The sequence below is a fragment of the Enoplosus armatus genome, chromosome 14 (assembly GCF_043641665.1).
Source record: "Enoplosus armatus isolate fEnoArm2 chromosome 14, fEnoArm2.hap1, whole genome shotgun sequence".
NCBI classification, from domain to species: Eukaryota; Metazoa; Chordata; class Actinopteri; order Centrarchiformes; family Enoplosidae; genus Enoplosus; species Enoplosus armatus.
Genome location: NC_092193.1, coordinates 18,269,792 through 18,341,880, shown reverse-complemented (window position 1 = coordinate 18,341,880; position 72,089 = coordinate 18,269,792). Strand labels below are relative to the sequence as shown.

The 72,089-nt window shown below is 41.9% G+C and overlaps 1 protein-coding gene across 1 annotated transcript; it reads right to left on the bottom strand.

Annotated features, from left to right (window-relative positions):
* Positions 1–11,996: 11,996 nt before the first annotated feature.
* tmtopsa (teleost multiple tissue opsin a) lies at positions 11,997–63,077 on the bottom strand. The gene is made up of 4 exons (XM_070918980.1): positions 62,705–63,077; positions 54,924–55,252; positions 27,132–27,365; positions 11,997–12,284 (listed from the first exon to the last, which is right to left on the bottom strand). The coding sequence occupies exons 1-4, from the start codon at positions 63,075–63,077 to the stop codon at positions 11,997–11,999; spliced, it is 1,224 nt and encodes a 407-aa protein (XP_070775081.1).
* Positions 63,078–72,089: the final 9,012 nt, after the last annotated feature.

Here is a 72,089-nt window from a genome sequence, read left to right as displayed (position 1 = left end):
CAGCAGCTAGTGCTTGGTGTTGAACTGTATGAATAGACTCTGAGCGCCTCGTCTGACTATTCTCCATAAGAGACTCTGAAGCTACCTGGTTGTATGGAGAGGAGTGCCCACTGATTTACTTCTTATGTTTGCAGTAGTAGGCTGACTATGATGAAAAGCAAACTGCCGTGACAAAGTTGGGGTTCCTTGACTCTCCCCAACATCTCCCCCATGAACCTCATAGTGACCACGGTCACAGAGGTCCAGGGAGCCTAAACACCCATTATCCATAGGAACAATCACAATGTTGGAAGCATCAGTGATGTACAGGCTTGCTGTGTTGCAGAAAATAAAATAATAATGTTTTTAATATCACTAAGTTGTTGTTCTGACATTGAGTATATTGCTCGGTGTTTGTATAGATTTTGTCAATGTGATGGCATCACAACCGTGCAAGATGCAGTCACGAAACGGCACATAAAGTAGAGAAGGGGCCATTGGCTCCCCGACTTTATGCCCCTGACCCACATTTGTTTGTCACGGATCACTGTTAATGGCCACTCTTGATGGATGTTTGCGTAAAATACTATGTTAGTATGTGGGTGTGGTCCGACCCATGAGTACAAGATGGTCTGGATGGTTTTCATCCTGAAATGGGTAATCAAACAGGAAAACCAAACCCCAAAAAACAAGTCTTATTCCTGTTTTCTGTTAATTAGGTTTGTACTGTTTCTCAGCTGTGTACATGCACAGTCTGATCTGAAGTGTGCACTTACCTCATGGAGCATGCAGATTCAAAAAAAGATGTTGATGACAGACAGACTGTAGCCTGTTAGAGTGACCAAGTGCACATAAATAGTGTGTCCTGCAGTATGCAAGGTTTCCTGCATTAAACCACACCGGTGAAATCTTTTTCCATCCTCACCGTTATGTTTTTAAGTATGGGAGTTTAGACCGTTATCCTGTGATGCACTATGAACAGTATGTTGAATTGACTCTGAGTCACGTCTTACACCCACTTCTTGTGGCCACAGTCATCAAAGCAGCTCCATTAGTAATTTAATGCCTGTAAGATAATTACTGCATGACTTGGTGAGAGAGATTACAATGACCAACCCATCATCACCACCAAAACTCCAGTACTAGTCATCCTCACTTTCGTGGTGGTGGTGGAGGAGGATCATGTCTAGAGTAAATAAATCCTGGGATGATGATGATGATGATGATGATGATTTCCCTTTTGGTAATTATTTAATATAGGAAAAGTATCAAACTTTGGTCGCAGCTCCAACAAAGTTTGATACTTTTACAATATTAAATGATTCCCATAAACAATCTCTAGTTGTATGGTACAGAAAACTTAAATATCACATTTTATGTATTGTCAAATAGCAAAACAGTTATGTTTGAAATTGAATTTCATGAGCCCTGACATTGTTTGGGTTCTGTTTGTTGAAGTTTGTCCGTGTGTGTGTGTGTGTGTGCGTGCGTGTGTGTGTGTGTGTGCGTGCGCATTTATAAGAATTGATTATCTTTTGTGCTGCTCCAGTTTTACTCTGTTTCCCCCTCAGTTTCATTTCTTAGCCTGCTCATTACTCCAATTTCTGGAATATGGTGGAGGTCCCCATTTGCCTCATCCATTCACTCACATCCACTTGCTCACCTGATCTATTGATCAGCCATCCATCCTTCCATCATCCACTTTATCAGGGGGAGGAGGGGAATTTGGAGGGAGAAGTCATATTTCCCCCAAGTTTAATTGGAGTTTATTTCCCTCCTTAGTCTTGGATTTACTCATAGACTTCTAGATAACACCAGATGGGACAATTACCATGGCCAGGCGTAATAACCTTCCATTTTTGTCACTTTCCCTCAGCTAATCCCCATCAGCCGCTGTCTGAGTAATTACATTCTATAACGGAGCTTGGCCCGTGCTTGTGGATGATTACAGAGACAGTGCAACCTAAACATAAATCACTGTGACATGCACACAGAGAAACTGACCTGCTTATTTTTCCCCTTTTACATTTTAAATGGATGATGTTTGTAACATTTCCTCTGTTTCAAATGTTAAACAAGCTGATTGTGTTAAAAATAGCAGAAATGGAGAAGACATACATTTGAATATCATCTTAATGTGAATTGTTGTGTTAGTTCATTCTTTGAATTGATAGAAACTGTCTATGGTTGTTATTTGTATTGATAGACGTTTTTTTTTAACAATAAATACAACGATTAACACTGAGTATATGAAGGCATGAGTGATTCAAAGAGCCTTCTGTCGGAGCAGAGACCTCAGTGTGGGATCTATTTGCAGATCTTCACAGGAATGATGACCTGATACTGTCCACTTGGCCTCCTTACTGAATCCCATGGCTCCAATTAAAGCCTTATGATTGGGCTTAAGTGTGTCGCAAGCTTGTCAAACTAACTCCAGCACACATTGGCACTCGACGAATGATTTGTCAAAAGTCAGGTGAGGGCTAAAAGTTGCAGAAAGAACTCTTCAGTATCTTGCACTTCGACCGAAGCGAGGTCTCTACAGTCAATTAGTCTGATCCAAGCAGAAACGGGAATTGCTCTGTTTACCATCAATAATGACAATGGAGGATAAAGCTTAGAAACAAAACAGCATTTTGTAGTGTATTTTGCAGCATCAGTTTCAGGAAGCCTCACAACTGCCATCTAAAGCCAACATTGGTTTACAGTCAGTTACAGTCCTCAAGATTTCAGTCCTGGTTGATTTGGTGACACCCATGGTTACTTGTGGTGCATTCTTTGTGTCAGCGCTAACCTCTGTGACAAATACATTGCGTATTTTGTAACCTCTTCACAATAAAAGCTACCCTGTATTTCACAGGTTTAATGCTTTTATTATGAACTAACAGCAGCAGGAAATGTTTGGTTAGCATTAGCAGTAAGTTAATACAGCTCTGATATGGTTTAAAGAGAACAGGGAAGTTGATATCAGTGAGATAAAAAAAGCAGTAATGCTGGAGTACAAGCTTGCACCATTTCCAATGAATTTTAACCCAGAATGGCGGACTCTGCCACTAACATGTAACACTACTATATATATATATATATATATATATATATATATATATGTATGTATGTATATATATGTATATGTAGATATATGCCCACTTGTTCCTGTTCAGCAGACAGTTTGTGTTTTACGTGGGGAGAAGAGCATATACACAGTATACTGTGTAGGCTTTTGAATTCATATTCATATGGGCAAATAGTGCATCTATGACATGTTACAGACGTCAGCCTTTTATTTGTGATTTTGTCTGATAAAGTTGGAGTCTCTTTTCATAAAAGCATCTCTTAGTGTTGCTCTGACAAGCAGAATTCAACGAATGCAAAAACATGAAGGTTTCTCAAGGCCTCCAGACAGAGACGCACCAAAAAACTTTAATGTTCTCTGAATAAAGCTTTTGGCAACAAGGGAAAGTTCATGTGACAGTTTGAAAAGTCATCTCTAGGGAGGGAATAGGCGTTTATCAATGGTAGCAGTAACCAGAACTGGCTGAGGTTATGCCCACGAGCTATGGAAAGACATAAGAGGAATACTATCTCTGGAGTGTGCGAGAGATGTGGTGGAAAATATCTCAAAGATAAATGACATAACAACAGACTTTGGCATTACCACTTTAGAAGGTAGGGGAACAGTAGAGAGAGGGAAACCCGGTCTGCTTGTGTGGATAGCAGATCAAGCTATTAAGCATGAATAACCATAAAGAGATCATCTGTGGGGTGCTCACTTTTTCATTTTGGTGTCATCTTTAGTGCTTTACATTTTTATAGAAGTGTGAATGCACACTGCTGCAGTGATGCCATCATTGACCTGACTGCAGCTCCCAATCCCCCAAACCAGTACGTGCTGTTCTTTGAAATCTAGCATTCCAGCACCCACCAGCATTTCCTGCAGCAACTTTATTGGACGGTGGGCCGCAGTTGTCGGCCACCTTGGCATTCCCACTCACTTAATATTTAATTGCATTAACGAATCTCGTTTGGACCAAACTGTCACCTGAGTTTCAAAGTTGGATACAGTAATTAGCCCTGACAACGCCAGGTCAAAAAGTGTCACCAGGAAGAGTGGAGCATTCAGGGACCAGCAGAACATCGGATATCACATTGCATACGTCATCTTTTTAAATTGAATGTCAAAACAGAACACATTGGTAATGTAATAAACATTTCTGTTGTTAATGTTTTTAATTAATAGCAAAAAGAAAACCTGCAAACCATATGACAGACTGCATTTTCTTTTGTAAATGTATCATCGATTAAATTATTCATGTGGTGTCTTTGGATTTGTACATGTAGTCTTTTATAGGTTGCACTACTATATCTGTACCAGTATCAATGATAAAGAGTATCAGTAAAAGTATCAGTAATAGTAAGTGTAACTGAGAGTAGAAAAATAAATGTTTTCAATGGAAAATATCGAATTGCGTAGAAATAAGTCAAGAGAAGACGAGGTGCTTGATAGAATTCATTAGCCCTACATACCAAATCAGCTCAACAAAACCCTGTCACTAAATGAACAGGCGTTAGCAATTAAAACTTTGCATCTAATGGGCAGAGAAGTCAGTGACCACAGAGAAAAAAACAGCAAACTTAAAATGAACTGGCCAAGGGCTGGTGACAAGAATTAAGTGAGAAAGAACTGGGGAGGTTTGGAGCAGCACTTAGCCGGAGAGGAACTTTGGAATATGAGGTGTGAGGTGAAACTGAGAATGATTTTTATTATCGTTCAACCTCACTCAGTGGCTTGTTGAGCACTTGACCCATCCTGCGTCCAAAAGCAGCATGGCCTGAGCATAACCTCAGAATACAAAGTTGGTATCCCAAGGACGATACACTCAGCAGCAAAACCAAGTGGAGGCAGCAGCAACACAGTTTATACACTATACTGTTCTTTTTTTTGGTTTTAGGGAGAGAACTCCTTAATTGCTCTTGTATATGAAGATGAACAATTCATGTAAAAGACAAAGTTTGAATAGCAGGGTGAGGCTTGAGATTTAAAATGTGAGATGGTAGCAGTATATTTATGCTGTGTGGAAGCTGAATTTTGAAATGAGTCACACTTGTTGTGGAATATAGCTTGTGTAGCTGTTATGTAGAGTTTAGATCAAATCATTTTTTTAAACTTGACACCGTACGAATGCTGGGTTTGAATAATGAGTAATATGATTGATCTCCTTTTTTATTATCTGTTTAAAACTTCATGACCAACAGAGCAACAGTAGCAGTTGTTGATTGGCCGGCTGAATGGGACTCTAAGAGTTCCCCAGAACCCTCTTTAGGCCTCATTTGCACAAACCGCCTCTTATGTTAGTGAGACGCATTCCAGCCAGATGTTGAAAAGGTGTAAATGCATCCGTCTCTCGAAGAGACATATGCAATCTTTACTCCTCTCGTAGTGTAATGTAATGTAATGTAGCCAGGAAAACCAAGACGGATTGGAATCAGATTTGTGGTCTGGCCAACAGAGAAGCATATGTGTGGCTGAGTGTAAATGAAAGTGTCTTACATCTCATCTGGATTTTATTTGGATTTGAGACACTTGAAATGACAGGTGTAAATGGGGCTTTACTGGTTTCCTGTTTTCTGTCATTCTCAGTTAAACAGCATCCGTGCACCAGCAGGTTAACAGAATTGAAACATGAGCATAATCAAAGCAAGAAGTTGTGTTTGTGAGCCCTGAATAGTGGCCGGACCTACAGGGATGGTGATGTCAGTCAGTTGGTCAGTGGGTCTGTCTGTCCAACACTTTGGTCAAATTGGTACAATTTCCCCCCGGGGATCAATAAAGTATTTCTGATTCTGATTCTGATTCTGGTCCAGATCTTGATCCAGATGTACAACAACTACTGGACAGACCAGTCGTGTAGCACCGCTGTCACATCAAAATCTCACCAACACATCAACACTTTGGCACGGTATCGTAAATACAAATGACCAGGTTTTGATCAAATTAACGGCAGATAATCATGATCCCCAGAGGATCAATCCGGCATAAGGTCAAAATTATCACTCATACAAAAGAAATCATTCAATCAAAATATATCAAAATCATGGCAGATGGCCATTTACCAAGGACATTCATGATTCCTTAATAATGAACGCTTTGCTGGTCTTTGTTCTTTGAATGTTATTGAGAAAATTCACGGTGGGCAAATTCAGGTGGCAGTGGACTTTATTAATCAATTAACTGTGGAATCCCCTGTGCCGTCTGCACTCATTTACAACGTGTTTTATCATCAGAGTGCTGGCTGGCCCCACTGGTCACAGGGCCGCCTGCCAGGTATTACAATCGCTTTAGTCTGGCTTGTTTGGCAGGAGTCAAAGACAAACACTACCACCTGTCCTGCAGGAACCATGACTATTAGTATCAGTAGCAGTGCTTCACTGCTTATAGATCATCTAGTACATTTTTTGTCCAATTATATGGACATAACAACAGTATTGTTATGATGGTAAGAGAAATGTTACTGCAGGTGCTTTGCTGAGTGATCCTTCATGTTGCTTTCTCTGTCATCTTCCTCCTGGTAACACACTACAACACTTAAAGACAGATTATAATCCTGATTTGCCCATGATGACAGATTTTCAAATTGATGGTGTGTGCACTGGATTCGAGTAAAAAGTAGAACAGGAGAGCTGGCACACATTATCTTGTTGTGTGAAGGGTATGGCTGTCAGATACACACATTTACAAAACCAGGTTTTACCAGGAGTCCATTCATTTTGCACAACCAAGTCAATGTTGACAAATTGTGGCTGCCTTGGTATTCATCTCTGTAAGTCATCATCATCATCATCATCATTTCATTCATTTAAATCCTCAGAAAACACACTGAGGAAGAACCCTCATTTACAATGGTGCCGAGGTACAAACATACACACATACACCACTAAAATCGTCAAAGAAGCTAGGAGGTCGCAATAAATGAGAAGATACATGGCTAAAACCAGGTAGAATTAACAAAGTTAAAAGGTAAAGGTGCAGGAATAGACAAGACAAGTGACTCAATAACAAAAAGAACAATGAAAACATTAAAAGCAATACAATTAGCAATTAAACCTTGGAATAGTTTCAGTGGTATTAATGAGGCCATCTTAAAGTAATTTGGAAGCAAATCCCAAGTATGTGGAGCACAGTAACAGAAAGCCCTGACCTTCCTAACTCTGCATCTGCAGGGTGAGCCATCCAATACAGCAAGTCTGAGAGGAAATAGCTTTGTAAAATAGCTTTATGAATAAATAAATAAATACCAGTGCTGACCTCTCCTCATTGACAGAGCAGACGAGACATTTTTTTGGCAGTAGACAAGGCTGTGTCCCATAGCTATCTCCAGTAATGCGGAGTGATATATACTGCATCTAAAGGTTTGAGAGTGAAACTGGCCCGCCCGCCCATAAATAACATCCCCGTAATCCAATACAGAGAGGAGACCTGCTTCAACAATTCTTTTTCTTGTAAATAAAGGAAGACAAGATTTATTTCTAAAAAAAAAAAAGAAAGCCCAGTTTCAATCTCAGCTTTGATAACAGCATGTCAATATGGACTTGGAAAGTAAGTTTTTCATCAATCCAAATACCTGGATGTACCCTCCGTCCAAAGTTGTGCTCAGCTTATTTGATAACAGAATAAACAAATATACAATTGTAGCGATTTTACTACTTTAAAATTCAATATTTTGCTCGTTTAATGAATTGTTAAATTGATCAGTCTCGTCAGAAGGAATTGGACTTATTTGCGATACATTTACTTCTGTCCTCTGCTTCAAAGAAAACACACAGAAAACTTTCCGTAAAAAACCCCAACAAAAAATGGAAATCCATGTTTTATCTTTTCTTTGCTATTTCTTTTTGTGCCATTTTTTAGTTTTTCACTTTTATTGTTATATCAATATTTTCTGTTTCAATTTTCAACAATATCAATATTGTCATTGGCTATGCTTGTTCAATAGATTCATCAAGAAAATAATTGCCAGACTAATCTAGTTAAGTCTAGCATTGCTTTATTTTCAGCAAAACATTCGGCTGCACAACACGCTGACGTCATCAGTTGATGCGGACAAGAGCCAACACCAATGTGATCTAGCTATTTCCCATCAGGCGGGAATGCTGTTAGTAATGCAGTCACAGACTCCATTGTGAGTAAGGTAACAGAATAAAAAGTTATTCCTGTCAGTGCTGCTACTGGCACAGGAAATGTAGAGTTCACCTGTTTCTGTTGTGACGTGTGAATCAAAAGAAAAAGAAGCGTTCAAACGTTTTAAGTCGACAGATTAATAGATGTCGGGAGGTCTAATATGCTTCTGAAGTGCCTGTTAGATAGAGACTCTACAGAAACAGCTGGGTTATCATCATCAAAAACCCTGTATCCCTCTCATCTCCCATTGTAAAAATGATTTTATGCAACAACAAAAAAAAATGTATTTGTAATCAAGAAAAGCAAATCAGTGTAGTTTCCACCACATTAGTAAAAGGGGTAAATCTTCTGTTTGGCCAGACCTCAACTTTTCATCCCATTCCATCTGTTTTCACTCGGCTCACTGAATAAAGCCCTTAACATTATCCACGGAGACACACACACACACACACACACACACACACACACACACACACACAAACACAGGGGTGTTGAACGTGAGAGAAAGGGAAATCAATTTTGATGTAGGCCCTTAGAGGGCAACTGTTTATCAAGACAACTGAAAGGCTCTTATTTTTGACAAAAGCTGAGAGGGATGGCAACAAAAGGTCACTTGGATTCTACTCATCCCAGCTTCAGTCCATCCTATTCACCTGGTTAATCACACAGATGGTTAATGAAGTCCGTCATCACAATACCGTCTCACAGCCATGTTGATTATTGGGCCGTTTTCTCTTATCTCCGCTCACCAGGGGCTTTATAGTAAACAGCGGAGACCAAGGACCAGGCATTACACAAAAACAATTAGTAGATCATCCCTGCAGGCACACTGAAGCCTGAAAGAGATTTAAAATCAGTGCTGAGAACAGATTTGTTCAACCTGAAGTCCCACTCCCAATTTAAGTTCAGTCTCCAGTGGATAGGCTTATGGGTTAGTTTGTGCACTTCTTGTAAATCTTTTGCTTGTTATCCACTGACAACACAAAGGTTACATGAGGGCAACTTCTCTCATAGTCCATAATGTCTATCTACATCTACTGCTCATAATATAACAGTAAACACAATATAACCATTATGTTACAGATGATATCGTTAATTATATATCCAACCAAATCACTAGTTCCAGTGATTCTAGTAAGCATGGAATCATTTCGAGATATCCATCATACATGATTCAATAACTACTGTTTGCCCTTTAGGCGCTTAATCTCCAGCCGTCCCAGAGGAATTACTCTGTGGTTTGTGTCCGTGCTTGGCTGCTCTCATCTCTGTCTTAATGTGTGACCTTTTCTCACTCTGCACGCTGTATCCAGATGAAACGTGTTTTTATAACCAGGGTTAAAAGATTTAAGGCAAGAGATTAAAGACAAAGCCAAGTCTTCTTGACTTTGGAGAATTGACACAATTGTCTCGGACAATTTTGGCAATTACAGTCATAGGACTCCCGCTTTGATTCTGTGTGTGAATTTAAAACGTGGGATGGCTCAGTGGTAGCTCCAGCTTGACACAGGATCTCCAGGGAAGAAAGAAAATATATCTTGTGACCAGGTTGGATGTAGCCTGAAATGTAATACTGCCCTGGGAAAATCAATGTTTATTACATTATAGAAAGTAACTTCATTAGCAGCTTGTTAGGTTCACCCCAGGTAACCCTTACATGAAGTCTGTTTATATATCAATTTGTCCTCGGAATTGTTCACAAACTGTTTCCTAAGTCCGTCCCCTTAAATGCAGTTTCTTCCTCTGTCAAGCTACAAGCTACTGAACTAGTTTGTCCTACAGCAGTATGATAAGGAAAAGTGTAAAATCAGACTTGAACATAGTTAGCCCGACATGCTAACGTTAAGCTTAAATTAGAGCAAATAAACACACCACATAATCCTTCCATTAACTTTTCCTTTTCTGTTTTTGGTTTTGGAAAAAAACACTGATTATGCTAAGAGCATCACTCTTTCTACATCCCCATGCACACTGGTCGCTTAACCCCTCCCCCAAACAGTAATTGACCAATCATAGCATAGCAAATGGTCAATTACATACAATACATATTACATATCTCTACCATTCACCTTCTGTATACTGCATATCACACTTTAAGGCTACTTGATTTTAACCTCCCCACTTTTTAAACAAGTCATCAGAAGAAAGCACTGCGCATTGATTAAAATAAAAAAAAAACCTTTATTGAACAGCACCCCTCAAAAAATATTGACATTTCTTTAGCTTTGGTATCAACTCATGTACATTAATGTATACAAGATCTTAATAGCACATAGAAAACAGTTAGTGTGCTAAAAGTGAATTACAAAAAAACTGCACTCACTGTCACCGTATGCAGTACTGAAAAGTACCACACCACTTATAGCTTAGACATTCACTGACAACACAGCATTGATGCACTGCTTTCTGAGACTCCACAGTTATCTTAGTATTGCAAGAAGGAAAAAGTGTCAAATCAGTTATCAAAAAATTGAACAAGATGCAGACAAGCACATGGCAAACAATATATACAGAACAAACTTATTCCATCTCAGAGTTACTTGTTGCTTCAGGTAAAGTCCTCTGTTGTGTTCTGAGAAACACAGGAAAATCATTTCCATGTCTTGTTAGAATTTTCTCTGATGGTGCCAATTATTCAAAGACACAGTAGACTGACCTTTGTGGAAGCAAATAGATTGAATATTGTAAAAATTATGAGTAGAGGCTAATGCCTGTCCTCATGTACTGCTGACTGTGTGCCGATGAGCAAGGCACTGAACTGCTAATCATTTTTGTGGTCACTCACATTAAAGCCTCTTTGAATACATAGGACACACTGGACATTGGGTTTGACCAAATCCAGCTCAGTTAAAAAAGCAGATTTCACAGCTGCAAGTACATGTGGAAATGTCTAATAAAAACCATGAAAAAATCTGTCCAGAGAGGCATACATTTTCAGTATCTGTATCAGTGCTATCCACTGAACATTACCAGAATCCAACCTAATTTGCATATTATACTGCAACAGTGCACATGCACGTTGTTATCGAAGGAACTATACAGTAACTCTCCAACATGCAACTATTTCTTTGACCTTAATCACTATTCCTGAAAAAACTTGAATGTCGCTAGCATGCTAGCAATGCTACATGTCCAACAAACCACTCACTACACCACTTAATTGAAAACCACGTATGCATTCCAAAGTGATGAGTGATGAATTCAATGAAAAGTATTGGCAGGGAATAAAAGCTAAAAAGACACTTTAAATTACCAGTACGTCATTACTCTTCCTAGTCTCTTTTGTCTTTTTAATCTTGTCTACTCTAGCAAAGACTTCAGAATGCTTGTGGTAATAAACAATGTGCGTTCTTCAACCTCACTTTGTAACCAGTCAGTAACCCATCAATACAAAAATACACCTTATCCCTCTTCCTGCACTCCACACATTTCTGCAATGATATTTTATGAGAATGAATACAAACATTAGATATTGCACAAAATAAATGATCCCTACAATTCCTCTGACATTGCTTTCCCCAAAAATCGTGATAAGAGCATCCTTCAAATGCTCATTCCTAGCGAGACAGATGTATACTTTTTTCTCTGCAGAGAAACACGGACTCCCAGCTTCTGCAGATTTACCACCTCTGATATCTGCTCATATTGTCTGGAGGCAGTCCAAGATTAGCCTTTGTTACTGGTCCATTATCTCTACTAGCCAAGGCAGAGCTGATGCAATAGCCGCGTTAAATCCACCTGGACCGGCAGGCTGCTGCTCTCCAAGCCTCAGTAACACCACCTCATTATTAATGACTTCCTGGCTGGGGACTTTGGGACTTTTCATGGTTATAGCCAATCATCAGCCATCAAAGTGGGCCACCATTGATACTACGACAGGTTTGTTTGATATTTCTGAAGACGGGGCTTTAGTGACATCATTGGTGGGTTCAAAGGAGGGGCCCAGTTGGGGCATGGTGGTGGCAGGTTGATCCAGGGAGGCTACCATAAATAGGAGGTCGTTGGTACGGCGGGGACCAGTGACTGCGACACCTCTCATGGCCTTGGTTGCAACCTTGGAGGAGCTCTTTGCGCTGGAGCCTCGTCGAGGAGCTTCACAACGCATCAGGGCTTGGAAACATCTGTAAAACTGGGGAAGCATACAACAGACACATGATCAGAAATGTGCTGTACTGCACAGAGACCACAGAGGATGAAACTGTAAAGGCTTTCCAAGAAGAGTATTGCTGTAATATGCTGCGAGACCTGGTCTGAATACAATGAATGCAAATGTAACATCCATAACAGATATCACCGGATTTTTTATTTTTACCAAACATGAATTTGATTCAAGTTGCTGCTTCTTCCAATGGAAAGTTAATTTGCCTCATAATTTCCCCATCTCTCTCTGTTGAACCTTTGGGCAAATTGCAAATGATAATGACTGATAGACCCTCCTTCTCTCTCCCTGCCCTCCTCTGTACCCACAGTACTACTTTGTCATTGCGCTTATTGTGTCGCCGGCTTCTTCATGTGGAACAATACGCCAAGGGACACAAATGATTTGTTAAGTTTCTAAAGTATATTAAATATTCAACTAATTACATTCTCAATCTCGAACCATTACTGCATTTTCAATTGGATAAGTGATTTTGCTAATGTGTGCTTATAAAGATTGGCAAGTTGAGAAAAGAGACTGGGAGACAGCCAATCCCATTTTTCTTTTCACCCAATCTGGTATTTTCTCTTGGGCAAACTAACCACGCAAGAATTACATTGCTTAATAATTTTCATAGTGCAACCATTTTCTAAAAGTTTTAGCTCAGTTTAGTTTAGTTTAGTTTAGTTTTAGTTTTTAGTTTTATTATAAAGGGTCTTTTGTGAGGCTAGTTTCCATAAGAATATAGCACTATAATGTACACTACTTGCTGTTGAAAAATCAGGACAGAGAAAATTGGTTCAATTTGTACGTTGCTCATCATGCGGTTATTTGAAATGTCCCCCGATAAGATTTCCATGTGTATTGGGCAAGGCAACAATTCACATGGCACTAACAAGATGTGTCCATCAGAACAGGAAGTGACCTGCATGCCCAAGTTGAAGCTAAGTGGCAGATGGGGGAACCGTTGAAAATACACTACCACTCATAAAAGTTGTACCACTTAACTAAAATGCAAAAAGTGCCTACAGCAAAGGAAGCAGAACGAATGAAAAAGAATGACGAGGTTTGGGGAAGACCAAAGATCATCGCCAGGCTTCACTCAGTGGTATAACTGCCAGACCTCCATCTTTTCAAACTCAGTGGTGAATCTTGTCAAAAAGAAAAAACTTTTTGTTGTTTTGTTTTTTTTCAACCAGGGAAGTCTTGCTGAGAGCAATGCTCTCTCTTTCAGTTTTTCACTCACACAGTTTCACACCTTGAAGATGCTCAGTACAACCATAGTACAACCATCTGCTGTGTTGCCCCTATGCCACCCCATTGGAGCAGTTTGCTGGTTAAAGGCCTTGCTCAATGTGGTAAGAAGGGAGGGGCAGGTGCTGCTTTTCACTTCCACCACTCAGCTTTATCTTTGAGCTCCAGGAACTAAACCGGGACCAAGCCATATTTTCTAGTCTTAACGCTACCACTCTCCCCAGCATTGTGCTTTATCCTCAATAGTGTGTGACAAAGGCTACACCATCTGGTCTACTCCACAGTGTCAACCAACAATCTGTGCGTAACTTACACTTACACATTTACATTGCCAGCAGTGTTCAAGCAGGATGATGTATGGTTTTTCTGGCCAGCTAAGCTTACATAGGGCCGTCAAAACTTGCCTTTACATTCACTTTTCTACAAGTCTAGTCTAGTTGTACAGTGACTTTGTTTCAATCACACAACTTCAACTGCATGGCATGGTGCCTCTCCTGCTCTTCAGGCCTCATAGATTATAGACAATATTTACTTTGCTTGCTATGCCACCAAGAGTCCACTGTCTGCCTGGTTCCCCCTTACTGTAGACCTGCAAGAAACTTGCAGACGAATATGCATCGCTCACATGTTGTTAGAGATGCCTCTGACCTCCCTGCCTCCCGTTCTGTTGTCCACATAAATGAACCCCATCAAACCTTTACAATGACAGGCTGGATATGGTTAAGTGAAGCACCCTCAACCAGTGGAATGGGAGCTCTCAAGCTCTCTCTTCATAACTAACTTCCCGGGAGGCCCTCCTCACACCAGTAGTGCAAAACACAGACCCACCACTGGACAAGTGGTGACTGCACTTCAACATTGTACATCAGCTCTAGCTCCCAGATCCAGCTGAGGATGGGAGGACCGCAACTAGCCCATTTGTTCTGAGCAGCGCTGTCGTTGAAGAATGCTACGATTGATGCGGATGCCTTGCCTCAGTCAGCCACTGATGGTATTGTCTCTGCCTGGTGAACATGAATGAAAGTGATGCCTGATTTCCGCTCTAAGTTGATTTGCTGTTAGATAGGTTTTGTTTTTTTACATTCATAAAATGTCACTAGAATGTGGCCCCTTTTGTGGCCCCCGATTAAGGAAAATCTTAGATCCGCCACTGACTTGTAACTTTAAAATTTAATTGGATCACAGTGGAGTTATCCCATCATACAATGATCCCTTATTTACAGTTGTATTGGAGTTGAGTCTCACTTTTGACATCACACCTCACAGCCAGAGAATGCAGTAGCCACATTCAAATATTGTACAAATATTAGAACTACCTGTCTAATGCTAACGTTAACTGCTTGAAGTTAAATTAACTCAGAAAAACGATCATCGTAAAAATTATGGGAGATCAGTGTCACCAATGTAGTAGCCTTGTGACGTTTCCATCAGCAACAAGTTTAATCAAGTAGCAGTTCTTCATTAAGCATTAACACAAGATGATAAACAGCCACAAAGGGAGCTTTGTAGTTTGAAATTCTACTATGCAAGATTAAAGTTGCAAGAGATATTACCATAAACACATTTCCTCAAACTGATAACATTGTTTCAGTGATGTTAGATAAACCTCTACAGGGATACACCTCCACAAGTACTGTATTCTCACCAGCACCATGAATCAGAACACATCAAAATATTTCGTGGAAAGAAAGGACAGGCTGTCTCCAAGGTACAAAGGAAAGGCATTGAAATGTATACACCATCTGTCAGGGTATAATAAATAGTGAAAGGATCCCTGGATACATTTTTCAATCCAAGAAAGAGATCTGGAAGTCTCGGGATGATGATTTCATGCAGATCTTCCTGTTTTACACCAGCCTCTACACATAACAGAGCTCCTGTGTTGCCCAGGTCTAAGTCCTGGGATCTGCTGATGGACAGATAGAAGGATTCTGAATAATTGAGGACCGCAGCAGCAGGTTGAAAGCATAACAATGCATTCAGGGTATTTGGTTATACTTTAAATTCTAGGCATTTCCAACCACATCCAAGGCATATTAACGACACAGGCAAGCACTGGACCACAATTTAAACCATTTTAAAGTCCCCTCCTTCAGCTCCTGTTAATGTGGACTCTCTCCACTCTTGAGTAAACGTAGTATACTTAGTATACTTTCTGAGTTTCATGTATACTTATAGTCTACTACATTTTCTCAGGAGTGCAAAACTCTTTCACAGCATCTGGTAAAGTGTAGATACCGCAAAAGTCAAATGCACACATTGAAAGCATTTCAACTGTGAACAAACAGATAATGAGACAGAGACAAATGTATAAAAGCAACAGGAAGATGCCCGGCGAACTTGTAACAATAAAGAGATGTGATATTAATGTGGGCTTGCAACAGTGCTGAAAAGCAGTACCAACATTATAGTTGGGAGTTAATTGTCCACAAACAACGGTGTTACAGATTACACCGGACATTTTACAAGAAAAGATATTAGTCGATGGTGCCTCGGCCGTGAACATGCCGGACTGACACTCACTCCCCGGGCCACCTGCCCCTACCGTGCACACCTGCAAATTATGGAGAAACAGCGCTTTTGCTTTTCCCTTTGACACCAAATCCTCCGCCATCGCGTTGTCGGTCAACTCTCGTCACGTGAGAAGTGAAATCTGATTCTTCTGTGCTGCGACTTTCAGTTTATAATTGTAGTCCATTATCAGACCAAGTTTTGATAACACACTTAGTATTTTACTTCTTTTATTTGATGAATGTGGGACCTGATACGCAAAAATGAACTAAATGGCTTTTATCTCTATAAGAAATAAAGCAAAACGACTGTGGAGGCAGTGGGCAAGTAATGTAATCTGTGTATGCCTAAACACCGTGTAACACCGGTAATATTGACTATGTACCACAGCAAGCCTACTCCTAACAGCAGTCTTTTGTTAAATTATAAGGCTGGCAGTGTTTTTTGTTTTGTTTTTTACTGTCATCAAATCCCACAAAGCCAACAATGTGTTGATCCTACTAACAAGTATTGGCTGTGTAACTAAAGCCTGATATAGCTTACCCATCTGTGCCATAGAGCTCCATTGTTGTCCAAAGCCTATTAAAACATAAATGAGCCACATTGCTGCACTGAGTGCTACTTCACTACAATGAGCATGGGCACTGCCACTCGCACCTAAATGGTAATAAAAGTAAATACTAGGAAAAAATATATACTTACAACAACTTAAAGGTTTGGTCTTTACATTGGATTTGGTAAAAGAAAAAATAAATAAATAAAAAAAATAGACTAACGCCAGCCTCATCCTTTAAATGACAACCTAAGTACTTTTCAGTTTAAACGTCTCGCAAACGTGATTTTTTTACCACACCACAAAGTCATCTTGTGAGAATTTTGTAGTCATTTGACTCAATATTGAACTTCTCCCACATATCGTTGTCTGTCAAATGCTTGCTGGGTATGAAGAGAGAGAGAGAGAGAGAGAGAGAGAGAGAAATGCCTCAGGATATAAAGGATATAACCAAAGATTCTCCTCACGATGTATCCTTGAGCTACACATTCACCCCCTTTGTCAGTCTGTCCATAACCTTTAGGTCATCGAGGAGTGAAGGCTAGCGTGGAGATGTAGAGAAACGAGACGATCAACACATCTCTGTGGTGCCGATGCACAGCCCCTGCTCCCCTCAGCTGTCCGAACAACACACTGAAGAGTGTTAGAAAGATGGAAGATGGAGACAACTGGTAGAGGATGGAGTTAGTTAAGACACAGAGGCATCAGGGCTAAGGTCAAGAGAAAGGTGAAGGCAATGACAGATGAACAGATACCGCATGACGGGGAGATGGGAAGAGCAAGATGCACTGACATGAGTATTTTGGAGAGAGAGAGGGTTGGAGATTACTCAGGAAGGGTCATCTCAGAATCAGGTTTGGGTGATGCTTTTTATGATCTGGGCTGATGCTTTACGGGTAGAGGATGACAAGAGGGTCAAATGTCAGGCATCATCTCAGACACTAAGGCACTAATCTACTTTTTAAAGCATAGGACGTCTGCTCGGATCGAGTATTTTTCTGTTTCTACATGACTGTGCACGAGGAGGCTTTCTTTAGCAGTTCATACACGTTGGCTTTGCAAGAGGAGACATCGGTTTTGTTTGTTGTATAAAGGTCCTATGCATGGGGTTGGCCATTTCTCATGTTCAATCAGTAGCTATGTAAATCCACACCGCAGAGCTGGGTGCAAAACTGCAAATATCCAACTCTTTTAATTGAGTTCTTTGTGACACTAATATTCAAAACTTTGCAGAGTTCTCGTCTGAGAAGAGGCCAATTGCAGGCAGGCAATCACTTCAGTACATGATACCTAATGCAGTTTTAAGGATCTAAATGAAGTGAGCCAATGGCAGGAAGCATTAAGCTTCTTTTATAGGCATCAGCATATAACCCACCACTTCATTTGACGATTGCGTGACTTAATTTGATCAAATAAACTCCCCAGTGTTGGGAAGTATCCTGCAGACCACAGAATGTAATGTAAAAATGAAAAGATCTGAGCGCTCTATCCGGAAAAGTAATGATTGTCACACAGGAACATGTGAGCAGAATGACAATCGAATGATTTCCTCTTGGGATTTCCTGGTACACTCTCAAAACAGCAAAGGGCTGCAGTGAGTTTATATTTTGTGTATCAGTCATTTCCTCACTCTGCTGGAACTTTCAAGTCTCATGGTTAAGATTTCCTGCAACATCTTATTTTGGTGATGGGGAGAGCCATTGACGTAATACTTCCTTGCCTCAAACATGGTTCTTCAGCAGACAAATCTATCCACGTTCCTGTTTGAAGTGGCCTGAGGAGTGAGATGATTCTGATTTGGTTAAATAAGCAGCTCCCTGGAAACCAAACAAAACTTTGGTTTTTGACAATGTTTCCCCAGTGTTGGTGGATACTGTTTCCTATCACAACTATTTCAGAGGCACCATGCTTACATGGAGCTACAATAGTCAGCTACATATAAGCTACAGACGTTAACTAAGTTTCATTTTCCAGGTGTTGAGTCCAAAATAACTGTGTTTTCTGCCTGCCAAGGACTTGCAGCACTGTTGAGCGCTCCCATTGAACTTTCTATTTAATTACATTAGAATGCTTCAAGTCGATATTGGCTCTTTGTCTTGGTTTTAATACCTCTGTACCTGATGAAGAGACAAATTGGGCTATTTCTCGTGTAATAAGTCATTTAGAGGGAGCGTTCAACAGTGTTGCAAGTTCTTAGGAGGCAGAAATGAAGCAATAAGGCCATTACGTTTTTCATGATATTGCTGCTATGCCTTGTTAACATACAGTACAGTATGTTAGTACAGTACTTATAGTCTCCATCTGCAGTGACAGGTTTCCGAACTTTATAATGATTTGTTTAATAGGTTTGAACAGATGATGCTGGCCTGGTTTTTACATGAAAAACGTTGTACAGACAGAGAATTATAGTTTAACAGTTGGTCCAGTTGGGTTCCACTCATTCAACTCTTTCTTTTAAGTTCACTGAAGAACGTATGTGTCTCTACAAGTAGGACATGAAAGTAATGTAACAATTCAGACAATAGTGAATATACAGTTTTATGTGTAATGCCAAAGGGGTAAATTAAAATATGGTTCTATTTGAATTTTCCAATTAAAAAGATGATCATATAAAGACGATATTAGGCATGACAACTGTGAGGTAATACGTTTTCCATTTAGGTCAAATGATGATTGGAATTCTGAAAACTAGCTTATAAACTGCAGTCAAATATGCTGATGATAATAACATACCTTCTTTTGTAGCTTCTCAACAGTGAGATATTTTTCTCATGTGACATCAGTATAATATGATGTATGATGGGGGACTGTCGGCCTGTGCGTTCTGTTCAGAAGTTCTCCAGATAACGGGGAAGAGATTTGTCTGCTGGTCACAGGTGCTGAACAGAGTAGGCATGGATATTGATAAAACACCCACATCAGGATCACCGCACTCAGCCTGGTCTTACTGGCCGAGAAACTAGAGGCCATGCAAGGCAGAAGTAATCCAAACAGTAATCTGTCAAACGCTAACATATCAACATCACCTCAGTGATTTTACAGCATGAATAAAACCGGCAGGCTTATCCTTGACGCTAAGATTAGCAGGACAGTTTTGCAGCCACAAATCCTCCACACTTAACTAGTTCCTCTGTTCTCTGCCGCTTGCTAACACAGAGAAGCTCTGTGTTTCTCAAAGATGCCATTTTTCAACTCCAATTTAGTTAATTATTCAGTTAACTCCAAACCGCAAACTACATACGATATCCAGTTGTCCATCCTTCTCTGTTTCAAACCGGCAATCCTGCCAAAGGCTCCAAAAGAAACAGAAAGGCAGAAGAACACACGACAAGATTTATAAGAACAAATTTTTTTCATTTTGCAGTACAAACTGTAGCACAGTGGAACCAACTATCCCTAAAATGTAAAATTCAATTAAAACAATAAAAATACAATATTAAATTTCCTAAAACCCACTATTGATCAGAATGATTCAATTAAATGTATTTTTACAATAATGTGACAGTGTGTTTTCTGATGGTCTCCATAGATCAATATCTGACCTCGAGGCTGAACAGGTGGCCCCCGGCTTTGCTTTGGCTCTCACGAATGACGGCCCCAATGCTCAAGATAACAAAGTAAATATGAATGTACCCAAGATGTAGGCTTCAACCAACCAAATTATTTAACCAGCGGTGGAGCAGCAGATCACTCAGAAATCTCTGGGCCTGTCAAACATGGTGAAGCAATTCACTGCAATAAAATGGGAAGATGTTGAATTTATACCACCTGTCAGTTTGTTTGACATATTTATGAGACTGATCCTCTCGACAATAAGTAATTTATATTCTGGAGTGATGCACCTGAAATTTGCGCACAGTGTATTTTGGAGCCCTTCAAGTAGGCTCATGATGTCTTACAAAGTTGCATAGCTAAAAATGACTGCTTATTGGTACTTGATCTGATTTAAGCCACTTTTTGCAGTAGTGTTTAATAATTACAATTCATCATGACTGAGTTATGTTAAAGGAGTAGTTCTACTTTTTGGAAAAATATGCTTGATTGCCTTCTTGCATAGAGTTAGACTGCAAAATTGATACCACTCTCACTCACTAGATATGAAACTATATCCAGTTAGCTGAGCTTAGCAGAAAGGAATGGGAACAGGAGACTGTAGGAAGTCACTGTGTCTAGCACATAACCCCCTGCAAAACCACAAGTTGTTGTTTTTACACTTAGGATTAAACAAATGAGATATAACATGTTAATTAGTGAGCTTTAGAGGTTCATATCTACATGGCAGTTGTGAGAGGTGTATCAATTCTCTCATCTAACAAAAAAAGCGAATAAGCATATTTCTGTCAAACTATTCCTTTAATGTTTAAGCCCTGTCCCATTATATTATTTTGTGTAATCCAATTATGAACAATGTTTGTTACTGCTATGTGCAACTCTGCGTTGGGCCCTTGTAAAGCAATGAAGGCTCTGACAGACCCTGCTTCGTTAACTTAAAGATACATGTTTATACACTAATCCCTTAGGTGTGTGTGTGTGTGTGTGTGTGTGTGAGAGAGAGAGAGAGTTTATGGGGCAACAATAATGTTTTATGTCCCCTGATGCTGATTTCGCAGCAAAGCTCTCGTCCATTCTCAGCAGACACACAGTACAAACCACCACGTCTTCACACGAGATAAAAAGATGATTCAGTGTAAACTTACCCAGAAGCAGGTTCCTGACATCCAAGCTCAGGCCTCTTGGCTGTGAGCGTCGCTGATCATTGATGGGACAAACACACACCAGCTGCTACTTGTATCTGTACAGCATTTTTAGTCTTCAACTCGCCTCAACTCACAGTTTCCATAGTAACGGGCTGGGAGGAATTGAAGACTGAAAAAGACATACAGGACATTTGGTGTCCCTCTCTCACGCTGTCATGAATGTGTGGGCTAAAACATCCCTGCAAGGTCAGTCAGCTTGAGTGGGAAGGGAGCGTCAGATGGAACAGACAAGAGAGCAACGAAGGCTCTCGTACCTCCGGATGACGGAGCAACATCTGGAACAGGGAGCAACGCTGTGTTGATTTCCAACTTCACAATAAAATAACTCCTGGCAGTAACTCTGTGAGGAAAGTTTAAACTTCAAAGTATCACACTTGAATGGCTTTGTGATAAGATTTACTCTCCAATATACAGTACTGCATATATTTTTCTGTATAGCACATGAAATCCCTCTGGCTGAGTCTGAAGGGAATATTTTCCAATACCTTACACAGCATATTGTGCTTCACTTAATGCAACAGAATGAGATGATAAAGATTACATTGAGGAAAAAAGTTTTATCAGTGGGCCCCAGTGGGAGTGGAGGACTATCGTGGTTATCTTTTGTTATTTTCTCTCACCATGATGAACTGTGTTTCAGAAGGGAACAAAACATCTTAAATCTTAAGTGTAAATATATTGTTTTGAACAAAGAGTTTTACTTGAGAGAGAACCTTGATAAGTAAAGTACAAAGTAGAATTTGAGGAGTTAAGTTCCAGACCACTATACATCCAAAATATAAATCCTAAATCAAAGTAATAGGCTTTCAATGTTTTATACGATAAGGTGTTCAGTCTGTGGGAGTAATATCATCTTTCAACCCAGGATAAAAGTTACCTGCAGTTACCTTCGCTTTGGATTTATGTTGTTAATCATTTTGTAATAGGTCTGAAGTTCCTCAAATTTCATTTAGGAAGCTCATATATTCACAACTTTGGTCTCCTTTACTGAGTGAGTTACACTTGGCGGTTGTGTGTCAGCTGTAGAACTTGATGCACCAGGTAGAAACACAGCAAATACACTGCTCAAAAAAATTAAATCTTAAATCTTACATTGGATCTCAATGAACGAAATACATATTCAAGTTCAAAATCTTTACCGTACATTGTGTAATTCATTGAGAACAAAATGACGTAACAACGGTCAATGGAAACCAAAATCACCAACAACTGAGGGCTGGATTCAAAATCAAAGAAAAAAATTGAAATCACAGGCTGATCCAACTTGTATGAATTTCATCACAGCAACTCATGATGTGACTCAGTAGTGTGTATGGCTTTCATGTGCCTGTATGCACTCCTGACAATGTCCGGGCATGCTCCTGATGAGACGGCGGATGGTGTCCTGGGGGATCTCCTCCCAGACCTGGATCAGGGCATCAGTGAGCTCCTGGACAGTCTGTGGCGCTACTTGGCGGCGTCAGATGCACCGATACATAATGTCCCAGAGGTTCTCAATTGGATTCAGGTCTGGGGAACATGAGGACCAGTCAATGGCATCAATGCCTTCGTCATCCAGGAACTGCTTCCACACTCGAGCCACATGAGGCCGGGCATTGTCCTGCACCGGGAGGAATCCAGGGCCTACTGCACCAGAGTAAGGTCTGACAAAGGCTCTGAGGATTTCATCCCAGTATATAACAGCAGTCACGGTACCGTCGGCTAGCACATGGAGATCTTGCGACCCTCCAAGGATATGTCTCCCCACACCATCACTGACCCACCGCCAAACCGGTCATGCTGGATGATGTTGCAGGCAGCATAACGTTCACCACAGCGTCTCCAGACTCTTTCACATCTGTCACATGTGCTCAGTGTGAACCTGCTCTCATCTGTGAGAACGGGGCGCCACTGGCGGACCTGCCAATTCTGGTGTTCTCTGGCGAATGCCAGTCAATCTGCACAGTGCTGGGCTGTGAGCAAAGGTCCCACTAAAGGACGTCAGGCCCTCATGCCACCCTCATGAAGTCTGTTTCTGACAGTTTGGTCAGAAACATGCACACCAGTAGCCCACTGGAGGTCATTTTGTAGGGCTCTGGCAGTGCTTCTCCTGTTCCACCTCGCACAAAGGAGCAGATACCGGTCTTGCTGCTGGGGTGATGCCCTTCTACGGCCCTGTCCAGCTCTCCTCGTGTAACAGCCCGTCTGCTGGTATCTCCTCCATGCTCTTGAGACTGTACTGGGAGACGCAGCAAACCTTCTTGTGACAGCACATATGGATGTGCCATCCCGGAGGAGCTGGACTACCTGTGGGCTGCAGGTACCGCCTCATGCTACCAGTAGTGGCAAGGACACTAGCAAAATACAAAACTAGAGAAGAATCCGTCAGGAAGGATAAGGAGAGAGCAATTGTCTATGGCCACCACCTGCAAAACCATTCCCTTTTTGGGTGGTTGTTTTGCTGTTGCCTCTCCAGTGCACCTGTGGTCACTTTCATTTGCACCAAAACAGGTGAAATTGATTCACAATCGCTTATGCTTCCTAACTGAACAGATTGATAGCCCTGAAGTTTAATTGACTTGGTGATGTACTGTGATGATTAAGTGTTCCCTTAATTTTTTTGAGCAGTGTAGTTCATGACAGTGAACGCAGTGATAAGCTTATGTGCTCTTTTAGAGGATTGATGTTAGAAATCCTGCAACAAATACGTTAAAAAAATGTTTGAAGGGACACAAAGAAAAGTTTAATTCTGGCTATTTTCAACCAGGCCTTTATTTTCCTAGTTTTTCCACGATGTGGATAGATTCTGTCCAAAACACACCCACAGAGCCGGGACAATCTCCAGCAGTCAAACACAAAATCGAAGTGTGATCAGCCACTGCTCGTGTGTGTTGCAGCGTAAGGCAGCTGACAGATACTGTCGACTGCTGATGCTGCGTTCGTGTCATACAGGATGTTCTGTAAATACTGTAAATCTGTCGACAGGGAAAAATGTTTGTGTCGACTTCCTTGTGGGAATTACAAGTAGGATCTGTGGACATTTTTTGCAGCTGCTGTTATCACACACCTGGGCAAGTGGTTGTATAAACAGAGAGCATATGGTATAGTATATAGCTCTATAGTCACTGAGGTTGGCAAGTCATTATAGAAATAATTGTAATTACTTTCTGTAGTGAACTGGTGTTTGGTTAAATATTCATAAATTATTGTGGATATCGATGTTCCAATGATTGAAACGCTTGCTTTCAAACCTGAAACCTGAATTCAACACAAATGCAGCAAAGTAAATGAGGATGTGTGTAAACAAGAGGGCTGGATTAACCCGCAAGGGGGCTCCAGGGCAAAGAATGAGCTGTGGGGCCCTATTACTTTGAAATAATATGTTCGAGTCACTTTCAGGACTTAACTGTTGCAGCTGCTCCAGCAGTGAATTTAAATGCAATCAATCTTTGTGATAGATAACTCAAGGGAGTTTGGGCCAAGTTAAAAGTAACTGGAATTATCAATGAAACAATACCCGCCCTCTAAACATATCCTTTTGGGGAAAAACTGCATCAGTACTCCTACTGGTTAGGCAGTGTGTCTCATTAAATCTTATTTAAATTCACCAAAGACCTTTGCTGGAAATAGCCTAATCTAATTTTCAGGAACGAGAATCTCGGATGCATTTCAGGCATTGTTCTGGACTCCGAGCTCCGTCCTGGCTGAACCAGAAATTGCAAAATAAAAAAGTCAGTTTCCACCAGTCTGTGGATCTAATTAAATAACACAAACAAGCGACAGTTGCATGATAAATGTGACACTACTTTTAAGGTCTGCTGTGATTAATTATTTGGATTGAAAGGCTTTGTGTCTCCTCGTCCTTCATGAGTAATTTAGTATGTATGTACAGCTAGTTTATAATCAGATGCTGTTCTCCACATGTTGGCCACTAGAGGCATAACACGAGGAATGACTGATGAAACATGTCTGATGTTGGGAGTTCACTTCCATACCCTGACTGCCTTTCATCCTGTCTCCTGTCTCTCTGGCCCTCCAGCCAAAAAAGCCAGAGCGGGGGCCCGTCTAGTTTAGTAGCTGACGGCCCAAAAAGTTTCTGTCTTTTCCTTTCAACTTGTGACTGATGGACAGTCGTGTGTTTGCATTTCTTCCACTGTTCTGTTGAACTTGTCTGTGACCACAAATACAAAAGCCTTCAAAAATATTTTCTTAATCAGCGACTTATATGATCACATCATATAAATCTGATGACAGTTGGTGGGTTGTTTGGTCACTGTCAGTCAGATTTGATCAAACCACACTCACACAGTCCTGATGAAGCAGATTAGCTAAGTGTTAAATAAATGAATAATAAAATGTTTTTTTTTTGTTACTTTGTTATTTTAAAGAATAGAATTATTCTGTGAAATTTGCTCATGCAGTTTCTGGTGGACAATTACATTAGATTAGATATTAAATATAAGGCTACAGTCAGCTATCTTAGCTTAGCAAAAAAGGGGAAACGGCTACCCTGTCTTTGTTCGAGGTAACAAAATCCACCTAGCGGCATCTCTGAAGCTCATTTATTAACACATTATATCCAATTTGTTTAATCAATACGAAAGCAAATGTAAAAATGACCATTTGTTTTACATGGGGTTATGTGAAGAACTATTTCTTGGATGGGAGCAGTAACCTCCTGGAGTCTCCGCTTGTTGCTAAGCTAAGCTAACCTGCTGCTTACTGTAGCCATATGTTTATCAAATATGAGTGTTGGTATCAATCTTCCAATCGAACTCTGCCAGAAAGCGAATACGTGCTTTCAAATATTGATATTATTCAAGCATGCCAAATTAGGGGAACACACAAACGAAAAAACGTTGAGCAGCTATAGTGAAAATGGAAAGCTATTGTGTAACTAAAGAGAGCTAAGAGGGGCATGTGACATGACCTCATTGTGTCAGTTTTTAATTACCTCCTCACAGGAAACATAGAATTAAGTATTACGAAGTAGTGCAAATAAACACAAGAGTCCCAGGCCACTTCTCGAACAATCTCAAAATAGGAGCTTCCAATTAAAGATAATACGTCCCAAAGTGATTCATCATAAAGTGGGCATGGGCCAGGGGTTCATTGGGACCTACTGTAGGTTGAATTATCAACATTTCAGATGATGGGTGCTTTCATGACATTGCAAATACCCCCTCTGGTCTGACAAGCAGTCAGTACCAGGAATTGGTTAGAATCACATGAAAGGCCGGGGTTAGTCAATTACAGAATATATTAGATTTCTCCAACGTGACCTGAGATACACCGACATGCAAACTTGGAAAAGATGGAGTAGAGGAGGACACAGGCCGTGACTTCTTATTGAATTGTTGATGTCATTAGAAAGCTGATTATTGGACCCTGTGATGCTTCTTGATACACTTGGTAAGTTTACAAAGCTAGGAATCCATCACACATGTCCAAAAACAATGTATTATCTTTTCAGTGTGAAATTGCAGCATCCACAGCTTGAGTGTTTTTCTTCAAATCTGTAACAAATGGCTAGATTCAAATGTAAAAAACCACCATCTTATTCATCGTTCGCACACAAGTACATAATTTTGATTATTCAGTGACAAGAACATCTGATAGGAATATAAAACAATGACTCATTTCCTAAATATCAAACCACCCTGAAAACAATGGAGATGACTGAACTCAGTAGGCAAGGTGACCTCCACCTGCTGCTTCGTGACAGCGAAAGATAAAAGGCACTGACCTCAGCCACAGCCCTCCCTCCCTCCGTCCCACTCTCACCTGTTTATTCATGAAGACATAGATGACTGGGTTGATGACCGTGCTCGTCTTGGCCAGGACCGAAGGGATGATGCTCGCCTCGGGCGTGACCAGGCCCGGCGGCCCGAAGGTGGCCAGCAGGGCCATGATGCCGTACGGCAGCCAGCACAACAGGTAGCAGATCACCATAATCACCACCATGAATAACACGCGCTGCTCACGTTTCCTGCTCATCGATGCATTGATCCCGCTGACCTGGAGACAGCGAGGGGAAGAGAGGGTAGAAGGGTGAGAAATAAGACTTTAATGAGCTGGCAGTCCCCTGTGATGACACAGTGTGTTCTGACATATAGGTTTTTGACTTTTGCTGCCACAAGGCATTCAGATTTCCCCCTATGGGAGACAGCTGTTGGAAGAGGAAGAGATGAGTGTCGGAAATAAAACACTCGAGTGACAGAATAGAGTGCAGTTCAGATGGGGTAGAGGGAGAGATTGAAAGGCGTACAGAGAGGCGGAGGGAGCAGGAAACAGAAGAGGAGGCAGGGAAACTCATCTCAACATCTACAGAAGGACTCTAATCAGTGAGGAGACGGAGGCAGTAGAAGAAGAAAATAACATGGAGGGCTTTGTTATCGCTGATCATTGGATTTACTGAACATCTTGACCTCAACACAAGTGGTGCAAACAGACAAACTCTCACATTGTTATCTGACATAAACACATGGACATAGAACAAGCCATAGATTGACATTTGGGTAAATGCGCTTATTTGCATCCTTGCGGTGAGTTCGATGAAAAGCTTGATACTATTCTCATATTTGTTTGTTAAAGCAGCTGGTTAGCTTAGCTTAGCACAAAGACCAGAAACAGGGCAAAACAGCTAGTTTGGCTCTGTCCAAAGGTAACCAAATCTGCCTACCAGCACCTCTAAAGCTAACCAACCAAAAACAAAGAGTAAAAACTACAATTCACCCTTTCCCAGGGGAGTTCTGGAGTCTCCGCTGGTTGCCTGACAAACCAGATATAACGTGTTAATCAGAGAGCTTTAGAGGTGCTTTTAGGCAGATTTTGTTACCTTTGGACAGAGCCAGGTTAACGGTTTAACCCCATTTCTAGTCTTCATGCTAAGCTAAGCTAGCTGTCTCCTGGCTTCAGCTACATATTTACTCTAAAGACATGAGAGTGACAGCAATCTGATTCTCTAACTCTAGGCAAGAAAGCAAATCAGCATATTTTGCAAGATGTCATTAACTGCTAAGATCTGGAAATGCTGAAACCTCGTGCATGACGTGACTAACACACACGCACCTCCACACAGACACACTTGCATAATGACAAACACCTTCACTCTCCACAAACTTGAGCAGTCTGCATTTGTATCTCTGCCTGATGGCCACATGTTGGCGGCTGTCATTCAATTTCATCGCCATGGAGACACACACTGACAGGGAACCACTTTTTTTTTTTTATTATTATTTTGGTAAGGGAGGTGAAGCGAAGTGGTGGTGGTGCTAAGAACAAGCTGACGTAAACAGAACATAAACAAAAACAGTCCAATGGTCCAGTGATCAGTCATTATCACTCTCATCACAGCTAATCATGAAGAAAAATATTCTGCACTCTAATGAAACCTCCATATTTGCACAAGTCTAGTCTATATAGAGATATTTTTATATTAGCACATGCTACATACATGGTGTATATATGTTTATGCATGCTGTAAGAGTCTATAAAATATGACAGTATGTTTAGGTGCTCTTCGCCTGCATTGTCCCATTATACTGACCATGCTGTAAGACTCCCGTGCCGCCACTCACACTGCGGCATTTGCATGAATATACACATTAATATGGCACTCAGCTTTCGGGCAGACAGGCAGAGTGTTTGCATTACTGCCACAATATGACACAGAGCGAATAAATGCTTTTCCAAACCATGCCCGTGATTGGCAGACTCTTTACATTTAGCTCATTTACCCCCAAGAGGCTTCCACTTCTCTGCAAATGGGAATTGAGGGTGCGTTCATACAAAACATGTTTAGAACATTTTATCCAGACTCTGCTCAGAAGTGTCTTAGTTGAGTTTCTTTCTGGCTAAATGTGTCATGGCTTGTGAGGAGCATCCAGCTTTTTTTTGACAATTTCAGATAACTGCTTAGCTTTATTGGATAAGACAGAGGTATGGTGGTTATGAGATTTAAGCTTATGGTATTATTGTTATTATTATTATTATTATTATAGACCCTTTTAGTGTAGACGTCATGGTTACGTCAAAGTGCTCGCTGGAGGCAAAACAAAGGAGAGACACTGGAGGCAAAGACGAATCACCTCAGAGTTGTAGGCTACATAACGTCCCGAAAACATCATCTTGCTGTGTAGTTGGGTGCCAGAATCGAAGGAGTAATGGCTCCAAATTGAAATTGTATCACATATGAGCTAGGATTGGACCGAGGCGATCGTCAAAAATGCTTGTGTTTGTAGCTCACACTTCGTATCACATAAGGTTAAAGTATTATTTATTCCTTATTTTTTTACGGATAACGTTATGTGTCTAAAGGTCTGTCATGCCCACCTAATAAGAAATTGGGGAACTCTGAGGAATAGGTGATTTCTCTTGTTACGCTAACTCTTTTAGCACATTAGCTGACGTTGTTAGCTAGTTGTATGTCCAGAGACAAAACTCCTCTGTTAAATCTTTGCATTTCAAGTCTTGTAGGTCTACATGACCATTCAGGACATAGCTATAGGCATCTAAAGATTTATACGCCCTCAGTTTCTTTTTACTATACACGCTTGGTTTGGTAGGTGGTCAGGTTGGTGTAAATGTCTGGTCATTCCACCGGAGGTAATCCTGTCAGATCGTCCATCCCCACTGAGTGAGCTTGTACTGGTTGGCCAATCCTCCCCCACTGGTAAATGTTAACTTTAACCAAGTGAGTGACCGTACATATTCAGAGAAACTCGTATTTTCTTCAGTGACTGATTAAAAAACAAGCCAACACAACTTGCAAGCTAGTGTTAGCTCACGTGTTCAGGGAATTATTCTGCCTCCACCTAAGCTCCGCCCACAAAAACCGTCATGATGTTTACTAACAGAAAAGGGGTCTATACAATATGTTTCATTACAAGAGAAAAGGCATTTAGGATGAGGACCCACCAATGTCTTTGTCAAATGTAATTCTATGTCGGGTAGAGAGTTTGGCTGTGGTTGCCGGACAGAGCAGCACAGAGCCGCTAATGTTAGCCTGAACTTTGATATAGTAACATTATGAACCAGCTTCCACAATGTGGGGATATACTACACAGTGGATGTGCTGTTTAACCCAATCCTTACACTTTTGCTCTTGTGATTTTGGTTTTGTAAAGACTAAAAAAACCCTCTTTGTATACCAAGTATCTCTTAACCCCCATGCACAAAAATCCAAAGCTTGACATACCTACCGTGCCTAGTTACGGTTGCTAAGCTATGATTGGACAATCGCTGTTTGGAGGGAGGGGTTTAGTGAAAAGTCAATTGCGGCCAAGAGCAGAGACGAGTCCATCACACTGCAGCCACTGGGACTAACTGAATCTGTTTTGACTCCCTCTGCCATCAAATCTCTAACTTGGCAGGACAACACTAGGACACAAAGTCCAATAAACAAGCTCCTGAGGAGGCAATTGGATTTTTGTCTGGTTTGCTCTAAAGAGGCCAGTATAAACTCAAACAAACCAAAAACAAAAATGACGGTAGATTCCAACAACAGCCAATATGTCAATACACTGTTTTGTATCCTGCCAAGAGCTGAGTGACAGTTCAGTGCCGCCTGCACATACAGTAGCTCCTGACACATTGGGTAAGCTGTCCAGGGTTACCCACATCAATTGTCTTTTTAGTGCCTTATGTTAAGTCAAAAGTTTTTAGAACTCTTTTTTAACTGAGGCCACCCGTCATTTACGCTCCAAAAACTTTTACTTCTAGTTTGGCTCTGTTCCTGCACAGTAGACTTTCTCACTTTGTCAGCTTTGGAGAATAGGTGGCTAATAGCTTCAATCTTGGCTCTGATTAAATAAATGAAGTGGCATAGATCACAGACAAATTGAGGAAATGGAGAGTAAGTGCTGAATGATTGCAATCAAAGGCTGGGTGGCTGATGAAAGGAGCTAGCTTACTAATTGACTGCCCTTACAGAGAAGCTGTTTCATATGCTAAACAGCAATCCCCAAAGCAGTATAATTAATATTTATGTGCTGCGTCCGTGTGACGGCGCAAATCTGCTGCAGCCTTTTGTCAGAATGTTGAAGACTACAAGCTTGGTAATGAGCTATAAAGATAACAGTCGGTTTTTGATGATGGATAACATGATGCTGCACTAAGCAGGCAGTGAACTGAAAACAGCAGCCCCTTTCTCTCTAGCTGGGCGTCCTGACAGTTTGAAATAGAGTTGTAGATTATGGGCAGTGGTCCAATGTGGCACTGATGCTCACAGAGTGTGGATTGACGGGTGGGAAAGAATTTGTCAAGAATTGCTTGATGGGGAATGTATGTCACGAGAGAATATCTTTGTAGCCTTCGCTGACTAAATTAAATATCTGATGGCTAATTTTGCTTCTGCGACGACAGAAGGAGCATTGTCTCCTCTTGAGTCCCTTGCAGGCTGTCAGTTATTCAGACAGATCATCTGGCCAGTAGGCTGCAATGTTGAAATTAGTTTTGAACCAAACTAAAAGCAACAGCCTGGAAATAACATAAAGTTTAAGGTGTCTGTACATGAAATGGCTTTGTGCTTTCATCATGTGTGTCTGTGTGTGCTTCTATGCTGTTTGTCCATATATTGTCTTTTTCCTGAGTACACACGTGTGTGTGAGGCCCCACCAGAAAGAGCATTGTTGTTACTAATAACATTAACGATGGCAATGGCTCTGTTCTATTCAAGTGTCCCTGTAAGCCATGACAGTGAGCCAGCATGCTCAGGATACCAGCATGACCCTGAAACTGAAGCAGCTAAATGGAATTCAACCATCAATAACTTTATGAATCAAACATCAATCAATGTGCTTTTCCCACTGTGACGGGCCCATGTGAGCCAGCGCCATGTGTACTGAACATTAGATGAGGTATTCAAACACGGCAGACAGTTCTTTCCTATGAAAGCTGCTCACTCAGTGTGTAAAGTGTCCATCCCTTCCTATTTGTGCTCTCTGTCGGCCCACATGATTGACATGAAAATAATGCCTCCTATTGGACCTAATGGTTTAAATTGTGATGCAATTTAGATTCTAGGCCACTACACTAAAATCAGGCCCTTTCTCGTGGTATTATTTCTGATGCATTCTGGGACAGTTTTCTGATAAAAACACACATCCTGAATCATTAGAAAGCATAGCACAGCCAAGGAAACTGCTGGGCCCGTGCAAACTGCAGTGTATAAAAGCTGCCATTACTAAGAGAAACTTGAGTAAGAAGATGGACTGAATGTTGGCAGACTATGGAGGACAGTCAGTCAAGAAAACAGCACCATGCTGTACTTACTACTTACTGCTGCCAGCAATGTAAAGAAGTGTGATGAAAAAAAACTGTATTATGTCATGGTTGATTAACATTACTACTAAAAAGCACACAAATATCCTTAAATATCACATCAAGGGGACAAAAAAAGTTGCAAAAAACAACGTTACCTGCTAACATTTATAAGGTTGTGTAAGTGTTCCTGTCTGAATAGGAAAGATGTGCACGACAGTGATTGTGTGTTTTACTTCTTTCTGCCTGCCTAAATGTGTGTGTGTGCCTGCTACACAGGCATTTTGCTCCAGATGACACTGAAGTTGAGATTAAGAACCTGCTTTCAATATGTGTCAGCCGGGTCGTCTCTCTGTGGAAAAAGACAAGTCACTCTGTGGTCTTGTGCTGTCACACTGACATGTACTGCAGAAACTTCCTGTCTGTGGGCAAAGCCATCTATTCTAATCACAGCATGTCACATGCAAGAGGATGAATAATGGCGTGTGAAGCGAGGGAGACGGATAAACTGGATTGCGTGCTCTGTCTCTTGAGAGATTTGACAAGTTACACTTTACTGTAGGCATTTAGCTGTTCACACTTCATGTTCAGAAGAGGATCTTACAATGACTGTACAAGACTTTAACAGTTAAGCAGTGGATGGATATGAAGTGAGCTCTCAGTGAGGCACATGCTGTACGTCTTTTAGAGAAAAAAAAAGAAGTTATTTTGCTTTGCCGAATGGAGACAGAAGGTTATTCCACACTGGAGAGGGAGACAGAAACAAAGCCAAAAGTAGTGATGACCAGGTCGTCTCACGGAGGGGAATGTAGCAGGCGGTGGCAGAATTTAGAGCACTGGAAGGGCTGCATAGTTCAGACCGCAGCGCCATTATTATTAGTCTTCTTCAAGGAGGGAATAGTTGAAGGACATGCAAGAATTGGGTTGAATCATCGATGAATTTCAGTTTCAAATAATATTTCAGCAGCCTTGCTGTATGTAGTTGGTGTTGCAGTGGTCAAGGCAGGGGTGATTAAAGTTTGAGCAAAGAGCCGAGCAGAATCCTGGGTGAGGAAAGATCAGATTGAATGGATTTTTTGGGGAGAGTGAACCCGTACTTGGAACCCGTGGCTGCATTGTGGGTTTTGTATGACAGTTCCTTGTCTAGAATCAAGTCAGAGCTCCTGCAGGCTTCAGGCAGGAGTCGTTACAGTCTTGTCAGTGGTGATGGAAAGGTCTAGTGGAGGGGAAGAAGTGCCGCAGAGAACATCCATCCTATCCATTTTTTAGTATTGTTAGTTTTCAAGGAGAATAGTTCATAAACCATATTTGGCATATTCTCTAGCCTATATATATATATATATATATATATATATATATATATGAATTACAGACTGGGGGAAGTTGAAAAAGAGAAATTAAATGCTTTGAAGGCTTTTCAGACAGAAATTAAACCATGGTTCTTGCTTCATTCAGCAGTCACTGAACGGCATGCATTTATCTTAATTTTAGAAGTATTTTCATTTCATGAGTTCAAGCAGAGCGACAGATGAAGAGAAATACTAAAGTGAACATTTATATTGGTTCTCATTTGCCAGGCAAGTTAAATCAATAACAGAAAACTAGCAAGAGAGAACATGTTGACTCAATTTGGATTGCTTGCTACTGTTTTTTCCACTGCCCTGTAGAGTCTGCCTTAAAATTGTGGTTTATGAGGACTGGGCACGTGGACAGACTGGGTCACAAGGAAAATATTTTTATTAGAAAATACTGCCTCTAAAGCTGACCATTATTAGATAAAATCTAGAGAAGAAAATATATAATGTAAGACTGTTAAGAAGTCTTAGAAACTTCATTCAGCTTCAACTGCTTTCATTTCATTTTGTAGTCTTCAACTGACAGTTCAGTTGCTTTCAGTCCTTACACTTCAACTGACATCACAAGTCCTTTTAATGCTTTCCCTTTAATTGACACTGCAAACTGTTTCAAGTCTTTGGTCTTCACCTTCTTCAGCATTTCTGAGTCAAACAACTGTCTCAACTGCTTTCAGTGCTTACACTTCAACTGACATCTTCTTTCAGTTTATACTGTACGCTTGAATTAGCATTCATTTTTTTTCAGGACTTCCACCATAACTGGCTCCCAGTTCAATTTATCATTCACATTTCAACTGACACTTTAATTCCTTACAGTGCTTGAACTTGAAATTAATCTGCAGCTTCTTTCGGTACTTTCCCTTCAACATATGCGTTTTACATTACAGTTAAATTGGCACTTCAACTTACTTCAGTGCTACAATAACTTCTTCTTCTAACTACTTCTTTTGGGACTTCCATTTTAACTGCCATTTCAACTTCTTCCAGATTTGTATTTTGACTGCCACTTCCACTACAACTTCACCTTATTTCAGTATTTCAACAATTTCAAATGTTGCAACTGCAAAATTTCATCAGCAAGCACATTTTCTTATTTCTTCTGAATAAAATACATCAGAATACTGTGCAAAGCTAGATTTCAAAGTTTCAGAACAAAGTCCTATATTACGGCAAATTAACTTCCAAATCTGTATTTCTGTCACGATATCCTTTAACGGCTCAATAATAACATTTTCAGGTTTGAGCACCAGATAATCCTTATTTGGAGGCAGGCGGCAAAAGGGAAAACAACAGCAGTTTATCCAAGCATGCATGAAAAACTCAAATTATGGGCTTGGATCTAAAAAGCAGTGTGGAACTTCAGGTCCAGTATGCATTTGTGTTCCTGTGGTAGTCCTTTCAGCCTTATGAAACACTGGTGGGATCAGCTGCTTTTTATATCAGTGTAATCAAATAGACTCATCAGCCTAATATTTGTGAAGAGAGCTGCAAGCTGCTCTTTGAGGTTAAATGGACTCTGAATCATTTTTTTCTTCCACTCAAATAGTCTGAAGTCTGCCAAGATGGCTTTTGAGATCCAATTGTATTGCTATTGCTTTTAGAATGACATCATTATTTTTTAATGAATTCAATTATGAGCCACAAAGGTAACACTCATCTCTGTCTTACAAACTTTAAAAACATGATAACCTATACATACCTTGGTTGTGAGGGTATCTTTTCAACTTTCTTGGCTACAGTTGAGTGTTTCGGTGTTTTTTTTGGAGGTGGATCAGGGCATAGCGTAGACCTGTGTTTGATACCAGGCCAGCAGGCATATGTGACGTCCCCCGTTTGAAGGATAAGTCACCCCCAGCATGTTCCAAACTCATGAAATTGGTCTGCAGGTGGATGGAGGAGACAGACTGACAGCAGTGCTCAAGCAAAGCAGAAATAAATCAACACACAACTCCGACTGTGTTTCCATTTCACTGCTCTGATAAGAACTGTGGAGTCATTACTCTCTTTCTCTCTCTCACTTAGTCAAAAGATTTTCTGGCAATTTCAACCGTTGTCTTTTCTTTCGACATGAGTGCTGGCACAGATGTACCTGTGTTCATTCACTGATATCTGTAATTGTATCATGAGTGGAAAAGCAGAAACAAAACAATGAGAACATTCAACCCAAAAGTGCTGTGTAGTCAGTGAGTTACACACAGATACCAGAAAAAGACTTCAGCCGGGTTGTCTATCTGTTCATAATGACCCAGAATTACACCACAATCACACCTGATAAGCCCCAACTACTCTTCTGCGCCACCCCCCCCCCCACACACATACACACACACACACACACACACACACACACATTAGCGCACTCTAAGTGTTCTTAATTAATCCTCATAATCAGTTAATTTGGAGTCTTCATGCCGGCTAACTGGATTACACGGATGGAGCGGGTGCCTGCTGAAAATCACCTCGGCCCTGGGAGGCTGGAGGCAGTCAGTACCTCCTGTGCCTCCCCAGCTGCTGCCTGCCCCTCCTCCCCGCCCCGCAGCAGCACCAGACACTGGCTATTAGACTGTGAGATTGGTGGCGGCAGCGGTGAAGCAACAGAAAGCAGGCGGCAGGAGCCAGACATGGGGGTGAGAGCAGACAGAGAGTGGAGAGAGTGAGATATAGCGGAGAGAGAGGTTGTTTGAGAGGTAAAAGTGCACGGGAGGAAGGAGTCAAGTTGGTGCAGCGGAGAGGTGGGAGAGTGAAAATCCCACAAGGGGAGAAATGGTGGCATATAGGGAAGAGCTGCATGCAGGTAGATTTACAACTAATTTCTGTTGATGGAGACTCCTGTGAGTCAAACTGTTAATGACAGATCAGCAGAGAGACTAAAGTGCTGCTCTGATGAATTTGATAAGTTCCTTCCTCTCCTGCTTTTCTCTTTCTATCCTCATTTTGGGCAGTTGTTGTGAGAGTTTGCCCCACGCTGTAATCAGCAGGTGAGGCTTCCAGCTTGGCCCACGTTCACCTGGCTAGAGAGAAATGTGTGGCAGCTGCAGCCATGTTTGCCCTGCCGGTTAGACAAACATGCACGGACAACCTTAGAAGAGAAGGCTGTCATGTAAGTGTACTCAGCTAAGGAGGCTGAAACAAATAACCTTCTCTGACCGTCTCCTTTAAGCACACATAACCTTAGAGACTCCTTGGAAAATGGAGACCCAAGCCAAATCATTTGAAGCAATTAATATATACTACGCCAGGAGGATATGTTTTTTTTTGTGAGAATGCACTGTCAAGACTCCTGGGAGAGGTGAGCTTGAGCAGCTTTGCAACACTACACTACACTGCCTCAACCGGGAAAGAAAGATTAGAAGCAATTTTCTGAGTGCCTTTACTGTAAATTCTGCTGCTGTATCTCCTTCTATCTTTCACAGAAACCTCTTTCCCATTTTCAAGTCTGTAAGTCAGCTGCATCTAACTTTGAAAAGAGCCAAAAAACTTATCTTGTGACTGTTGAAAGTGACTAAAGTTATGTGGAGAGGAACAAAACGGGAGATATATGAAGGAGGAAACTTCTAAACTTCTAATGCCACAGCTCTTGACTCTTAAGAGCAACTCACCCTCATACAAACTGTGATCCCTCATGACTGATATGACAGATAGAGTTTCTTTATTAAACCCAAGCATGTCATGTGTCGCTCTGGAAACATCCCCAGACTTCTGGCTTCTGACTGAAAACCAGGGCTTTACAAGACCTACAGCACAGTGATTGTAAATGTAATAAAAGCACCTCATTTTGTCGCAGGCGTCGCCGCATTAGCTGAACATTCACAAGTGAAAATGTAAAAACACTGATGGTGTTCCTCTGTACGATTTCTCTCCCGTTGGCGGGGCTGTGACAGCTGAAACCGCATCGCAATATCAAAGCGAAGTCAAGTCCTCGCCTCAGAAAGCTACATCCTCCCCAATCTGATCGCACTTCCATACCCCACCACACCCCCACCCCCCTCTCTGCCAGAGGGGGGGAAGTGCAGTCACTGAGACGAGACCTTCGACTAATGCTGAGAGTCACATCAACAATTGTACGAGTGACATCTCCCCTCTGAAATTACTCACTTGAAGTGGGTGAGAGAGGCGGGGGGAAATGGCTCTTGAAGCCAATCAGCTGTACAAAACTCCAGTCTTATGCTGACGGTTTGGGGGAGTTGCAGACAAACAGAGAGATACACACACACACACACACACACACACTGTACAGAAATATACACTCAGACATCCAGTATACATCCACTCTGTAGGCATATACAGTCTCCGGAACTTCCTTATTTGAAAATAGATATAAAAACACAACCATAAGCAGTCAACTCAAATACATTATTTTTACATTTAAACACACACCTGGGCACCCAGACAAATAGTCAGACAGTATGCACACACTCAAACGCACAAAAAGACTTTCGCCTGGCTTGTTTTGCCTCAGCATTCCAGCTCCTGAGTCGGCCCCGGATGTTCTGCCAGCGCAGTTGTTGGCTGCTAAACATGATTGATTGCAGGATTCGTGTTTGCTGCATTAGTCCTGTATGCCACCCGCCTCCTGTGGCCTGCCAAACAACTTCGCCTGCCTGCCGCCCATCAAAGGGCCTCTCTCAGCAAGAATCCTCAACGCTCCACTGAGTCGCTTTACAAACACTCACTGTCCCCCTCCTCCCCCTCCTCCTCCTCCCTGCCTTTCCACATCCCCGTGTTACTTCCCTCCCCTTCCTCCCCTCGCCGCCACATCGAGGTGTCTGCAAGGTTGCGGAAAAAAAAAAGAAGCACGATTGTAACTTTTATTGAATGAGGGAGAGTCAAGTAAATGTGTCGAGCACTGGGGGAAAAAGCATCACCAGCTGCTTTCTATAGACAAACAACTTGTGAGGGAGGGAACAGGAATCAAATTGAGGGTGAGGCTCTGTCGGGCTGCTGGGGGAATACAGGTGTGAATGTAGTGAATGCAAGGTGTGTGTGTGTGTGTGTGTGTGTGTGGGTACACTACACGGAGTGCCGGGACATTCATTTTCATTTGGAATAACAACACTCCGAAGACCTAAAGGAGAGGGAAGCTCTGTATAAGCCATGCGGAATTGACTTGTTGAATTGAAGCTAAAGGGCTTTTTTTTTCACAGCTAGATTGCTTTTGGTAATGTCTGGAGATCCTGCTTCGAGGGACCGATGTTCCCATCCTATGTCAGAAGTCTTGATAGAGTTCATCAAATACAGAGAAAAAAAAATTAATCATATCCACCGGATGTGAGCAAGGTGTCAAAGAGGAGTTCACAGCAGCCCTTACACATGCCTGCTGTCGGCAAACACAAGTGACGTCAAGAATGCTTCACATCCTGATCCTAAAATATTCAGCACGAACCTCTGCCTGCGTTAAATTGAAGAAAAGAGCGCCACCAGAATATAAACTCAAGATAAAGTGGAAATCTATGGGGAAATTGTTACTTCACTGAACTGAATTGAGCCCTTGAAGGCTTTTATTTGTGTGACAGGTGTTATTTGACTGGTTTGTCCTGAGTGAGACTCCATAGCTGGCTCACTCAAACTCACCGACACAAGTAGTGACACGCAGACAGACGAACTCACACAAAGACAGATTTAAAATCATGCATTTGGTCATGGACACACCCACGCACTCAGAACTTCACCGGTTAATTGAATAAAGTAGAGAAATTGCTCAACACTTAGTGTCTTAAATTGCCTCTATCTGTGCGGCTTGAATGTTGTGCCTGCGTTTTGTGACATAACAGTGGTGTGAAATGTGTAAATGAGAAAACTGGCATCAGTGAGGAATAAATGATGTAGGATTTCCGGAAAGTTCAAGCTTTTTCTGACTCTGCAGAGGCGTCTCTTGCTAATTTGCCACATTTATATTCACAGACAAACTGCCAGAGACGCAATACAGAGACGTCTGGCAGTACCTTGCAAACAGAGTCCAGTTCAATGGTCACACCCCTTGGCAGCTAATTAACACAGTGTTTCCAGTGCATATGCAAAATATGCACTCCAGGGATTTAGCATTGAATGGTACAGCATGGTCAAAATGGGTCAAGCTCCGAAAACACTTGACACCTACAATTCCCATAATGCAACTCAACAGCGTCTTGTTGTTATATTCATGATGAGTACTCTGAACATCATATGTAAAATCAGTGGAGTGTCCCTTTAACCTTTCTGTACAGTGAACCTCTTGAAGACTCTTCCACGTACCATATGCTGGAAAATGTTACTCCCTCACACATGCTCGCCCACGTGTAGACAAGCGCACGCACACACACACACACACACACACACACACACATTGTTGCAGAGTAAGGCTGTTTGTTATGTTCTTGTGTCTCATCAGTTAGCGGCAGGGGGCTAACAGCTCATTGCTCAGTGTGCCCTGGAACTGCCTAAACCACCAGCACACACACACACACACACACCCATCTTACCAGGAGGATTCCCCTCTGTATGGTTTTAAACACATTCAGTATGACTAGTATTGATTGTCCAAGTATGGCTCCAGTTTAATGCATCAGGGGGACATTACATTCCAACAGCAAATTAATTATGTACATGAATATTTCACTTGATATAGTGGAAGAAAAAGCAATTAGCCAAGGTGCAACACTACAGATGGGAAGATTTATATTTTCTCCAACCTCATGGTTGCAAAAGATCAGTTTCAATGTTGGTAGTTTCCAGTGGTGTAGTTTAGTTTTGTGCCCTCTTTACTGCAAAAGCAGCCCTACGTGTTATTGTATTATGCCAACGCCTGCTCCTGTACCACTTTGTTATCATCAATCATGTAGTACAACCTGCAAAGAGTGGAAGAAACTGTGGATAATCAAATTTAGTTATTTATAGGCCTGCTGTTTGGTAGACAGTCACACCACAAGCACACTAGGAGTCCTCCTAAATGGAGCCAAAGGTTCCATTTAGGAGGACTCCAAAGCTAAGAGAGGCGGCAGGGTTGACCATGCTGTTAAGAATGACATTATGTTTCATGAATGAATGAACCTTTGAAATTGGTGGAAAGGTGACCTGGCTGTGTCAGTCAGTGTGAAATAAGATATTCATCAACACACAGGAGTGCATTATCTTTGTATTTTTCCAAAACGCTGACGCGCTGCATGAAGCACGTCTTAGTGACTTAGGAACACCCTTTAACTTCTGTCAGACTTAGGAGCTAGTTTTAGCAACAAAATGTTTTCTGAAATCCTCTTAGACCAAAAGCAGTCTTAAAGTTACATCTGACTTCCCATTATTTTAGTACTTTCTCCCAACTCAGGCAGTGATGAGCTCCTTTTAGCTTCGGGATGTTTTGTGAATATGGCCCCGGATATGCCCGGATAGGCTAGAGTGGGGGCTACCCTGTGACTGTATATTGTCTGAGGATTCACTGCAGTACATGGGGTTGCACAAAATGTGTAATACAAACTGATTGGCTACAAAATATATTCGGGTCCCCCAAACAAGACATAAAGTTTGATCAAAATTGAAGATGGACTGTGAGGAGCCAACAGAAATCACTACTGCAATTCCACCCTGAGGCTGAAGGCAAAGGTTTTAGAGCTTCTCTTCAGCCACATGTGGGACCTTCCTCCTGCCCAGCATTCAAATGTGAAACTTTAAAGGGAACCAGCTGCACTAAAGCTCAAGGATGTGATCCAAATCTCGCAGGACCGACTTGGAAGAAAGAGATTCTGAGAGAAACAGACATGTTACAAATACTAGACTGAAACGTCACGCAGAGGAAGAAAAGTTGGTTACAAGAAACTACAAAATCAAAATAATTAGAGCTTCCAATTATAAAACTTTTTCAAAAATAAATATGATTTGTTGTGAATCGCCACCATAAGCATTTGTTAGAGAGAGCCAGGGAACAAGTGAACACATGAAAATAGGTCAGGAAGAGCCCAATCAAAGCCATAATATATCTGTGGCCGCTGCTCCATTTCCAATACTGAATTCTCAAGAGGGATGTTAGATTTATATTCTTGGGAGGAACACAGACGGGGCGGAGCCGAGGCGAGCACACACTGTCGTAACAGCAGGCAGCCATCCTCAATAAACCCGTTGCCTCTGAAATATGGCAAAGAATGACTGCTATAATTTTTGAGGAACGCATCACTGTTCATCAGTGCATTAACGAATGAATCAGTGCGAGAATGTTTCTACATCCTACAGACAGATGGCTGCAGAGGCTGGTGGTGCCAGATGAGAGGCTGCCTCACATTCAAATACTCCAATTAGGCCATGGCTTACTGGGTCAGGACAGGCAGAGAGCCCAGGATATGAGCAAAGAGTGAAACAGTGGCCACCGTGCAGACAGAGCTGTCCCGTTTTTTCCACGAACACACACAAAAGAAAAAAATAGATAGATTAAGGCGTCTAATTTTAGCTAACTGTTGGCCACTATCAGTTTTGTCAGATGATAACCATCGCCTGAGGGTTTTTATCATCTATTCTGAATTAATTCCTCAAATTAAATTTTCGGTCATTCTCTGTTAATGTGCTCTGCATGCCAGTGTCTGCACCAGTTAGGTTCAACCAACGGCGGCTCCTTAAAGAGACACAACACTTTGTGTTTTCAGAAAGACCAACCAGAGTGGTGAGCCTTGGCTCGGCTTGGGAGCCACACAAGAAAATGACATATCATGTTTTGATTTAATCAGATCACATCACATCATTTTCGGGCATAAATCTGTCAGAGCTATAATAAGACGGCCTCAAGCTGTGTTCCAATTCAAGGCTTCTTCCTGCAGAGTCCAGATTTCATGACTGGATACACTGTAATGGGTCAGCAGGGCTGTCCCATTTCAGAAGTCCTTCCAAATGCAGAGGTCTTTTTGCCAACACGACCGGTAAATCCCACCCTTGTCACTAGATAAGATTCCTCTAGATTATGTTCAATGACAATAATATTTAATGTTCAATGCAATTTTTCTAATTCTTCCTAAAATATCTGCACATGGCAGTAAGGGAATGGTGGTTATGCTTTAAAAAATAAGCTACAAATGCAAACTACAGTCCTCTGTCAAGTCAGGTAAGCTGCACGCCCATTCACTACCACAACCTCCGTACCCTTACTTTTCCTTTTGCTATATAACGGGAACACTACTTCCTGCTGTGGCCCTGAACGTTGGAGTTGGACATTAATCGTGAGGTGTGAAATTATCAATGCGAGTACTGGGCTTTGTATCAGTGTTAATTTTGGTACCTGATTTGGATTTAGTTTTAGTCTAAATGTAGGAGAATGTATATTAGTCATTTGGTTTTTGTTATCATCCTGAAATTATAGTCTGGTTACAGGTGTTCTCACCTATTGCGAGGTTAGTGGCAAAGGCTCTGTTTATTTGTTCACTCGCTGTCAGACGTTTCTTAATTGAGCAATGTTATATACTACATGAAGCTCATTGTATGATTTACTTATTGTATCGCAGGCCTACTTCAGTGTGTACTGTACAACTGCAGGAAAATCTCAATATCAGATTGGGACACTGTATCAGCAGATACTCAATATTCACTGTAACCACTGGTACCGTTTATACTAGCTACATTAGAAAATTGGCTTGTTGCCATAGACCTGGTCGCTTGTTTCTGTCAGAGATCTGGCAACCCTGCCTGCAACGACAGAACCACTTTGAAGTGGTTTTGCTGCCAGGCATTATTCTCTAGTCAAGACACATAAGTACTCTTTTGCAGTGTTTTAATCCGAGTTTTAGCCCAGTTGTGAGCTTTTTGAATGGTTGCCGCCAGCCAGAGCACCATGTTGGACTAATTAGCGTTTCCCTACCACACCTCGTCTTACACGTTTAAGTTTGACCAATGTTTAAATTTTCTCTCGTTTTGTTTTAGTTAGATTTAAGTAACATGTTATTAGTGGCTATATCATGATGAAGCCAACTGATTAACAGACTACTTACTTACCTTTTACCATACTCTCATAAGTTAGGGAATGGTAAGAGTTGAACCATGGTTTCACAGTGGAGTCTTCCCTATGAAGCCAATATTATATTGTAATATATATTGTTATATATTATATGATACATGAGCCTCTATTGTGCAGTTTGTTTTTTTTGCATGCTTGTGCTGTACATTTTGGGATATGGGGGCTACATGAAAGTTATGAGAACTGGCAGCAACAATGTCCACTGAATTTGTTTTTTGACCATTTCAAAACAATATGAACAACAAGAGAAATTATTTGCCGACCCTCCCGTGATCATCCTCAAAAAATACCTCCTCTGCCATACTTTGGGCATATTAATAAAGATTTTATGTATTAAATGTAATGTGAAAAAGATGAAGTTACACTCATTGGCTAAGCAGCTGTTGTTTCTCTTTGACCACTTGATGGAGCTTAAATTGCTATGCTAATGAGATATAACTGCTTACAGTATATTGCATTAACTTTGTTATGAAAACAAAAGCATTGCAATTAGCTCTGCATGGTTCAACACGAGAATGAGCATTTTTGTGCTGTGGTTTAGTTTTTCAGTAACTTCAGTAACTGATGCCTGCACTTTGATTTCCTCTTGGGATGCCAACTTGAAAGCCTGTAAGTGAAAAACTGGGATTGGTATTTTCAGATCTTTCTGTCCCAGTTTGCTTTGGAAGCAAACGCAATGGGACTTAGCCTATGAGATGCACATTTACTGTACAGTATATGGCATTTTGATGACAGCCATCAAAACTTTGTCTCCTAACAGAGGCTTGTGACTCAAATATCAATAATTAACATAGTAATAATGAATAATTCAATCATTTTTGCCCACGCGGTAGATGAGGTTTGAGCTACTGGGTCAGTGATACACACAGGAAAGCCTTTGTTTCAGTTGAGATAATATGGACATTTGATTTGTGGGTCAATAAAGTAACTCTTTCTCTCGCTGTCAAAGCCTTCACCATGTCGCCAAGTTACTGGTTGAACTCACAGTATATCCAAGCTCATGTAAGTAATGTTAATGTAACTAAAACTACGACATACGTTTGTCCTGTACTGCCAGCTACTGTCAAAACTAGGTTCAATTATACATAACCTTTTTAAACGCTGGGAACAGTTTAATAAATATTTCCAAGTATCACCACTATGATTGATAATCCTGCACATTGTAGGTTTCAGTAGAGGGTCAATTAAAATGAATGAGGGACATCCACATGGGACTAGAGATTAAGAAGGCTCATGGTACATTACTTCTATTCTTTGATAATACCCACCTCGAATAACCCTCTATTTCACTGTCTAGCTCTTCTAATATATATCATTATTCTGGCAGCAATTAAACACATTAGCTCTTTCAAATCTGTTATAATCAGTTTTAATAACTGGAGTAAAATAAATGGCTTTAGGGCTGCCATCAAAGGAGCATATCTCAATTACGAATTAAACTAATGATACATCCTCCTGCCGGCTTTGAAAGGGGTCTTGCGACTCCAAAGGAGCTTCGTAGTATATCGGCGCTTTTAAAGGTGCACTCACAAAAAGGCAGCACTTGCTTTCAGTGTAAATTACTAGAGTGCAACACTCTTTTGCACATTTTGTTATTTGTAGGTCATCTGAGTAAATATAGGGCAAAGATGACGTCATGAATTGAATCAGGTGCCAGATCAGACACAGTTTACTTAGACAAAGTTTCAGCCATTTGAAAGTCATGAGAACTTGAGCACTGGTCAGGTATATGGTGATTTAATTTGAAATACATCAATGTCAGATTTATAGATGAAAATAGCAATACAACTTCGCAAGAACAGGCCGGTTAGCTTAGCATATACAAAGACTGAAAACGAGAAGAAACAGCCAGCCTGGCCAAAGGTAACACAATCTACCAACCAGCACCTTTAAAGCTAATTAATCAACTATCTTTATATCTCATTGTTTAATCTGCACAAAACTGAAGTGTAAGTCTTTGTGCTAAACTAAGCTAACCCACTGCTGGTCCTGTACAAGGCTTTGCATGTGATGCACAGGTAGCATATCAGTAGGAGAGTGTAATTAAGAACATGCTCTCTGGAACTGACTCTTTTGTTGAATTGTCAGGTTTGGAGGCAGCAGTAATCATTGATACTAGTCTAAATTGGATTCAACTCCTACGATTACTATAAATTATTCATGTGCATAAGATATATACTTAACATGGCTGGTGATAGAAAAAGTTAATGGCATATTTCCGGTGCTGGTTTACAACTACAGATGAAATGAAAGGCTTTTTGGCAGGTTGTCGTGTCTAAGATTCAACACCATTTCTCTTTTTTGCTTGGTACAGCACATAAATCAGAAAGCAAAACCTTCAACGCTGATAACGCCTGAGATACTACCTTCCATGCTAAATAGGAAGGTGGGTTCAGGGAGCCGAATAATACAAGATATAATGCTTAAAGGCTGTCGCAACTGCTGAACATGATGAATAATATTGATAGAATGGCCAGAGGATTTGCTAGAGGTTTCCTGGGCTTCCTACAATGAAACTGGACACAGACTCTGGTGGGGTTTGGGGGTTGGTCAGAGCGGCCTGATGCATAGAGGCCGCATAAAAGATGACCACTCTGGACTGGTTTAAACATGTTTAAAACTGGACTGTAGCTGCAGATTATAAATTTTACAGCCCAAACCAGATTACATTTCCCTCCCACTAGATCCCATCTTTCTCTCTGGCCTCCTAATGGATTTTAGAGGTCAGCTGCACTTTTTGACTATAATTTGGAGGAAGAGTTCCTCAGTGAGGTTATCAATTAAAGTATCAGCAGGGTCTCATTAATAATGTCTCGCAGCTTGGATGTAGGTGCAGGCCTCGTGGGCACTCGATATGTCCACAGATTGGTAGTGATGGGTTTGGCAGATGTCAGGGATCCCAAAGCTGCAGTGCTTGAAAGGTGCGGTTCTGTACCTGCAGTTATTGGCAGCTGCAATATCTGAATATACGTAATGCTCCCTGCACCCTCCATTAGGGCTAAATCATGGTGTTAGGAACATAATATTGTGAGTGTGTGTTATAACGTTATTTTAAAAGTGCAATTTCTAGCTTCAAGAACGCTCACATGGCGAGTTGCAGACTAGTGTGAGCTCACTGAAACATTGTGTTTTAGAACAGCTGTTTTAAAAAAGATGGTGGTTAATGCAATTTTGTATATTTTGTGTCTATGTTGATCTGTAAGTCACATGACATGATCGATTTAATGAAAGTGGAAACAACTTCAGACTCCACTGTGAAGAAGGCAAGATAGCTGCAAACATTTGGTGAATAAAGCATGGTGTTGCAAAAAACAAGTTAAAAATGATATTCATGTTTTTATTTCTACCCCAAGTTAAAAACATATGTAATGAAAACCGGTGAAAAATACTATTTTTGTGATTCTGCGTCTCTGTCCACGTTACCTCTTACTAGATCTCTGGCCAGACTCACAGATAAGGGTATTATGTCTCATCATCAGAATTCGCACTTTCACTGGCCACGTTTAGGACTTCTTGACAGCAGGTCACAGAGCCACTGGGCAGGAAGAACAATCTGACACACACTGTATGTGTGTATAAAGGTTCATTCCAAGAAGAAACGATCTCCTAAGAGTCCTCCACTCACTTATGGTTTGTTTTCTTTGCTCCAAGGCCTAGTAGAAAACTATAATGGACTTCCTTCTTTGAAAGAAGTTACCTTATTCAGTATCCAGTAGCTTGTATTGCGTGGGAACACATGACCAAACAGAGCATTTGAGCACATCCAAAACGAAGGCTTCCAAACTCATTTAGTTTTGCTTGTTCTGTATGCATAAGCAACTACTTGCTATCAGATGTCAACATCTGTCTCATCGTTATACGAAAACAGCACATTTCTGGGTTGCTTTCAGGAGAGGTGATGAGGGGTGGAGATGCGATGGGAGTGATAATAGCAACTGAGACAACCAAGGTGAAAAAGATGGATGATAATGGCACAGTGAAAGGGAAGGAATATGCGACGAGGGCACGGGGAGAGCTGGGAGATGGGGGTGGGGGGTACGAGAAAGAGAGCTTAGAAAAGAGTGAAAAGGCAGGGACTGGAGAAAATGAAATGAGCCATTGTACTGGGTGCGTGCGTGCACAGAGATTCGGAAAAGTAAGCCACTAACAGAGGCAATCAGAGTGTGAATGTGTGGAGATGTGATGGAGAATAAAGAACACACACACACACAAGATAAGGATAACAGTCCAAAGACGTGTCGAAAGAGGGAAGCAGAGTTGGATATAGATGCTCAGAGGACAAAGGGAATACAGTGGAGGAAAAAAAACAAGTAAGGACCCAGCAAGACAATGAGCAAAGACAAGGCACTTGTAGAACAATGCAAGGAGAAGAAGAGCTTCATCCTGGAGCCAATCTGACGGAGAACTAATTTGTGTTTTATGCATGCAGCCTACACAGCAGCCGGGCCCTCCAGCATCTTGACGCTTCCCCACCAAGCAGAAGTGCTGGCAATTTTCATTCCAAGGTTTGCCAAGATGTATTTTCACAGCTGTGTCCTCCTCACTACTTCTCTGTTTCTGTCATGTTTGTGTGCGGCTGTGTGTGTGTGTGTGTGTGTGTGTGTGTGGGGTTTATAGTCACTCTAGTTTTCGTGGTGAGGAACATAAGGCACACGGCGGCTTTAATGTGAACAAAGAAACAAACACAGACATGAGTATGTGGCAGCAGCACACTTCAAATTGTTTTGTAATACGTGACCAGAGACACAGAGCTGGTATTATTCTGGACTTGATGATACTGGTCCTGGAGTTTTGAGATGCCTATCGTGATTCATTCCTCCTTAGGACTCTGAGAGAATCTGAGAGGGGAACTTCACTCTTTGTGATTACACATGTGGCCACCAGCAGCTTCTTTTCAGCCAGTTTGTAACACACAGAGCTTCCTGCACTCGCCTCAGACCTCAAAATCTGAAGTTCTGCCTTAATGTTCCCACCTACTGGATATATACGGCTGCATTAAATGAAGGCATGTGTGTGAAAGATGCTGCTCCCACGGACTACCGCTTTGAACCTCGAGTTTGGCATTTTGGCTGTCGCCACTTCCCACCACTGTGTTTGACAGACTGCAGTAGAGGTACCACTTCTCTTATGAAACAGGTAGAGAAACTTTTACACAGCACCTGCTGTGGACGCCAGCAAAGTAGGTGGAGGCACAAGTGTAATTTCTTAATCCAAACTGCACCACCTAATTTGCATTGAAACATCCCCTCTGCACTTCCTGCCTATTTTTGTGTAATATGATAGAAGGTCACAAAGTTACCAAATGGGTAAGGGCGGAAAAAAAAATATGCTCGTAGCCAATGAAATTATCTCATGACCAGCGCAAGGTCACTAGATCTGATGTGAGCCAGCACAAAATTAGGACCCCAGCAGTCTGTCGGCCCCCCACCCCCACTCCCTCCTTTTCTTCCTTTCATCTCTCTGCCTCCTTCACATCCTCTTGATATCTCCATCTCCCTCCCCCTCCTCATCTCTACCTCTGTGCCACATAGCCTGCAGCATGTTGGAGAAATATTGAAGCACTTGAGAGTATCGCTTGATATCCACAGGGACATATGAGTCACATAAGGAATTCAGACCAAGGGTAAAGATGTTGAGACAAGGCAGGGAATCGCTGGTTATCTTACCAAAGACTGCTTGATGTGTGTGTGTGTGTGTGTGTGTGTGTTTGCAGATTTCAAGTGTCGTGGACATAGTTTATCCATGTCACTCAGTTGACGCAGGTTCTGTTTTCTACTATTATCTTGATCATTATTGCTGAGGCTAACTGAAGGGAAGATACTAGACAGAGTGTCTTCGGGTCAGGAAATCAAATAGCTTTGATGAACTGGGTTGGGTCGTCACTTCAACCACTTAGTTGTGCCTGGTTGTCCTCTGGCAGCAAAGCAATGAATTAGTGAATACCAAATAATATGAGTCTAATTTGATGATTATCATCTTGATTTCATCTGAAATATCAAGTAAGTCAAAGGTAATCACTCTGCTCATCTATATCCATATTCTTGTTTTAAGTTTATGTAAAGGGCCCTGTTCTCATGCTCATGATGTGCCCCTGATGGTGAAAAACTGGCGTTTTCCTGTTAGGTATTTCGGTGACTTGTAATGCATCAATGTAGGAAGAGAAGCACAGCAGGCAGTTATTGGTGTAAAAACATACCAGTGACCTGCTCTGACCAGGGATGATGAATCAAGATGGAGAGATGTAAGCCTTTGAGGAATGAGTCATATACAGTGTGTGGAGATACGTCTTTACACTTAATTGTGCAGCACAGCATCTTTTTTAAGATCGCTGTTAAAAGCATAATAATATATACTTTTCCAGATTTATATTCCAGCATTATGTCTAAGATAAACAGGCAAGCATAACATTGTGGTGTTTAGTGATTTTGGCTGTGTCCGATTGGGTGCACTGCCAGCAACTGAGGTGAAAAATTGCACAGAACAAAACAACAAAACAGTACATTCTGCTGTTGCCCTCGTAAACCAAAATGGCAGAGCGACCTGTTCCAGGTGCAGAGGGCTCTCTGTTTAAAGGGAACACACTGTGCCTTCAACCAAAATACCAAAACTCTGCCACCACACCCTGCAGCACTCGAGCTTCAGTCAGTGTCCTGAACTTGCAACTGGAGATAACTGTTTAATTAATTCACTGTAATTATCCAGATAGCACCAACAAACTTCACAGTCCTCAGTACTACAACATTTTATTGTATTTGTCAGGGATGAAAATGCCTTTCCATCAGTCACTGTGAGTGAGTCCAGGTTTCTTGCTACATTTGCATGTTGCAGTTTAAGTGCCAAGAAAATGCCCCACCAGAAATACATTTAGTCAAATAGAGCGATTCATCTAAAGGGGATTATCTGTTGCTATTTACACCAACTAAAATCCGCCTGTGCAGCTTTAATCCTGTGCAGCTTTAATCTTAACGAAATATTCATTTATAAATTAAATTGAACCAGAGCCTTAAATCTCATTTTTCTCATTGTAATACCGGGAAACTTTCAAAGCATGTGATTTCACACCTTCAACAGTTTTAGGATTGAAATGTTGGATGTTTTGGTTTGATCTTGAGTCTGTGGGTGACTTGTACAGTATCCGTAAAGACATTTCTGAGGTGACGGGGACAAACTTGGCTCCTGCCCTCTGCTCTGATAGAGACCTCAATTTCCCGTCACAGAGAAGGAGCAACGGAAAGAGACACTGACAGACACAGAGATGAGCTCCGCCGGCCTGTCTTCTCTTTTTCTGTCTATCTGTCCATTTCTTTTACTAAATACCCACCAGCGAGCGTTTGATAGACACGATGATGCATAGCTTAACAGGACGAGGAGCACATTTTCACACCATGGCAAAGTAAAACGTCAATCACTTCTGGCAACAGTTTTGAACTGTGCGCCAACTTGAGCCCAGACTTGATTCAGTGCCCCCCCCCCCCCCCAGCGTGGACTGCTGCACTGACCGTCACGTTACTAGATAAGGGAATTCAACTCTTTTAGATTGTAGCAGACAAGTTGCTCAGCTACTTTTATCTGCCCCGGCTGGTGTTACCTGACAGGAGAGCTATAGCCTTGACTTTACATAGCATGGCCAGTGGGAGACAACAACCCCAAGCAGCACAGCGAGCAAAGACAAAGACTGCACACGTAGTCCAGCACAAAGAAGCGAAGCTGAAGCCGACACGTAACAGATAAAGAGTAAGAGAGAAAGAAAAGAGTAAGAGAGAAAGAGTTTGGAAAGAAAGAGAAAGAGAGTGGGGGAACTAAACAGTATTACTTTCCAGACAAGACAGCAAATAGATGAAATGCAAAAAGGGACAAAAGAAAAGGACAACATGGAAGAAAGTGACGCAGAATTATAAAGAGAGAGGAATAAAAACACGTTATTAGATTGATTGTTATTCATCTTTACACACAGACACACAGTGTCACACACAAGGCTGCTGAGCACAGCACACACACACACACACACACTCATTGTTTACCTGGGAGGACATGATGCTCACACACCACAGAGTCTGTCTGAGTTGTTGCCCTGGAAAGATTGCTCTGGGATCTGTTCTTGCAAACTGTGCAACTGTGTATATCTATATGTGTGTGTGTGTGTGTGTGTGTGTTTCTCTGGAGAGAGAGAGAGAGAGCACTGCCTTACACATTGTCTCCCCTCATATTCCTGCAGTCAGTCAGTGTGGAACAGTGTGTGAAAAACTAACCAGCGGTTACCTCATGCTACAGTTCACAGCCAAATACTGACGGACGATCAGTTGTGTGCTGTGAGGTGAGGAGGACATCTACTGCGGAATATTTGATAAACATAATCTGGGCCTGTATTTACGATGCATCTCAGAGTCACTTGTAATCACAGTGAAAGTGAAGGAAAGATAGGACTTGAGAGTGATTTATGAAGCTTCCTACACTGACTTTCAGCAAAGACAGAGTGTCGCTGTTTCATTACGATGAAGTGCTGTAGTTTTCTGCATTTAGAATTTAGAAAGTATATATGATTTAAAATAGTAGATAGATAATAGATCCTTTGATTCAGCAGTGGGACTCAGCCCTATCCAATCACATTGTTTTACACTGCACATATTAGCGCCACATCTTGCATGTTTGGCAGTATTGCGCCGAGTGATGATGTCGCAATCGGCATGTGGGTCATGAATCATCGCTGTTTCAAAGCCATATTTTCCCTGTCGCTGTGAGGTTGTGTGGACCTTGGTTTATAATGTTTACATCACGCAACAAGGTCTGTCAAAAAGGTATTTCATTTTTGCCAAAACCGCATCTTTTGTTTAGCTCATAGAGATCAATGAATGTCTCTCCTCGCGTGTTCGTTCCTAAATAGATAGGAGTGATATCCTGAGTTATGAAAGTTGATAAACAGCTTTTACTCATAGCTAGTAAGTAACCAAAACTTTTTTTTGATTTCCTACTTTGAGATGCTTGATGAATACAGGCCCTGGCTCAACTCATTCTGAATTAGAGACCAGTATATTTAACACATCCATCCAGTCATTTGTTTTTGTTTTTAAGGTGATTTAGATAAAAGATGTAAACCAAATGGCGCGTGTGGTGTGACCTATCGAAATGCAGCACCAATGGTCATTTTAGTGTGATGTAGCCACAGTTATATACATAACCATAATTAGCTCTGCTATAAAACAGCTATTTGAATGGAAGGTCTTTAAAAAAAAAAAGAAAAGTCCAGAATAAGCTGCAAAAAAAAGTGTTCATAACGCAGCTGCAGGTTTGGGTTCACTGGTTCGCAGCTTTCGGAGAAAAGTTTTTTGAACTGAAAACTGAAAACGTCCAGACATCAGCGGAATAACAGAGTCATTATGTGTTTCCAGAGCATATTCAGCTCTGGAAATTATATATCTGTGAGCTGACACAACAGCAGATCTCTATTTTAAGAAAAGCTGAGGAATTCAATACTCAGTAACATTTTAGTACATGATACGTAAATGTTGTTAGAATGTAATCATGATGCATACCTCTGTGTCACCTGCACAATATCGTATGTAATAATGCATAACTTCATTGCTTCTGGCTTACAAATGTTACTAGATGCCTTGTTTTGTTTCAACTTTATTTTTCTTGTGAGATCTGCTTGAATTCGATGAAAATGGTTCACAACCCGGGACACACATTCTGCACCACACAAGCAGACACTGTTTAGGAGGCTGTCTGACAACATGAGTCCTAATAAATAAATAAATAAGAACACCGTCTCTTGTGATAGATTGCAGGAATCAATATGTTTGACTTCTCTTTATTTTGGTTCTGTCATTTACAGCCTTATCCAGCACCTTGAGGCTTTGACAGAATTTAATTTGATTTCCACCGTTGCTGCCGCTGCTCTTAAGTTGAGACGTGTCGGGCAGCTGTTAATATTGTAGCATTGCCACAGTGAGATTCTCAGCACTGCTGAATCAGCAGGCATGAGTTTTATGTTTATTACAGCATTATTGTTACATTAGACAACTTTTTGTTGGTAATGGAAGTCATTAAACCTTCCTTAACTGTTGCAGTGTTGGCTAACAGTTGCCTATTTCCACATCCATCAGACATGGACCAACGTTAGCAGTGATTTGGAGTCCTGTCTCTGGCCACCAGACCAGTGTAAGTCAAATATCCACTCATCTTCTAACTCTGGTTTAGACTCTTCCAACTCCTGAGTGCATATCTGGCTCTTTAGTTGCTAAATGCTCCACTATGTTCAACAACTAGTCGCTAACTTTGTCTTTCTGCTGTTTGGTGCTGGATGGGTAGTGCACGATGGGTTTTTAGAGCTTTTCTACTGAAAACAGCTGCCTGCTGCTGCTGGAAACAGGGAAAGTTGTGGGTTGTAAAACCAAAACATGAAAGATGCTAAAACGCTCGGTAGAGCTGAGGGGAGCTGTAGATTTGGGTGATGATTCACCTAATTTTGGTGCCATCACCATAAACAATGAGACCATTTATACTGTATCGTGTTGCACTGTAGTGCAGCTTTTCAAGACAACAAAGCCTAAATTGCTCCCTATGGTCAGGCCAGCACCTTGCATGGTAGCTCATTGGGGTGACCTTTTTGGATAAAAGTGCTGTATAAATGCCTCCATTTATTTGCCTTTTGTTTGACATCTGCTGAGTGTGTTTATGGCAAAAAGGGAGACATTCTGTAAAAAGTAATACAATCTGTAATGAGGCTGTAAGTGAAAAAAGGGGGATATTTTACTGTTTTACTGATATAGAACATTTTTAATGTTCTATGTCAGTATGCTTATGAGCTGTTACCAGCACTTACTTCTCATCCTGTCTCCTTATATATCAGGGCTTATGGGATGTGGAAATGTGGTTTTAGTTTTGAAAATGCCGCCACAGGCGACCTTTAACATGGCAGCCAATGTTGAAGCTTCAGCTAGGCTGATTTGCGCAGGTTCTGCTGGTTAAGAGGAAGCCTTCCCCGACCCCATATTGCCTCACCTGCCTGATGGCGCACAGCAGCTTCCCATAGCAGAACACGATCACCAGGAACGGCACGATGAGGCAGAAGACAAACAAGCAGATGATGTAAGAGATGTTATTCGACGTTTTGGCCGTCCAGTCCACTGAGCAGGTGGTCCCGGGACCCTCTGGGCCATAACGGCTCCAGCCAAAGAGCGGCGGCAGGGTCCAGATGAGAGAGTATACCCAGGACAGCGCAATGCCCAGGGAGATCTTCCGGTAGTTGGAGGAGTCAGCTTCAGTGGGGGCCATCATGGTGCTGTAGCGCTCATAGGAGAGGACAGCCAGGGAGATCAGGGACACGATGCCTATAGGGCACACACACATACATAGGTAACATATATAGATTCAGGCACACAGGTCTTTCCTTTTTATACCCTGACTACTGTGCTTCACGTTTAATGGGGCCATCAAATAGAGACAAAAATGCGCTGCCTGTCCAAATGTTTATCTACTCTAGTGAGGAAAGCATGCACTGTCACTGTGATATAAAGCTCCATAGCTCTTTCTGAAATCAAAAGTGCAGCTAAAATGAGCTTTCTGGTTTACAGCTTCAAAGAGAGGGCGGGTTATGGTTTTATAAAATAATTGCCAGAGTGAAATGTGCAGCATAATAAACTATTTCAAGTGTGGCTGTGCAATCATCTAATATTTCAGTTCACGTGGCACAGCTTGCAGCAGACACACACACTGCTGTAACATCATAAACAAGCCGAGACGATACCTGTAGTGTCTCTGCTTGACAGAAGCAATGCAGTGAAACACAGAAGATTTCGAGGCGCTTTCTTATCTTTCTGTAACCACTCAATGAACACACACACACACACACACACACACACAGTCTATCTCAATATCTCTATGTCTTTCTTGTGTTTCAGAAGCAGAGCAGCGGGAGCCTGCAGCTTAGTGTCCATGCTGACCCCTCAGCCTTTTTATCCTGTTTGCTATTTGTTTTGAAGCCATTATGATCCACAAGGCCATCCTTCATGCCCATTGATTTTAAATGGCAGGGAAGCGAACCTGAACTGGACGCCTCCTTTTAAGAAGGCGGTCCAGGCTTTTCACTGAGGTGCAGACACAACGGCTACTCGGCACGATGAATGAATAAAAGGTAAAAAGTGAGGAGGGGGGAAAACGTTGAACAAGATGGAAACACATTTTAGCTCTGTGATTGAAGATGATAGTTGTGAAGAATGTTTTTGTGTGCAAATACATTGACCTGACTATACCCAGGGGACCCTGACTGCAGAATCTGCAGAAAAGACTGCTCAGCTCCAGGCTTTTATTAGCTCTGTTACTGCAATATTACAAAGTCAACAGAGTTTTACAACAACCCACTTGTGCTTCTGTTTGATCTGGCCTCACCAACTCCATAGCAACCAATCCCAAACATACTTCCCATATATTTTGACAAAAGACTCATCCAGTACTTTTCCTGTGTTGTTCTCTGTCTGCACTGTGTTGAGTTTTAAACCAAACAGTAGGAGAAATGTCTTCTCACAACAGGTGGACTGGCTGATCTCATCTATAAGGTAAAATCTTTGTGAGAGTGTTTATAGCCTGGTGTCATCAGTAAACACTGGTATAATGCAATAGCAGCACGTATCACCTTGAACCACAACTGAAAGTAGCCTTTACTCCAGTATGTTTAAGCGCAGGCGGTAAAAGGCAGGCAGAATTTTGGATTTATGATTATTTGTGATTGGTTAATACATTTTTACAGTTTATACAAAAAACACTCTTTTCTGATTGGCTGGGAGGTATCCATTAAAACAGGACACCTCCAACATTCACCCCACACTCAGTCTGTAAGTATATTAAGCTGCAGGGATCTATAACCACAGTACTGCGGTTGCTATGTGCCAACAGTTTAGCTGGGTTAACCCTGACTTTCACCTGTGAAGTGGACCTAACCATGGGGTAAACTGACTAAAAAAGAGAGAAAGAGCAGCAAAAGTGGCAGTAACATGACATTATACTGCTCCTAAACCTCTTAGCGAGGAGGTCAGGGTGGATGGATGGATACAAGAAAGCATGTGAATTGGACACAGGAAACCTTTTTGTTTCCTAACCTTAACCAGGCAGAGCTTGACACTGCATGACTAAGGTTAGGAAAGATTGTGTTTTGGGTTCTTGATTATGTTAACAAATAGTCTCCAATCAAGGTCAGGTCAATAAAGGCAGCTCAGAATATTGGAGCATATTAACATCAATTACAAATGACAATGTTTTCTCTCCAGATACCAATGCTGATACCTCAACCTGGGGTGTCTGCTGTTACCGAGAACCGATCCGCTACCAGTGCCCAGAGTCAGCAGCCCGGCGTGACTGTATGAATGTAAATGAGAGCAAAAATGAATTTGAATTGGTCACGTCTGGCCAACACCTGACCCGCTCAATAAGGTCAGTATTGGATCCGCCAATCCAGTTCATTGGATCGGTGCGTCCCTAATGGTATGAGCAAGATAATATACTACAGGATTTCCTGATAGATAAATTGACTGACAGGAAAAGCAGAGGCAAAGAATGCTACGTCAATGAGAACTTGATTTCTGATTTGGGACCTTTACAGTAAACTCTGTGAGGCCTTCCATCCTAAAACCCAGGCTGGGAACATGAGTTATAGCACATCTTGATGGACTGATAACATCTAGTATAAATGTCTCTTAATGCCATCAACCAGCTTTGAGTGAGGAGCCAAATCAAATCACACTCTCTCAAAATTGGAAAAGCTAATTAACAGCTCTCCTCCGTGACTCACATTCACAGGCATCACATATTTAATACTGGCAGTCACCATGTTGCTGAACCAGTTGACAGCGACCCTCTGCCTTAAGGCTCTACAAAAGTGTTGTGTTGAGAGCATCTCTTTCCCTCGTTACACAACAGGCGAGGAAATCGCTGTTTGAGGCAATGTAATGTCACAGTGAAAGACACCCGTACAACTTTGTAACTTCATAGCGTCTGAAATCAAACTTCACCCTCCGCCTGTCTTCTAGTCGTCTGGCAGGATCAAAGGCAGCAGCAAAATCTAATATTCCAAAATGAAACATCTTATGATCTGATAATGTCTGAAATGAAACAAAGGAGCGTCTTTGTTCTGCCCGTCTCTGTGATGCTCCCTCACCGCTCCTGTCTTATTTGTCTGTTATGAGGCATCAGTCATCTGATACTGTATATCCAGGAAAAGACAGTTTGAATGAAAAACACAGGATCGAACAAAGCTGTGTTTGCTCTATAAATCCCGTCCCCGTGTCTTTTCCCTCAGTCGTCACAGGTGCACAGAACTAGTGTGACGCCGCTAAAAGTTACAAAAACAAAAACCTTTCATGAGATTGCAAAATGTTGCTAACATTAAGACTGACTTTGTCAAATCACTCTCTGTGTACAAAGATGATTATTCACACTAATGTCCAACCTCAAACCAGACACCCAAAATACATATTTTTGTCTCAGCTTTAAGAGTTCCTAATTCACTATTTATTACAGAGGCTCATTAACTGGCTCACTCGCTCTGATCTTTACGGCGGAGAGGCGTTGTTCTGCTTTCTTTCCCCCTGCTGAGACTTCTTCTTACTGTCGTAGCAAATTAACATCACTCAGGTCAGGTGTTGCCTGTGCCTGCGTGATGCACATGTTTATGCATTTCCTCTCCTCTGTTCATGTTCATACATTTCTATGTGCGTGTCTGTGCGGGTTCGCGTGCGTGCAGGAGGGCAATCTGACTTCAGTATGCAGCGAGTGGGCCCAGCAGTGCAAGGTTAATCCAGTGACTGTGTGCAGAGTCCACTTGAGGCAGAAGGAGGCAGCCAACGGTATGCAGGGACACGCAGACCTGGTGTCAAAGACAGACAGAAGAAAAAAAAGTTCCTGTTCCTCCATGGTATAATGGAAGACAATATAAGTTCAGTGAGATAGAGAGGAAAATGCAAAGAGGTGGACACAAGAGGTGAAGCGGCTAAATGGGTGCCAGGAGGCTGATAGAAAAAGGTACAGGGTGTGAGTGCGTATTCGCACACACACACACACACACACACACACACACACACACACACACACGCGTCTCCACAAATTGTCTTCAGTTTGTGCTCTTGGCATAAAGTCAAAGCGGTGAATCTTCAATTGTTCAGTCATTCAAAAATCTAAGACGTTATGGGCTAAAAGCCGGAGACTGCGGGCAAAAAGTAGAAATCAATGTGACACCAAGATAACAATGTCTTTTGTCATTGACAGTGATGCCCTCTAATTTGAAGGAACATCGATCATTCAGAAAGACTTTATAGAGATTTGGTGAAGACAGACACAGTCACTTTGTCAAAGCTGCACCCGGCATTATTCATCTAAACAATCAATTTCACTTTTCCTTTCTCTGACCCTCCCTTACTCTTTCTTTCACTCTGTTTTTATGAGGCCGTTGAGGAATTACTCAACCATAACCAATGGAGGCTGTAATGATGTCTGCGAGTCATCTCTCTCTCTCTCTCTCGCTCTCCAACACACACACACTCTGTCTCTCTTCCTGCTCTGTTTTAGAAGCCAAAGTCCTGTCAGACAGATTTTAATAAATTGGCTCCTTGTGGATGTCATTGTTACACATCTTCAGCGTAACACCAGGGTTAGCGAGACAGCAGATACAATCAGAGCACATCCAGATACTGAGAAACGTCGGAGGCTCGCTTAATTCACCACGATGCGACTGAAATGAAGTAATCATGTTTTGGAAATTGTAAACCTATCCCAGAGGAAGTGGAAGTAGCGCTTGATAGTCTGTTTTTAATTTTAAAGTTTGACAGATTCAAGAGGCTCTTCAGCGATGGAAAATTAAATTTAGTTAAGTTAACCATACTGTGTGAAAAGGGAAAGCAACTGGGGGGCCTGGTGACAAAAGCCAGGAGGGGGAAAGCCTGCTGGACTAGCGTGCTGCATAAATCTGACTCACTGAGTGTAATGTGTGTAAATCTTTACTTCCTCTGCTGCATGGATGTATTATTTAACCAGCCTACCAGATACATGCCCAGGGGCCCAAAGGGCTCAGGATGCCCCCGGTCTCTCTCTACCACAGAGAGACACAAAATGACCACAAAGAGACATGATACTACCACAAAAAGACACAAAACTGCCACAGAGAGACACAAAACTACCACAAAAAGACACAAAACTGCCACAGAGAGACACAAAACTACAACAAAGAGACACAAAACTACCATAAAGACATGTTAGGCAGGTGATACTCTAGATAATGACACATGCCTAAGACCTTTAGTTACAGCAGGTATCTGAAGCCCTGGCTTTGACTTGTGTGTTGGTTAGGTTGTGGGTGGCTACCAATAGCTGCTCCACTTTAAGAAAGGTTTTAAAGATCAGGAGATTAGACGCACTGAAGTGAGTGAGAGGAAACCCATTGTGCAAGATTTATGAGCCCCTTTATACAAACTTCATCAGACTAAATAAACTACGGCCGCTGACTGCGGACGTCCAGCATGCAATGTGCAGTCAATGTGCAGTTGTAAAGGGAGGTGAAGGTCTCTATTTCTGAAAAGCTCTAAATATTTCATCAAACATTTTTAGTTTTTCTTTTTTTCCCTTAATCCTGTGAAAAGCCATTCACAAAGTCGGCATGTTTTTATTCCAATGACCAATGAACTGTAGGAATTCATTCATCAGCGGGCCATGAATATAAGTGGCTATGATTAATTTATGTGGGCTGTATTGCTGGGAAAAAGGCAGCAAAGTAATGAAAACATGATGAATTATTCAAACACGACTAAAGGAGTGACAGTTGCCAGTTACAGTTTGACAAATAGAGCCTTTTTTATTGCAGTGACTTTGATATGATATGCGTATAGATTGAAGTTTCTGACATCTGATCTTAGGGTTAACCCACATTCAGCGCAAGCCTGGTGTTCAGTGCAAACGAGAAGAGATCTGAGGGCTTATAAAAATGACAGTGTTTCGTGCTCTAAAATGACTCCTACCAACTCCACCTCTCCTCCTGTCTGTTTTCTTTTTTGTCTTCCAGAAAAACTAAGAGGTAGGTTTCAAATCACAAGCCAAATCTGAATTTGAAATAAGCACTTTCATTGGACAGCAAGAGAGAACGTGTATGATATACAGCTGCGCAAATGCTGTAACATTGTGTTAATGTCAAAGAGTCGAGAAATTAGTGTTTTCAAAAATAAAACCCCAATATCTCGGGCGGCCTGATCTTCAAAGGTTGTCTGGCTGGCTTGGAAAGCTTTTAAAGCAATTAGTGGAACTGATGGCAAGAAAGCCTGTTCATTAAAGAACTTTAAATCAGGCGTCAGGCCAAGGACTCCTGGTGATACAAGATGTTTAAAGCATTCATTTAGTCTTCTCTCCAATTCAGCATCAAACAAATTCCACAAGTCAATCAAATATCAAAAGTTTTTGTTGGTGGGGGGGGGGGGGGGGGGGGGGGCGGGGTATCAGTTTAATACAAAACTCCTTATCTGTAACTTTTACATAGCACCCTTGGTCCACAAATGAACACTAAGGTTGTTTTCTTTTCTTTTTTTCTTTTTGTGGCTGAGCAGCCCAGCCTGGCCCGGCTCCAGGTGAGTGAGTAAGTGCCTTATTCTCAGTTGCATCATTCTGCCCCATTTGCATCGATATCAACACTTTCGAGCAAAAGGTAGACCAGCGCCACCCCCCCCCCCCCCCCCCCCCACCCCACCCCCACCTCCACATCACAGATTTCCCCCGGGTGACTTTACTCCGCAACAAATGCTGGTGATGCTGAATCTGGACTGAAGTGTCCCCGGTGCAGCCCGCCGCAGACCTGCACCGGCAGCGAAATGAACAGCGGTGAGGCTTCCCCTTCCCCTGGGGGAGCCACAGCCACTCAACTATACGGTAACAAGCATTTAGCGAGCATTTAATAGCCGGCTGCACGCTGCTTTACATAGAGTACATGTGCAGCACCCGCTGACAGTCCGGTGTGCGACAGCTTCTCAGAGTTCCTAATGACATTTGAACAAATGACGAAGCTTCTGCGAGCGAGCGCTGAGCCCGCCATACGCCCCCCTGCACCCCCCCCCCCCAGAGATCCGATGCCATGGGAAACGCATGCACGTGCAAGTGATTCAACAGTCTGTCATTCAGCCCCAACCACGAAGAGCCAAGCCACGCGGGACTGGCTTTTATACAACTCCTCGCCTGGACCAAACCCCATGAGGGACCTGCACCCTGTACGTCTATGATCCGCAGCATCGGTCTGCTTGCAGTGCTGAGAAGTCCTCTATGGTTCTCCGCAAACAGCGACAGATAATGAGGCGAATCTGCCCCCTCTGCTGTGACAGACTGCAGGAGGATCGCACCCAAAAAAAAGAAAGAAAAGACATTGTTCATGTGTGCGCAGGAATGCCAGCCTTCATCAGTTGTCGAGTTTGGCGCATAAGCAACCACCATCTCCCCATTATCCGATCCACACGGGCGGGCGCGGATTTTCAGGCTCTTCTCTGAAAGTTTCACACGGCCACAAAGACTGCGGTGCACAGTCAAAACATGTGTCTGATGTTTCAAAATGCGACCCCAGAAATAAGCACGGCAGCATCTAATCTAACAAGCGCAGAGCTCTGGGAAGGACCCCCCCCCCACACACACACACACACACACACACACAGCGCAGAAACACTCACAGCCGCATCCGACAGACAGAATGTACAGTAGGCTACATCTGTGGCAGAAACACACCAGCGAAAAGGTCTGAACATCTGTTAAGATTCCGCATTTCTACTCACCAAAGAGGGAGTTGGCGAAGCCGTACCACACGCATCCCCCCTCTCCTATGAGCCACCTTCCCTGCGTGCTGGCCGCGAAGCTGAACGGAGTCCCCAGTACGCACACCAGCAGGTCGCTGATGGAAATGTTCATCAGGAGCAGGTTGATGGGCGACCGCAGCATCTTGTAGCGGCAGAAGAGCACGAGCACCATCGTGTTGTTCATAAGTCCGAAAGTGCCGATGAAGCCCAGGCACACCGCCACGATCAGGTTCCCCGTCGGGGTGAGGGTGGTCCGGTACGAGCCTCCCCCCAGGTGCCCTTCCCCGGCTCCGGCACACAGAGCGCTGTTGCCCCCCGCGCAGCCGCTCAGGCTCACGTTGGACACGATCATCGCGGTCCGGTGTCGCAGGCGGTGGCACACTGGGCGGCCCCGGCGCACTGCACGGCAGCTAATATGTTGTTGGCTTTTATTCTGTCTTTTCTGTGTGTGGAAAAGAAAGAACATGTAGACTCGCTGCAACACCTGTTGCTGTCAAAGGAAGTGGGGAAAAGTAGAGCCGAGCAGAACTGTGGGATAGTAAGAAAGAAAAGTTTGTTTGCTGGGGATGTCAAAACTTTGTGACTCAGTTCACGGGGAGGGAGGGTGTTCGAAAATTAAAAAAAAAAAGAAAAGAAAAAGAAAAGAAGAAGTTTGGTTAGTCTTTGCTCCACCGTGTGGCAGTCTACAATGCGCTCTGTCTGTCCAGAGACGCTGCTGTCTCTCACACAGACACCTTCCCTCTCTGTCCGGATTTAAATCACTGTTGCCCGCTCTCCGGCAGGTGACGTCTGGGTGGAGAGAGGGGGGGCGGAGGGGTGGGGTGGGGGCGGAGCACGCTGATGGTTCGGCGGTGAAGAGAGCAGCATGGAAATCCAGCGGCAGACCAATCAGACGCAGATCATGATGTGGCTCAAAGGCAGCACTGCGCTGAAGTCAAGCCGCTGAGCTCTGAGCTCCACTGGAGCAGTTGCACCTTACAGTTCCAGGAGCTGTCCCCTCTCTGCCGGTGCTGCTCCAGGGTCCGCTGGGTACACGTACCGATGCGCGGCGCTGTCCGTGGTGCTGAACACGGTCTCTGAGGAGCAACCCCTTATTCTAGTCTGTCGTGCATTTTAATTGCAGTTGTAAAGTAAATGAAAATGATTGAAGAGTGCAAAGCTGCGCACATTCATTTCTTTGAGGTCTCAAATACAGCGTAAAAAAATGAGCTCAGGACCATTTACTATATAAGTGCCAACTAAGTGTAATTTATAAAATGCATTAGGTGAGTTAATGATGCTCACAGGTCAAACTAGAAACAAAGATTTATTATTGAAGAGTTACAGCCTCCACAACTGTCTTAGGTTTGTTTTAGAAGTGCTTTGTTCCTTGTTTTGGCACAGAGGATATTCTGCTGGACTTGTTGGGCACAAGGAAATGAGGCGCTGACTCATGTCTACATTTAGCCACACACAGTAGGCTGAATCACTGCATCACTCCATTTGGTGTGGTTTCAGGCCAGAAGACGGTGATGAGGCCGTTTTTGGAGCATAGTGTAGCCAACACTTGGTGAAGCAGAAGTAAACTGTGCAGGGCTCTGGGCTGTCACAGATACCCAGATGTTTGGATATTTGTTTGCACACAAGTTGCTTTTTTTTTTTTTTCCACAGAGGAAATCAATTTAAGTTGATTTTACGTTGTCCGATGGCTTTTTTTCTTTTCTGTTTTGGTTGATTCTATCTGTGAAATTTAATCATCATTTTTTTTCCGTCTGTCAGCACTGAAAACATATACTCCGGGGACAGGAGTTCCAGACTGGAATAATGAGCAGCAGCGAAATGCTAAAACATGATGAGTGTCAGGCATGTACCCCTCATCGTGTCCATATACTCACACACCACAGGCTGCAGGCAGCACACCCTGTGCCCCTTCTGAGTCAAACAAGCATAATCTGGACCAACCAGGTCCCCTGCAGCACTAAAGCAACCTCTCATCTGTTACCTACTTTACATGGCTGACAGATAAAGTCCTACCAAATGTATTTGCTTTTTTTCATTTTGGAGAAAGAACAGCATATCCTCATTTTAATTAGGCAGTCTCAAATTAGGAACATCGTGTTCAGTTTTTCAAATAAAGTGACATTTAAGCAGATACAATGGCTTCTGAAGAGAAACAGTTTGCATCTGGCTGCAGGTAATGCACACAAGTTCAAGTCCGTTTTGGATGCTGTCATACTAGTGCAGCGCAGACGCCCACAATGTGATCCACTAAAACAAAGTCAAGCCCCGAGTTCAAAATGTCAGCAATTAGTTGGTAATTAAAAGCAATTCCTTGTGGTCAAACGCTGGCATTTGGTGTAAAAGCAGCGCTCTTAATGATGCATAGCCGGGTAAAACTGTGTCCTCTGCAACACTTGACTTTGCACGTTGATGGAAAGTTACAGAATCAGATGGGGGACTTGCTCTTCCCCCTTCATGGTCTGTTCTAATCCCTTCCCACCCTCGTCACACTGGAGCAAGGTAATTACCCATGGAAACTGTACAGTGACATTTACTCTGACATCTTCCCCTTGGACAGTCCTACCTGTAATTGGGTTGAATTAAGACACTTGGGTTGTATTGTGAATACCACCCACGTTTAATCATCGCAGGGGGACTGGGCAGTTGGTATTTAGTTGGATTCCGAGGTCAGCTCAGTGGCTGCACTCTGGGGAGATGTTCAGGAAGATACAAGTACAAATGGGGTTGGAAGGTCAACACAGAGTATGTATGTAGTGTGTAAATCAGAGAAAAGGTGCAACCAGAATTTGAACATAAAATGAAGTTAGAGGACAGCCACAGATTCAGCCTCCTATTAAATGTCATTAAGCCTCCCAAAAGACCAAAGGCAGTGCAGGGCATTGCTTCTCTGTTGGGGATATCACAAAGTTATTCTGCTGCCTCCTCTCTTAGATTAGCTGTGTCAGGACAGAGGACACAGTTTTATCCCTCTGTGTCTTTTATCAGACTCGATCGTCATGAAAAGTTGTGGCCCATGCGTGCAATATTTACCTGTACAGCTGCACATGGTGTTACCCCTACCTCAGGATACCAGGGTCATGCAAAGCAAAAAGATGTCATTCTACTGTATTAGGTGTTAAGCCCTAAGGAGGCTCAACACAGAAATGACCATATCTAATCTCTATCCAACCCCTCCTGAAATATAATTCAGAGATGCACATATACACTAGAGCTACAGTAGCATCAACATCAATCAGCATGCATGAGTGAGGATAGTAAGGCAGAAGCAAAGCTGCAAGTTGCAAACACGATGACTCGACTGTTACCACACCCATTCATGTCTTCTAACTTTGATGACCACTTGAGTTCATGGTTGATGCAGCACTTCAGTGAACAGGATTAGCTATTGAGAAATATTGACATCAGGTACTGTTTGTTTTTCTTGTTTTTAATGGTCATGTAGTTTTGTGGAAATGGGCTTTTCATTTCATATCTTTGCATTTCCCCTTTCAGGCTGTCTCAATATCAGGCCTGGAATCAGTACATTTGATTTGTTTACGCTGCCTCGCAGAGAGATTATGGAGGCTGTGGTGCTCTGTTTGTGTCAACATTATGCTGGCCCCAAAGGGTGCGCAACTCAAGGTAAGTGTCACCTGGTATCGCTGCCCTGCATTCAAATAAGCAGTAGTGTATACAGTAGATCTTTGTATGCAAGTGGTCTAACCACTGCCATATTGTCAGAGACAGAAAACACGATGTCATCTCACAGAGTCGAGGAGAGGAAAGAGAATCAAACGAGTACCGGAGAGAGCGGGTGCAGGGAGAGGAACGAAAGGTCATCAAACACGAGGGGGTTTACTGCGGTGTCGAAGAGTTTGCTACAGCAGGTACGCAAATGTTTTTGTTACACAACGTTTTTCTCCAGTGAAAGTGTATTTTAAAGCCCCATCACATTGGCATGTTGTTCCACCTTCCTCCCTCACCCCCCTCCTCCCCTCCCCCTCCTCCATCACTGCTGCCCTCCCCTCTGACATTGACCTTGGGAGAGTGGCCACTGCTGCTCTGCAACTTAATATGTCCGAGGCTTTAAGGAAAGCTCGGATGAGATGTGGTGCCGTGGATCAAATGGATTTATGGTCCACAGGTCTGATACACGGCTGCGCCACAGGCCCTACTTTGTCTGGACACGTGTGTCACTCGAGCCTCATGCTTTAAATGCTTGATACACAGCCTGTCATGACATGATACAGGAGCGGAGAATATATCTTGCATGATGGAGTGGGGAGGGGTGGCGAGGAAAAGCTGTCTGAGAATACATTGTGAGAGGCTGTTCGTGATGCAACACAGCATCTTGTGGCAGACTGACAGGTGTCAAGTTAAGTGCCTGTCCCTGCATGTCTGTCCCCAACTTCAGGTTTAGAACATTCAACTGTACTGAACCACAACACAATGAGCAATGTGTCTTTAAATGAGCACTCTGGAGTTTTTTTTACCATTTAAGTCGAGTGTGAAAGTTCATGGAAGGCTGTGAGGTGCGTTTGAAAGCTCCACACAGTGCTAATTAGTGGACTTCTAATGTCAAAGATGTTTTTTTAATCAAATAGAATCTTTTGATAGTTTTGTTTTTCTCTTGTAACCTACCAGCATTCGCTCAGTACAGGGTGAAATCACTTCTGCAGAGGGTGGTAATGCACAAGTGTAACATGATGTAGATGGTAAAAGAATGGAGCCAAAAACAAAGCTGTGAGAGTGGTGAGAGTGAACCAAAACAGTGGGCCGTAAAAACAAAAAATGAGCTGAAAGATGCTAAAACTCCGTAGAGCTGAGGGGAGCTGCAGAGTCGGTGATAATTGTCTGTGATTTTTGTCACATACAGTAACCATGTGATCCATTGATATAAAAAGTATTGATTAGCGCAGCTTTACAGATAAACACAAGCAAACTCAAAAAGTGTAACTGTACCATTTGATTTTCTCTTTAGGTCAATTGAAGTTTGTTCAAACCAATAGTAATTACTGCCCTGTCTTCCATTACAGCCTCATGTGGTTCAAGATTGTATCAGTTAGGGAAGACAAGGACATATGGCATATAAGCTTCCACTTTATTGGTTTTCTTTGAGGACTCGTAGATTTTCCAACAGTTGGTCAACCCACACCCCAGAGAGCCAGGATAGGCACAAGGGAACATGACATGTGACATATAAATATGGGAAAAATAGAAGTTAAGCAGAATGTTGACTCTTTTCCTGCTGTCATTTAAGTGCACCTCGCTCCCTGGTGTGAAAACTGTCCAGACACGGTCACACCGGCCAGAGGCGTACATCCCTGAGGTCCAGTCTACAGGCTGGTATCCAGACAGTGCAAACAAGTGGCACAGACTCTCTCTCTCTCTCTCTCTCTCTCTCTCTCTCTCTCTCTCTCTCTCTCTCTGTCTCTGTGCACTCTGAATGAAAACATCCCAAATTTTATATCAAGACTTGCTGCAAAAGCCAGTATCATTTGTGCAAAGATGTGCACTGTGGGAGGTAAAGTGTACCTTCATGTATTACAGCTCTGCTCCTGTGTCTGTTTCCATCTCTTCTTGTTGACAGAAGTGTAAGTGTAACTTGTGGATGACACTGGATTTTTGAAAACCAGTGCTATATTTTTCATACAAACCAAGCATTTTAATTCAGGATCAAGATCTTAGTTGCTGAAAAGTGGGCTCTGGGAAGTCTGTCTTACTAAACAAATAAACGACTTCAGTGTTAGTGGTGGTGTTAAGTTATTCTTTAAGTAATCACCTGTTAATGTCATTCATTGATTCATTTTCCATTCTTGCTAATTATATATATTCATAATCACATGAGCATTTTGTCCTCCAGGCCATCTAACCAATGTCTTTTTCACTGTGAGAAGAAACCACATGAACTCAAGGACAGAGCAGAGATTTGCACTTTGATTGTTGTGAGGTGACCACTGAGCCATTCTGCTGTCAGTGTAGTAATGTGATAAAACGTACGGAGAACCATTACAATAATGAGCTTAATTTCATTTCCCAGCCATTTAAAAGACATTTTTATCACATTTAGACAAGTTATGACACTATTTCTCTGTCTGTAATTCTGTTGTTACAGCGCAGTAGGGCATCAATCCAATACCAGTCCAATAAATTCAAGACTGGGCAAAGGGGGAATGGCTCTTGGCAAAACAAACCCCACTGTATGCAGTTTGTTATTGAAAAATGATGAGCTCTTTCAATTTTAAATAAGCTTGACTGACTGAAAAGTAGCTTGTGAAAGTCCAGTATATAAAAACAGGCACTTTGATAATTATTTTCACCATTATGTCTATTGATTTAAGGACACAAACGCGGCGAGGTCAGCCCAGGGTGCCAGGAGCCAAATCTGGCAAGAAAACCACCTCAGACTAGAGACTGACTAGGGCAGACTAGATGTTACAGTGAGTGTTACAGCTAGCTGGTTAGCATGCTAACTTCAGTAGATATCTCTGCAACACAATACACAGATGTCTTTGACATAATGTCAGAAGAGCCAATCTACTGAAGGTCTCGATTGCTTATGTAGGTCATATAGAGGCATCAGTATTTAATTACTTAATTAGACGGTTTCATAACCAATTAAAAACTCCTTGTAGTTGCTTTAAAAACAATACAGTACAATACAATATCAACAATTAAAAGCAATACAATTAGCAACATGTACAAACAGTACATCACATATAAAACAACAATATACAAAATATACATTACATAGTCTCCACCAAAACAATTGGTTGCATATAAAGGTTGAGTGATCACATGATTGGTTTGTCTTGTTGCAAGTGTCACTAGGATGTCAGGACGGAGTGTGCCGTTTCCCTTGATGAAAAAATACATGTCCACAGTTTTATGAGTAAGACAACACTGAATAAATCAGTCTGATACTTTGTTCAATACTGCAGTGAACTTGGAAGCAGCCTGTTCTCTCGTTTTAGCTTGGGCGTAAATAATTGTGTCGTCTGCATACATCTGGATGTAGACCTGGTAAAATCAAAGGCAGATCTTTAATGTATAAGCTATATAGAATTGGTCCAAGGATCGATCCCTGTGGAAGGACCAGACTTGACAGGTTAATGAGCCAGATCATTAAACGTACACTGATGAGAACATCACCAGCGTTAGTGTGAACACTGTGACTTTTGATTGGCCATTTGTGTTTGCCTCTCTTGACAAAGAGGTCAGAGGTCGGAGAGCCTGGAATACAGAAACCTTTGGGATGGTTTCGACTCATTGTCTTGCTAAAGAACACTTCCGTTTATTTATCACTACTGTCTCATGTCATGACCGAGGGGCGGTATCACAGGGACATGAACCTGGGTCATTGCTTTAACAGGCTCTGGTGACTGTGCCATTGAAAAAGCATTTCATTTTCCCCTAAATTATAACCCAATTGAAGCACAAATGTCTTACAGGATGTCTTTGGATTAGTTAATTATCATGATTCCAAACTACTTCTGAGGTACAAGGAGAACTCCAGATTCAATCCACTCTCATGCATTATATGAAAGCACGTTCTGAGCTTTTTAAAACATCACACATTATACTTTTCAGCAATCAGAGCAAGTTTGAAGATATAAGTCAGAAACTGTCTTCTTTCAGTTCAGTGCTTTTAGGTGTCTTGATTATAATCCCTTCACCTTTTACACTAGGTTGCAGCACATTATGTTTCCTGTCAGTCCACTGATCATTAAAACCTTTTTAGAGATCACCCTTATGAAGTGTCTCATAGATCTTTGTCAGCTGAACCCCCTTTCAGGTTAGCAACAACCAAATGAAGAAAGGCTATTCACGGTACAGTCTGAGAGGGACCGGGTGCTAAAAGCGCTAAGCCATGAGAAGTGCCTGTTTGGGTGGTAATTGTAGGGAAACCTCTTTTCATGCTATATCAAAACATATTTTACAGTGCATTTTCAAGAGCTACCATCACATTACGATATGGCACCATGTCAGAAGCAAACAGGTCTTTATGTATGTGTGACCACATAGAGGCAACATTTGGAGCTTCAGTGGGGCCACTTTTTGTTCCAAGTGTTTAGACTGATGTGTCTGTTTTCACACAAACACTGCCAAACCATGGTAGATACATCTATGCATCTATCTATAGTATACTGGATGTAGAAATAACTGCTCCAGTCAGAATCATCCCCTAACAAGAAGAGCCCTTAATGGTGTATTGTGGGATAATTGCAGTGCCATTTATAGCCTGAGAACAATGCCAAAAAAACATGGCGCCACTGAACACTACAGAACAAATAAAAGTGAGGAACATGCTCTTTCATTCTCATAATTATAACCTACTGTTTTTGATGACAGTTGAGCCAAAGTTTCTGACTTACTTATTATGTGCAAACAAAATAAGCTTTATAGTGTTTACAGGCCTTAAGATGTGCATTTCTGGCATTGTGATCCTTCAAATAAGCGGGTGACCTGTTTGAATCCATGTTGAACTATGAATAACTTTTTTTAAGGACCATGTAAACAAGCAGTATTTTTCACTTTGGAGACATGGGTGGACATGTCAGCTTGTCAATACTGTGGCCTTGCATTAAAGCGAGACAATTTAATCTCTGCTTAATAGCTTCTACTGCAGCTACAAGTGACAGCTATGGGATAATGCTAAATGCTTTTGGGGGTCCAAAGTAGGGCTGCCCCCTAAAGGTTGATGATTTGAATCATCAGTCGAGAAGCCAATGAGTCGAATCTCATTTTGTCTCATTGTACATAGAGCAACGTAGGATAACAACAGCATGGCAGGCTGTAAAGTTTTACAAATCTCTAGTCTTATTTCAAAATGACCTAACTAAATATTTTCCAAAGTTTTTGCTAACATTAGCCATCATAAGCTACTGGTGATACCAGACCAAGTAAGGCTGTAGCAGCAAATTTATGTACTAAATTGAGCAATGGTGCGTTTTATTTCTTATGAATTCAACTTTTCACTTGTAAGAAGAAGAATGTGTTATTTCTTCTCTGAAATGTTACATTGGCCTGCTTTACAATTTTCAACATTACAAAGTAAAAATACAGTTTTATACAATACAAAAACATGACTCTAAATGGTAGCAAGTCCTGTGGAAAACTCCTCAAATAGAAGGAAGGCATGTGTTTTACCCACTTCCAGATATTTATAGATAAAAGTAAATAGTGTTAGAGAAGCGTCCTCCACTCCTCTGTTGTGTCTGTATGCAAAGAGGGTCCAGAAAAACTTTTTGCTGAATCAGTGTTTTCAAAGCACGCTTACATTCTTTGCACAGCCTCATTGGTCCGTATTTGTACTGTTGTACTCATCAGTACCATCCTGGTTACTGCTTTTCCCTTGGTTGGGACCCTCTCTGGGGAGGTCAAA

Excerpts from the sequence above, each read along its gene's own strand:
- tmtopsa (XM_070918980.1), bottom strand. The coding sequence starts at position 63,077 with ATGATCGTGTCCAACGTGAGCCTGAGCGGCTGCGCGGGGGGCAACAGC. Across the intron at positions 27,366-54,923 it reads TGCTGTGCGCCATCAGGCAG|GTCAGCGGGATCAATGCATC; the intron begins GTGAGGCAATAT and ends CGCTGTCTCCAG. Across the intron at positions 12,285-27,131 it reads ATGTCTTCATGAATAAACAG|TTTTACAGATGTTTCCAAGC; the intron begins GTGAGAGTGGGA and ends ATGCTTCCCCAG.